The sequence below is a fragment of the Haliotis rubra genome, unplaced genomic scaffold, assembly GCF_003918875.1.
Source record: "Haliotis rubra isolate DU_JTF1 unplaced genomic scaffold, ASM391887v1 Scf1703, whole genome shotgun sequence".
NCBI lineage: Eukaryota > Metazoa > Mollusca > Gastropoda > Lepetellida > Haliotidae > Haliotis > Haliotis rubra.
In genome coordinates this window covers 24612-96700 of record NW_025765674.1, presented here as the reverse complement: position 1 = coordinate 96700, position 72089 = coordinate 24612, and the positions used below count along the sequence as shown (strand labels likewise).

The 72089-nt window shown below is 40.9% G+C and overlaps 2 protein-coding genes across 2 annotated transcripts; both read right to left on the bottom strand.

Annotated features, from left to right (window-relative positions):
- Positions 1-14648: 14648 nt before the first annotated feature.
- Positions 14649-18738, bottom strand: LOC124272578 (mannan endo-1,4-beta-mannosidase-like). The gene is made up of 3 exons (XM_046707781.1): positions 18478-18738; positions 15795-15962; positions 14649-14863 (listed from the first exon to the last, which is right to left on the bottom strand). The coding sequence occupies exons 1-3, from the start codon at positions 18725-18727 to the stop codon at positions 14688-14690; spliced, it is 594 nt and encodes a 197-aa protein (XP_046563737.1). The 5' UTR covers positions 18728-18738; the 3' UTR covers positions 14649-14687.
- An 18560-nt stretch (positions 18739-37298) lies between these two features.
- Positions 37299-64589, bottom strand: LOC124272577 (mannan endo-1,4-beta-mannosidase-like). The gene is made up of 6 exons (XM_046707780.1): positions 64485-64589; positions 58754-58904; positions 56244-56389; positions 55275-55458; positions 44397-44402; positions 37299-37549 (listed from the first exon to the last, which is right to left on the bottom strand). Exons 1-6 carry the CDS (start codon positions 64587-64589, stop codon positions 37299-37301), a joined length of 843 nt encoding a protein of 280 aa, XP_046563736.1.
- Positions 64590-72089: the final 7500 nt, after the last annotated feature.

The window sequence follows — 72089 nt, the reverse complement described above, 5'->3', positions numbered from 1 at the left end:
TCGTTCCTCATATAACGTCACTGCAGTGCTGTGGTTTTGTTGGTGGGCGAGAGGGAAGCAGGCGACTTTTTGGCCACTTTTAATCGCTCGGTATTAATTAACCACAAGTTTTTAAAGAATAAATTTGGTGTTCCGCATAAGACTAACCACAAATCTTTCATATGTAATGGTTAAAAGAGTAACAAAAAACAAAGTTTATTGGTTCTTTAAAAATAGTTCTGGATCTTTATGCGGTCTATGTATTCTGCAGAAATTAGAACAGTTAAAACCGTTTTAAATTGAAAATTTGTGACTTTTATTCAGACAGATATCTAACTGCCTCTCTATTCTATGCATATTCAGAGGTACAGATAAGCTGCCTCTCCTGCGTAAATTACGCAAACATTTATGTGAAAACCCTATTAAAAGTCTATTGCGCACAAGCACGCTTTTAATGTTTTGTACATATTCAATGAATTAGATCTTACATGCGTACACACAAAAATGTCCAATCTTGTGTACCGGTGAAGAAATAAAATAACTGAGGTATACTGAGAAGCTCTGTTTCAGCACAGGAACTTGGCAATTTGCAGTCAATAACTTTACAGATCAATATAAATAACAAATACGTAAACCAACATTTAAATCGTATTTTATTTTTACAATTAATGACAAAATACCCAATTGAATTTGAGTAGGGTGGGTGCAATTTGTTTGTTTACTAAAAGGAAAATTAGGACACTCAAATGAGATGAACACAAGCGAGTACATAACTCAATGACTCAAAAAGGTATCTGTAGCTCTGATATTAATCATTGTATGCATAGAAACATTAAACTCATCCACAAAAAGTGATCCATCAACTGAATCAGTTAAAACCTATTTATGTTAATACTGAATAACGTGACAGACAAAATATTGTTTTGTGAAACACCTCAGGGGAGATGCATATGTAGGCTAAAGGATAGCAAGAATCGCCAGTGGCAGATTTACAGATTGGGTTGAACTGTACCATGTTTATCAGCTTATTCAGAAAGCATAGAGAGATTTCCTGGATGTTGATTCGTGGCGTTGTTCCCTTTCTTTAACTTGTAAAAATTACGGCTTCAACTTAAAAAATAGAGATGTCACCATTCAAATATGTGCAGCATCACATATTTACCTATTCTATACTTTTCACATCAGCACTGTAGATGTCACAGCATGTCCAATTCTCCTACGGTCAAAGGAAAATGTATACGCTCTTGGCACTTGCTCACAGGAGTATTTAGTGTCTTGATCGGCACATCGGCAATATTTCAGCCATATCGTCACGACAGAAATTCATAGTGAAAATATCCTGTGGTCTATTAAGCTCTCTTACCTTATTCCAGGCGTCAATTCTACTGTATATGGTTGACGAACTGTTCCTTAGGTTTTCAGTGTCTTCTTTCTCGTTGAGGTTACACGTGTGTTGGTCCAAGCCAAAGTTGAAAGACTTGCACACTCTATACGAAGCACATTCGGCAGCACATGAGAAAAGGGTAGACATCTCAAGCACATTGAAGGTTGACCCGTGCAGACGCTTTCCATATTGAAATATTTCAAAGGTACACGCGCTTGCAAAAACAGTCGATATCAGGCTGTTGACTACAATTACTAAGTACCTGATATCATGTAAGAGATAGCACATTTTCACAAAGTCCGAATTTCTTTGTCAATGTAATGACTACTTGAGCCAAAACTCAAGGCAAGATCCGATGCAACTGTTCAGGGCAAACAAAGACGAATAATGAGCTGACGACGTCGAAACTTTCTTTCTTTCTTTATTTTTCACAATACTGTATTGTTTATGTAATATTTAACCACTGTAGATCTTCAGGATATCAAATGCACACATTTCACTTTGAACTAAACTGGCTTCGAAAGAGTAAATTCACTTGTTTTTTAATCATTTTTATAAAGTGACGTCACTCTATTGTCTCGCCAAGTTCTCCTGTTACCAAGTTTGTTCAGAATTGATTTTCTGAAGAATAGCCTAAGGAGTAGACTTTGAATAATTTACTTGTACAATTGTAAAATATCACATAAGTGAAAACTTCCAATATATATTGTTCCGATGCCTGGTTTCGAACCTGCAACACCTCGTTTACTAACTTGGTGATTTTATCCACAAGGCTACGAAGGATCGCTGTGAAGAAAGTGCAGACGTGTCGGAGGGAATCTATCTATGCAAAAAGTTTGCAGTAGCGAAATATAGAGGGAAGAACATATTGTTGCTGCTACTCTCTGTGCTGACTGGAGAAACTTTTCCAGTACATGGCTAGCTACAAGAAACTATTCGAGACGACGGCAGAATAGAAAAGCTAAGTTGGTTTGGGGTCCGTTTCTGTGCAGGCTTGGCAACGTGTGCTACTCATGCCCATTTCGGAAAAGAATGAGAATCGACAAATAGAGTTTGTGTTTCCCAAATGGGAAGCCCTACTACCCGACAGGATGTGCATAGAGCACTGGCTTGGGCTTCTTTTCAAAGGGATGTGAGGAAATTGATCCACTGCCAGAGTGGAAAAATTGTTTTGTATGTAGCTTTCGCAACTAGCTTTCGCAACTCTCCATGCTGCCATATAGCAACGATGGATATGTCTGCCCATTTTATATAGTTACCAGCATATGTCCAATATTTTATATACCTTCTTTGTTTCTCTTTGTTCTTCTACAATCTCTTCCAATTGTTCTTCTTTTGTGTTTGTGTGGTAGGCAGATCGTATACAGTACACCCCACTTTTTGAAGAAAGGTCGCATACAGAAGACAGTGTGGTGGTAGACAGATCGTATACAGTAGACCTAATTCTGACAAAGTTTAAGAAATCTGAAACTAATGAATAACAATATAAACAGGAATATAATCAACTAAAAACTAGATATAATACATATAAATCCTTACTTACAGATGGGTCCAAGGATGGTGGCGCGGTTGCATGTGCCACTGTCATTGATCCCGAACAATATCTTCTCGATTACCAAATAACAGCTCTATCTTCACAGCAAAAGCTAACGCCATCTTAACAGGTCTTAAATATATTAATAAACACGGTAGATATAAACAATATATCATCTTTTCAGATTCTCTTTCGTGTCTTCAGGCTATTAAAAATCTTTCTTGTAAACATCCACTTTTATTAGAAATTATTGAATTGTACAATGAACTTGCTACTGGCCAATGCGACATCGTCTTTTGTTGGTTACCCAGCCATGTTGGCATTTCTGGGAACACAATGGCTGATCTTGCTGCTAAGGCAGCACTCAACAAGTCTGTGACACCACTTCTTATCCCATACTCTGATTACAGAGCTAGCATTGGAACCTACATCCGTGATCTGATGCAGACGAAGTGGGACACCCAGGTAGGTATCAATAAATTACATGCAAAAAAACTTAAATTGGTTACACCTTCTTGGGTTGTCAGTCCACATTTGAAGAGGGGTCATTATATGACGATGTCGCATTGGCGATACTAGATATACTAAGGAATATTTACTGAAAGGCTGTTGAAGATCCTCCGTTTATGTATCCTTTGTGATGAAACGATCACAGTCAAGCATGTCTTGCTTGACTGCATTGAATATTCCATCACAAGGGATAACTATTTCAAAGTAAAAACTATGAAGGATCTTTTAAATATAGTCAGTTCTCATTTAATTATTGCATTTTAAAAGAATTAGATTTGTTAAGTGATTTGTAAACAGATCAATGGTATTTAAAACGTGGTAGTATAAAGTAGTAACTGTGATTGTTAGTGGCTGTATCCTCAAAGGTTGTTAAAGTATCGTAAAATTATTGTCCTCCTGAGAGGGTACGTAAGACCCAAAACTTTCAAAGTAAAATGTAATCGTACCAAATTTTTTTAAACGTAGCATTTTTGTTATTTTAATTTTCGGCTAAGTTTTCCTACAATCGCCAGTGGCTGAAGGGATGGTGTAAATCCAGCTTGGGTCCATGCAGGTAGCAAAGGCACTGTAAGTCCCCAGGACATAAATTCATGTATGTATTATGAATTTAGAACTAGTTTTAGTCACGATATGGCTGAAATATTGCCAATGTGATTAAATTTTAACTCACTCACTCACAAATGCATCCAGACACCTATATGCATGGCATTCGTTGAAGACGTCACCTTCTTTGAAAATATGACGCCATGAATGGAATTCGTCATTCGAATGCAAATGCAGGTCGTCAAAATTAGGCTCAGCACATATTTCAACGCGTCTAAATGCATCGGTTGCAGCACTCGCTTTACCTGTCTAGATAGACGTAATGCACCTGAAGTAATTAGGCTTAAACTTCCACCGAAATGGATAACCATGCCACAGCCGTGTAGAGGGTCATGAAAAGGTAATAATTAGATAAAAACAATGTCAGGTTCTTTTGCATTTATTCTTTTCAGAGAGGGTCATGGGGAGGGACGTCCAGAACTATGACCAGCATGACGGCAGAATAGTCCAGATATTGACTTATAAAACTGGGTCACATCTTCCGGGGTTACTGTTGGTCAATGGTAGGCTATGATGGTCATATTGTTTCCTTGAGTGAGTGAGTGAGTGAGTATGGTTTTACACCGCTTTTTAGCAATATTCCAGCAATATCACGGCGGGGGACACCAGAAATGGACTTCCCTAATTGTACCCATATGGGGAATCGAACCCGGGTCTTCAGTGTGACGAGCCAACGTTTTAACCACTAGGCTACCCCACCGCCACTTGTTTTCTTGAGGGAAACCCTTCACGGTGCATGTTACATCAGATAACGGTATGAAGATAAGGTGTTTGATGGACATTTTTTTGTGCGCAAAAATAACGTTATCCGCAAGCTGTTTTGATGAAAAACGGTGTCTGCTGCTGCATTGCCCTGTGATGAAATATCCTTTATATACTCAATTAAGTTTTTATTCTTTTTTTTCTGTGTGAAGGAACCCCTTTCTTTTGAATTTCTGTTCCGAAGAGAGAAAAAGGCAAAAGAAAAAAAGGTTTCTAATATCAACGAACTCATAACATTGAACATGGCCAATTCTGACACCTCAGTAAACCATGTTTGTTTATAATAACTCTCTCTCTCTCTCTCTCTCTCTCTCTCTCTCTCTCTCTCTCTCTCTCTCTCTCTCTCTCTCTCTCTCTCTCTCTCTCTCTCTCTCTCTCTCTCTCTCTCTCTCTCTCTCTCTCTCTCTCTCTCTCTCTCTCTCTCTCTCTCTCTCTCCCTTTCTTTGGTGACATATTTGGCAGTTTATAGCTAAACTTTATAAGTAACAGCAAGCATATGCTTTGGTTCCAAGCCATAAATGGTCTGAAAACTGATAAGCCAGTTTTACCATTCACCCAAAACCTAAAGCAATTACTGTTACAATGTTGCATTATATATATATGATTTTCTGCAACCATGGGTATCAGGTTTGCTAATTTGATAATAGATTTAACCATCTTGTTGAAATGTCAGCCTGTCAGCCTGTCATTATATATTTAAGTCAAGTTACATGAATAGACATTTGAGTTTCCGCTTTGCTAATTCTCAATATAGCCCTTCCACTTTTTCAATATGCATTTTATAAAAGATCGATAGAAAGGTAGCAAGGAGTGAGTGAGTGAGTATGGTTTTACGCCATTTTAAGCAACATGCCAGCAACATCATGCGGGGGACACCAGAAATGGGCTTCACACATTGTGACCATGTGGGGAATCGAACCCGGGTAGTGCAAACTGCAGCGACGACCACATGCCCTTTTCAAAATCAACGACCTAACACTTACTTCTTACAAGATCACTAAAACAAATGAATTAAAGACAAGAATTTAACTAACTAAAACTTAAATATAGTACATACAAATCCTTATTTACAGATGGATCCAAGGATGGTGGCCCAACGGCTTGTGGCACTGGCACTAGATCCAGGACTATATCTTCAAGAATACCGGATAACAGCTCTACTTTTACAGCAGAAGCAAACGCCATACTAACAGCTCTTAAATATATCAATAAACACCCTAAATATAAACAATATATCATCTTCTCAGAAACTGTCTTTTAAACATCCTCTGTTAATCGAAATAATTGAATTACATAATGTTCTTGATATTTGCCAATACGATTTTCTACGTTGGTTACCCAGCCACGTTGAATTTCTGGTAACACAATGGTCGATTTAGCTGCTAAGGCAGCACTCGACAAATCGGCGACAACATTTCTAACCCATACACTGACTATAAAGCCGTGATTAGAGCATATATCTGTGATCTAATGCAGAAAAAGTGGGGGTGGTGGCATTGGGTTTAACGTCGTGCTTGAGAATATTTCGCTCACATGACGACGTGCATGCGTGTGTATGTGTATGTGTAGCTGCTTGTACTAGCCCAGACTGAAGCTGGTTTTATAGTGCTAGCCCACTGAGATACCGTGCCGCAGTGAAGCATGAATACCCCACTCAGACACATTATACTGACTCCGAGACGACCAGTCCTTGTTGTACCCATTAATGCTGAGCGCCAGGCAGGGACCAACAAGTACCAAATTTTAACGTCTTTTGGTATGACGCGGTCGGGGATCCAACCCGCGACCTTCCGCACTCCGGGCGGACGCTCTAACCACTACACCACGGAGGCGGTCGGAAAAGATAGTGGAGAATGCCTTTTTGAAAAATACTTATAAGGTATTAATTGTGATTCTGTGTTAACACACACTTATATTCAACAGGTGACTCATCCTTTCCTTTCAGGGTCCTCTGATTGGTTACCTGGTAATCGAGAAGATATTGTTGTGGATCCAATGACAGGGACACAGCAAATTCGTCTCCTCCCTTGGTTTCTAAGAATTCTATGCATTATCAAATAAAATAAAATGTATTACCATATATCTTACATACGTGTTTGTATCTATTTTTGGTCAAGTGAAGTCGGTGATTGCTTTCTTTTGCCATATATACTGAGTCAAAAAAGAAACTTCACAAAATGTGATTTGAAAAATAATGAATACGTTTTCTCTGATGATACATCTATATATCCGAAATGGGATCCCCATCTGTCGACTCTAGAAAAACGTTAGCAAAACCCACTCAAACCCATCCATTCATCGTGCAAATGACGTTAGTGCCAAATCAGGTTTTGCACGTGCAGTCGATCACGTGATCTTCGCATCGAAGTTTTCTTCATATGCACGTGTTTGCATTGGCCTTAAGAATTGAAAAAACACTTTTAAACCACAGTTCTAACGGTACTTGCAATGCCACGATTGTCAAATGTGCAACGTGAACGTGCCGTTGGCATATTGCAAGCGGGAAGATCAGTTATTGACGTCGCAAGAGCAATGGGATGGCCGTCGTACTGTGTATGACTTGCGAGGTCGTCTACAACAAACTGGCACCACTTCTGATCGCCCAAGGTCGGGTCGTCCACGTGTGACATCACGAGCAGAAGACAGTCAAATCGTCCTACGTCACCTACGTGACAGATTTCTGCCGGTTACACGAACCAGGGCTGAGATGTTTAGAGGTCGACTGTCCTCACAGACCATTCGAAATCGGATGCGGGCTGCCAATCTCCATTCTCGACGTCCATATCGTGGGCCAATATTGACGCCGCTTATTGACGCTGTGGGCCCAACGTCACCTCCGATGGACCCAGAGACTGGAACCGAGTCGTCTTTAGCGATGAATCCAGGTTTACCCTCAGATTCGCGGACGGCAGCCAGAGTCTGCAAACGGTATGCCCAATGTTGTGTACAGGAAGTCGACACATTCGGGGGCAGAAGTTGCATGGTGTGGGGTGCTTTCTGTGGGAACAATTGTTCCCGACTTCTGGTCATCCGTGGAAACCTCACAGCTGCTGCTTACCGCGACCAGGTGCTCACCCCTGAACTCGTTCCTTTCATGGCGGCTCATGGCCAAGGTCTACAGTTTCAGCATGATAATGCTCAGCCGCATACCGCGATGTTGACACGAAATTTCCTTCAAAACGCTGGAATCAACGTCATGGACTGGCCATCGAGGTCCCCTGACCTTAATCCAATAGAGCACGTTTGGGATGCACTTGGGAGAAGGCTTTGTGGTCTTAGGAACCAACCTCAGAATTTGCAGGAACTTGGCGCTGCCTTGCAAGAGCAATGGCGCAGAATCCCCAACCACGTGTTCACAAGCATCAGGCAGTCGATGAGGAGACGGTGTTTGGCAGTGGTGAATGTGCGGGGCGGCCATACAGGATATTTAACTGAGAAATTGCGCATTTTTATTCTTGTGACTTGACATTCTGTATACCCATGTTTTGGAACGGCGGTGTAGCCTAATGGAACTGATTATGGCACTGTCAGTGTATCGAGTACATCACACAGATCTCAGCAATGAAATAATAACAATTTAACCATCTTACCATCTCTTGTTCTTTTATAGTGCCCTGATGAAAGAATGTGAAGTTTCTAGTTTGTAATGCATACAATTCTTTTCATTCACATTATACATGTTTCTCCATAACAGTCATCATCATCCCCTTAACTTTCCAACAAACACCAGCGGTAAATCCAGCTAGGGTCCATGCAGGTAGCATTTACTTCAGTTTGAGGCCGCTTTCAGGATTATTCCAGCAATAGATCAGCGGAGGACACCAGAAATGGGCTTCACACATTGTACCCATGTGGTAATTCCATTGCAACAGAAGTACGTGTCAAAGTGGGCTGACTTGACTGTTCCGGTTAGATACCTGTTGATACCCTCGTCAGCGATGTACGAGTTAACATTTCTGGACAATGTTGGAAGTACTGCATAGGCTTCTACTTTACATATGTTTAACCCATAGAAAGGTATACAACATTCATGTCAACCGTCAACAGCTTTCAGTAGACATATTTTACGTAAGCTTCAGTCAGGTAATCTAAGTCTTGAAGATGACTGAATGACTGAATGACTGAGTTTGGTTTTAGGCAGCTTTTAGCAATATTCCAGCAACATCACGTCGGGGGACACGAGAAATGGGCTTAACACATTGTACCCATGTGGGGATTCGAACCCGGGTCTTCGGCGTGACGAGCAAACGCTTTAGCCCTTAGGCTACCCCACCGCCCATCTTGAAGATGACGTGGCCCAATTCTATCAGTGAGTGAGTGGGTTTAGTTTTACGCCGCACTCAGCAATATTCCAGCTGTATGGCGGCGGTCTGTAAATAATCGAGTCTGGACCAGACAATCCAGTGATCAACGGCATGAGCATCGATCTGCGCAGTTGGGAACCGATGACATGTGTCAACCAAGTCAGCGAGCCGTTAGTCGCCTCTTTTAACCCAGATCTGGTACATAAATCCCAAAACCTCCAAAGTAAATTTAAACGAACCAGATTTTTAAAACGTAATATTTTTGTAGTGCTTAATTATGGCTAGAGTTCAATACAATCACTAGTGGCTGGAGAGATTATGTAAATCCAGCTAGGGGCCCCGTGGTCCACCGGACGCGAAACGAAATTATAATAACATATTATAAATAAATTTAAAAAATAAGAGCTATTATAATTTCGTTATATACCTCTGATTTTCCAGCACAGTATGTTTATCTCCATTCTACCATAACCGCGTTATGAAGATCCGGGTTACATATTATCTTCAGCAACACATGCCTGTCGTAAGAGGCGACTAACGGGATCGGTGACTCGCTGTCTTAATTTCCACATGTAGATCGATGCCCATGCTGTTGATCACTGGATTGACTGGTCCAGACCCGATTATTTACAGACCGCCGCCATATAGCTGGAATATTGCTCAGTGCGGCGTTAAACAACAAAAATCCTTGGTGTCTGGCGACAGTCATGGGAACAACGAGTACCATTCTCTTTTGGAAAGACGCGGTCGGGTATGAAACCAGCAAATTTCTGCTCACAGGTCAAACCCTCTGTCCACTTGACCATAGATGTGGTTGAACGGTTGTAGCCGATGGTGCAACAGTTTAATGTTTTATCAATTTCTATTTTCTCTCGTTAATTCAAAACCTTAATTAACTCATCAAAAATGAATACAAAAACAATAAACACCGTATTGGATACATACACCAGCTGTGACTGTCGAGAGAGGGAATTACGAAATTAACCATTCCTCCCGCTGATTGGTTGTTTTGCCCTCGGAGTTCGCGCATGCCTATTTCAAGTACAAGCGGGGTTTATCAGCTGCCGAGTCGCCTCCCCTGGCGCTCCATCCCAACGTGCCGCTGTAACCATGGTGATAGCCCCAGCTGAACTGCTGGGCAGCGGTCAGTTCGGCTCCCTCCTTTTGACTGAACTCACCGATAATGACGGGTTTGTCCAAGGTGTTGTTTGTCGCCGATACCTGTGGATTGGTCATATTCATTGGTCACACGTGCAGTTAATCACCCCTTAATTCCACGTGTTCTGGCATTTAGGAAATAAGAACAAATTTGGTTTGTTACTGCAGCTATAGACTGTTTGCAGTGAAAACGTACCGGTAAATTTCACTTTAAACAAAAAAGTAAATGGAATAAAGTGAAATTAAGATAGCAAATCCTCAAAATTCTACCTTGCCAACTGAACATATAAATCTCAGAATTTTATTCAACTTAGGATCATAGTTTCAAATCGCTGTTATTGGTTTGTATTACAAGGGGGTATGAGCATTAAATGAAACACCGAGAACAAGTAGGGTTGGTCGTGAACACGCTAGTAGTTTTAGAAAGTGGACAAATGGAATTTATATCATATTCTTATTAAAATCAGATATTTATACACAGACCCCTATTTGCACGAAGATCTCACCACGACACGGTAAAAGGTCAGGAAGAAAGTTGAGTCAGACCATCTTTCGAAAGGGCCAATTAGCGACTTCTGACTGAGTGAATCATTTAGACAGGTATAAATCGCTCCATATCTCCACAATCCGAGAAGGTCCGGGATAGAATGAACCTTCAGTAACCCATGCTTGTCGTAAGAAGCGACTAACGGGATCAGGTGGTCAGGCTCGCTGACTTGGTTGACACATGTCATCGCATCCCAATTGCGTAGATTGATGTTCATGCTGTTGATCCCTTGTCTGGTCCAGATCCGATTATTTACAAACCGCCGCCATATAGCTGTAATACTGCTGAGTGCGGCGTAAAACTAAATTCACTCACTCCATATCCCCACGGTCTGCCATTACATTATTGTGGGTACTCTAAAAATAAGGTCGTTTCTGAGCGCGTTGAAGTCAACTTCAAGAAGGGAGTACAGTGAAAGATATATCTGTATTCTGTGTTGGTTTTCTTTCAGAGTAAAGAGATGGTAAAGAATGAAGCCGAAATGTTTAGTGAGCTGAAGATGATTGGCTCAAGAACCAAAGATTGCTGAGTTTGTGTGTTTGTTGTTTATTCCAGCAATATGGCGGCGGTGTGAAAACAAATCGAGCCTGGACCAGACAATCCAGTGATCAACATCATGAGCGTGTTTACGATGGGATACAATAAGATGTGTCAACCAAGTCAGCTAGCCTGACCACTTAATCCCCTTAGTCGCCTCTTACGACAAGCATGGGCTGCTGAAGATCAATTCTAACCCGGATGTTCATGGGTATTTCGCGGAGGGTTCAACAAAGCAGACCTGCATGCGCAGAGATGTCGTCGTAGGTCACGTACATTGATATAAGTTACGTTTGTCATAGTGAGTGAGTGAGTGAGTTTAGTTTTACGCCGCACTCAGCAATATTCCAGCTATATGGCGGCGGTCTGTAAATAATTGAGTCTGGACCAGTCAATCCAGTGATCAACAGCATGAGCATCGATCTGCGCAATTGGGAACCGATGACCTGTGTCAACCAAGTCAGCGAGCCTGACCACCCGATCCCGTTAATCGCCTTTTTACGACAAGCATAGTCGCCTTTTTGTGACAAGAATGGGTTGCTGAAGACCTATTCTACCCCGGATCTTCACGGGTCACGTTTTTCATAAGTCATTGCATGCAATATACATGGTTTAATTCCACATCCCAACTCAACTTAAAGGGATCTGCTGGCAAATACACGCCGAACGTAGAATACGTGTGTATCTCATAAAGGTCAAGGCCGCTGTTGTTTTGACCGCTGGCAAAGCCGCAAACAGTGGTCAGAGAGTAAGTTGCGTCTCTCCGAACTGATTAGTGACCGACTTGTATGTCCACGACCCCACTGTGACGAGAGTCTGGAGAATAGGAAACACAGAAAGTTAATTCCGCGAGTTTCTTTAAATGGCACTTGCAGCCTTGGCGCTCTAAAAGATGTTCATTGTACCATAAAACCGATTCTAACAGTCAGTAAATTCTTCAGTAAATAAATACTGGATTGTGATTGGTTAATTAAAGTCATTCAGAGGTATATAATCAGGTTACATAGTTCAATTAAATCAAATTTACAGCCATTAGAATTTCGTTATGTGCCTCTGATTTTCCAACGCAGTATGTTTATCGCCGCAGTAATGCATTATGAGTTACCCGAGAGTCTTGCAATATAGAAAATGCATTAAATGATCGCCCATTTCCCCAAATTTGGATAATGCATTATGAGAACCACTGGTGTCTGCAATATAGCTAGTGCATTAACAGATTCGACGGTTTTCTCAAATTTGGATAATGCATTATGAGATCTTCCATAGTCTACTGTACAGGTAATACGTCACGTGATCGTAGCCTGACGTATAGATAATACGGAAATTGATGTATCGATGATCAATTGTTGCCAGTGGTCGGATCACAAACGCTTTTATCAATATTCCAGCAATATCACGGCAGGAGACACCAGAAATGGACTTAACACATTGTGCTCATGTGGGAAATCGAACCCGGGTTTTCGGCGTGACGAGCAAACGCCAATGGACAAGTGAACATTCACAAGGACGCTAAGGGCTCGATATTAACATTCATCTTTGTTTTATTGATACTTATTAAATTTGTGACATGGTAATATCTGATAAAATCTAGTTGATGTCCTCTGATGTTTTTCTTTGTTGTTCTGTTCCTTTTTTGTAAGTCAGATCCTTTCCAGATGCAGATTCCCCAAAGTCACCCCTAAACATGCAAATTAAGGGGCAACTAGGATGCAGATTATGATCTTCTTTGATTATGTTGATATGAACCTTTTTTTTTTCTTTTTCTGATCGCCAGACCTAACTTCAGACCACGGTGGCCACGGGGATCACGTAGAAGCTACTCTGTCCTAACCTCGTATGGTTAATATGGCTGAAGGAGTCATTGTAGGTACAGGTACTACAGATATGTACCCCAGGTACGTTTCTGTATACAGACATGTACCCTGAACAAGGACAAACTACAGAAACGTACCCGCTACCCTAAACGACCTACGAATCCATATTCCGCAACCTAAAACCGAAACCGTATGTAGTTGTTCCCGTTCAGCTGATTGTGAGTGATGTACGTTGTGCACCGTGACATATTCGTTACTGTGTATGCTCTTATATAACGATATCAAATGCATCTAATACAACAGTATGACCGTTGTATGTATGACAGTATCCCATCAAGAAAACTCCACAATTCAGAATGGAATCGTCCAAGGGTACGTTTCTGTATTCTGATTTTGGCTAGGGTACATTTCTGTAAACAGAAACGTACCTGGGGTACACATGTGTAGTACCCGTGCCGACAACGACCCCTTCAGCGTTAATATGTGTTATATTCGGCGCTAATTTATTGACTTTATACCACCTGGCATCTTATCGCTGATGTCACGTCCAAAGATGACCAGTACAGCGGTTTGCCTCGATAAGGCACGGGTCAAAGGGAGATTACTCTTCAAACCTTGTAAGTTTTAACTATAATTTTCATCATTGGAGCCGGGAACTTGATTTTTTAAATATTATTGTCCTTGAACATCACAATTAATGATTAATGAACAGTGTCGAATAACGAATGTTTGTACCATGTGAAAAGGGAGTTGGAAAATTTAAGATGGCTGTTACTGGCACAATCTGTGTTAGCATGGTCTCATTTTACGGCATTAATTAAGTCAGTGAGTGAGTCTAGTTTTGCGCCACACTCAGCAATATTCAAGCTGTAAATAATCGAGTCTGAACCCACCAATCCAGAGATTGGGATACAATGACATGTGTCCACCAAGCCAGCGAGCCTGACCTTCCGATCCCGTTAGTCGCCTCTTTCGACAAGCATGGGCTACTGAAGATAAATTCTAACCCGGATCTGCACGGGGAGACAAGCATGGGTTACTGAAGATCCATTCTAACCCGGATCTTCACGGGTCACGTCATCAACAACCATCTTAGACTCTTACTGATGGTATACGGCTCACATAGGATAAGTAGTACTGCTCTCTGATTGGTCAGTCTCCTTTTGAGCATAGTCGGTGTCAATATCTCACAAAAATACTTTGGTGTAACTGTTCATTGACGACTCTATATCATTCTCCAGTAATTTCGAGGCCCTAAAAGCTGGTGTTTCGCTTTACCTTCATAGCTATCGCTTAAAATAAAAATTCTCTCCTATTACCCATATCAATAACTGTTTCATAAACAAGTTTCGCTTCTCCTTTCACAGATAAATGCTTGCTTTGAGGGAAAATTGAGCAGTGGATAATCATACCAAAATGTGGTACTTGATATTTCCTTGCCTGGCTTTCAACATTTGGGCGATAAAACAATTTCTTGTTGGGATGCAGTATACTGTGTCTCAGTTTGGTATATGTTTTACAGGTCACCGTAGTGTAGCTGTAATATCACTGACTTCTACTGAATGGGGAGGGTGCTCTCACCGACGTCCACGCATCCTTCCGGTTCGTTGATGATCTCCCATATCCCCAGTGCTGAATTGTTCTTCAGGGCCTTCACAAGCGGCTTCGGACCGTAATCTATGTAGGACTGCAGCTTCGAGTCGTCAGACAGAAGGCCGCCCAGTCTGTCCCCTGATTCAGAGTACAAAGGTAATCCAAACATAGTAAACAGGGTGCCGTTGTACAAAGCGATCTTAGCTCTAAGGTGGCCGTAACTCCCATACCTTAACATAGACTTAAGGTAGTCTTAGTGCTAAGGTTGTTTTGTACAACGGCACCCTGGTATTCACATAGTAAATAGGTATTCACCAATGTTTGGCTAAAAGAAAAAACAACCATTAAAATGTTCCTTGATGGTAAAGCAGTTGATACGAATAGGCCTAATCCGTTGTGTTTCGAAGACTGTTTTCAGTACTTTGGAAAACGTTTCGTAATATTTTGGTCAAATTCATTTTCAAGTTTATACTTTCTTTTGCTTAGCAGTTTACGATCAGTGAACGAAAACTGGTTGATTGCATGTTCATTACAATTGCATATCCTTAGCCTGTCAGTAACAGTTTAAATACATGGTAGATAGCAGACCAGTGAAATGTGATTTGCTGATGTCAAAAATTGCATTTTCCGACTGACTATTATCTTGAGAACCTTAAACTAAATTTTCTTTCTCGTTTTTCTAGGGTGAGTATGATTTTATGACGCTTTTAGCAATATTCTAGCAATATCGCGGCAGGGGGACACCAGAAATGGGCTTCACACATTGTACCCAAGCGGGGAATCGAACCCGGGTCTTTTGTGTGACGAGCGGACGCTTTAACCACTAAGCTACCCCACCATGACCTATTTTCTAGATAATGGATACGTTCCATCAAATAGCATCGTGGAGGCAGGCCGATATCTACACAAAATAAATTATTCGAGTTAGAAAAATGTTTCGCTGAGAAAGGTCATTAAAATATACAAGGGCTGGGACCTCTGTAAACTTGACAAAGCACAAAATAAAATTAAAAATTCAAACTGCAGAAAAAGATATTTCGATATTTGGATCAGTGCTGTTACGAATTACCAGGTTTAACGGCGCAGTTCCATAACACCAAGTTGATGAGAATGTTTCTTTCCCGAGCCTCGTTCAGGAAATCGGTGAGGTCACAGATGAGGTCACGGTCAAGGCCAGTCACATAGCCAGAGCTGTTGAAATTCGGTGTAGACGAGCCATCGATGTGGAGCCACATTCCTGTACAAACATTTTTCTTTGTTGTTGAAGATATGGATTATTAAAGGCTATACATTGCATATATCTTCCGTTTGGAACATTCTACCTACTGAAAGATATGTAGAACTTTTGAAAGATTGCAACGATGGAATACTAAACTGAAATGGATTTTGATTGAGTGTTGTTTTACGCCGCACTCATAATAAAATAATATATTCTGGACCAGACAATCCAGTCATCAACAGCAAGAGCATCGACCTAAGTAACTGGGATACGGTGACAAGTGTCGACCACGTCAGAGAGCCTGACCACCTGATCCCGTTAGTCGCCTCTTACGACAAGCATGGGTTACTGAAAACCAATTCTAACCCAGATCTCAGGGTCACAGGTACAAACAAGCTCTCAAAAGCATACATTGTAACACAGCTGTTTCATTCAACATGTTCGAAATAGCAAATCATTGTCAGAGAAATAGTTCACGTTAGTGTTTCCATTCATACTTAATGTAAACTTTCCTTATGCTAAGACCCGTGAAGGTCCGGGTTTGAATATTGGCCTTCAGTAACCCATGCGTGTCGTAAGATCGGGTGGTCAGACTCGCTGACTTGGTTTACATATCCCAATTGCGAAGATCGATGCTCATGCTGTTGATCACTGGATTGTCTGGTCCAGACTCGATTAATTACAGGCCGCTGCCATAACTGGAATATTGCTGAATGCGGCGTAAAACTCACTCACTCACTCCTCACGCTACGTACTTCATCGGCAAGGGAAAAGGAAACTTCTCTTACACTCACGGGAGGTGAAATAAATTAGCACAAGCGGTCGTAAAATATGTTTTCGTTCCACAAAATACGCGATATGTCAGTGAGTTGTGTTTAACATCATTTGAGCAATGTTATGAGTGCACGGTAAACTGTTACACGTTGTGAGCGATGTTTCAGTTGTGATGCATTGTGCCTGTAGATGAGGTAAAGGGGCAATCGTGTATACGTGTGCTGGGGTGGCAGGAGAAACGGGCCCCACATATTGTACTCATGTGGAGAATCGAACCCGGTCATAGGCTCCACGTGCAAACTCTTTAACCACTACTCTCACGCACCGCCGCTAAAGTGAGTGAGTTGGGTTTTACGCCGCTTTTAGCAATATTCCATCATTAGATCACGGCGGGGAACACCAGAAATGGGCTTCACACAATGTACCCATGTAGGGGAATCGACCACGGTTTTTTCGGCGTGACGTACAAACGCTTTAACCACTTGGCTACTCAACCAATCCCCGTCGCTTAAGAAACATAACGATGGTAGAGTGAGTACGTGAGTGAGAGAATGTGGTAGTATATCTTTTTTAAGGTGGCAAAAACCAGAAATGGCCTTGTCACATCGTAACCATGTGGGGTTCGAAACCGAGACTCAGCGTCGGGAGACAACTCACTTACCACTGTACTCCACTGCCTCCATTCAGACACTCAATGTGAACTATACTATTCACACTTTGCTAAGGATTAAATCATTGATTCAATAGAAAACTATGATGTGGGGTCACATTTGGTTTAAATATCTAATCCTATTGTAAGCATGGATCCAAGTTGTCTGTATGTCATTTGATCTGGTGGATCCCATACCTGCTATTGACAAGCGTTGTGTGATTGTCAATGACCCGTGCCATGATTTGCAAAATGGTTGACTGGTGCCATGAAAACCATTTTTATGGTTACTTATGTATCAAGCAGATACGATTAGCTTAAAGTGGCGGTTTTCCTGAAGATGTGTTACCATATCATTATTTATCCATTTTTTAAATGGATACAATTTCAAATTGTAAATCTACGTTTAAGAAAAGTTGCGAATTTTTGTGATCCTTAGCAAAGTGTGAGTAGTATACGTTTTACAACGCACTCAGCAATATTCTAGCTATGGTATAAATTATCGAGTCTAGACCAGACAATTCAGTGATCAGCAGCATGAGCATCGATCTACACAACTGGGATACGATGACATGTGTCAACCAAGTCAGCACGCCTCACCACCCGATCCCGTTAGTCGCCTCTTATGACAAGCGTGATTTACTGAAGATCAATTCTAACCCGGATCTTCACGGGTTACACAAGGGAAGCATAATATAAGGGAAGTACTGAACATCCGCTGTGAGAAATACGATCATGGGTCACGTGTTCTGCTTCCTGTTAAAATTCCGTTTTAAATGCGGTTAATTGTTCTGACCTTTACGAACCAACTCGTACTTTGACAAGCTGGTTCACAGAGAACAATACGTTTCCGAAACACGTTGCCCTACAATGGAGCTTTTACGCGTTTGATGCAACCGTTTGTCTAATCTCAAAATGTTTTGCATAAACTTTTAAACATTCCATTTCTCACTCTACCGGCTTTCATATGCAATGGACACTATAAAACCTGAATGTACAACGTAATGTGTATTCAATGATCCGTAATTAAAGTTATAAATTTTAATTATAAGATATATTTTAAGTATCCAGAATAGCAGAGTTGGCTGAACATGGACTCACACTACTTACGTAAAGAGTTCCCTCCATTGTCGCGGATACTATCCAACGTTTTCATCAGGTGGGGTCGAGATTTCTTATAGTTTCCTTGTCCGAAGTCATGTGCGAAATTGACCCATGCCTGATTGATCCCCGACAGATACACCTTCTCCCCACCCAGACCCAGAGCCCCGTCCCTCACATACAGCTTCCTCTGCCCGTGAGACAGCACAAGGAGCCAGGAGACGGTCACAACACGGACCCACCCACCATCCGAGGCCATTGTTGGGCAGTGTGATCTTTGCCAGCTGAGTGTACGTATTTTAATCAGGTCTACGTTGTATGGTGAACTGGCCTTGTCAGATCAGATCAAGTGATAGAGCGAATGACACGCTTTCCGCAAAGCCGAGATACATACAGCCACTGCCAAAGCGCACAATAGAGAATAATTCAGACGTGAATGGCAGACCCTGCCAGCATTGTTGGGGCAAACATTCATTATTGTAACATATATCGTTTGTGTGATGTTAAAATTACGATTTCTCATCTGTTCTATTGACAATAAACTAGTTCTGCACAATTACCACAATTTTCGTTTGTGACCTAGACTGCCAATCATGTTTGATGGCGACTAACACTAAATGTTTATTCGATGAGTGAGTGAGTGAGTTTAGTTTTACATCGTTTTTAGCAATATTTCGGCAATATCACGACGGGGGACACCTAAAATGGGCTTCACACATTGTACCCATGTGGATGTTATTCGATGATGTTTTATATAATATGGGTATTATAGTAGTGTTTTACCTTAGTTGCAGTATTTTATTGCTTTATTTCATTAAAACAAGAAAACTTAAAGCACACGGAGAATTAAAAAGTATAAAGTCATTGGGCTCCTTTTAATTGTACTTTCTGATTAAAATTCAGGTATGCAGGTATACAAAGAGAAAAAGAATGTGTCAGTTATGTAATATGAATACTGATGAGGATGAATTACGTTTCCTTCTAATCTGTCCTATTTATACGAATCTACGAGCGAAATACCTAAACCCATACTATTATAGCATCCAAGTGTAAGAAAACTAATTTCACTGTCAACAGACACTGCCACATTATTATTACAGAATCTGGCAATGTACATCTATTTCGATATGAGATTAAGAAAAACGATTGTTATGAAAACTAATTTGTAAATGACTTCTATCTACTCATGTAAACTCTAAATGTACTACAGGCCTGTGGCCTTTCTAAGTATTGAATATAGATTGATTGATTATAAATCAGAAACCTTAAATCTGTAAAATATGTTGATTTCAGAGACTAGATGGTCCCAATCTTCCCAAACCGTACGCGTGGATAGTAATATCGTACACTCGATAAGGGGGGATTCACACTACATCCGATTTTTCTTGCGTTGCGTCCAAAAAAAGCATTAAGTTATTTTATCATATGTCATTCACATTACATCCGAATTGTGAATGCATTGCAATTCGTTGCGATGAAAATAGGTCCTGCACCTATTTTTGAACCATTACATTAGAAAACGCATTGGAATTCCTTTGATGACGGAATATATACTGAGTCAAAAAAGAAACTTCACATTCTTTCATCAGGGCACTATAAAAGAACAAGAGATGGTAAGATGGTTAAATTGTTATTATTTCATTGCTGAGAGCTGTGTGATGTACTCGATACACTGACAGTGCCATAATCAGCTCCATTAAGCTACACCGCCGTTCCAAAACATGGGTATACAGAATGTCAAGTCACAAGAATAAAAATTGCACAATTTCTCAGTTCAATATCGTGTATGGCCGCCCCGCGCATTCACCACTGCCAAACACCGTCTCCTCATCGACTGCCTGATGCTTGTGAACACGTGGTTGGGGATTCTGCGCCATTGCTCTTGCAAGGCAGCGCCAAGTTCCTGCAAATTCTGAGGTTGGTTCCTAAGACCACAAAGCCTTCTCCCAAGTGCATCCCAAACGTGCTCTATTGGATTAAGGTCAGGGGACCTGGATGGCCAGTCCATGATGTTGATTCCAGCGTTTTGAAGAAAATTTCGTGTCAACATCGCGGTATGCGGCCGAGCATTATCATGCTGGAACTGTAGACTTGGAGCTGCCATGAAAGGAACGAGTTCAGGGGTGAGCACCTGGTCGCGGTAAGCAGCAGCTGTGAGGTTTCCACGGATTGCCAGAAGTCGGGAACAATTGTTCCCACAGAAAGCACCCCACACCATGCAACTTCCGCCCCGAATCTGTCTACTGCCTGTACACAACATTGGGAATACCGTTCACAACGTCGTCTCCAGACTCTATGCCTGCCGTCCGCGAATCTGAGGGTAAACCTGGATTCATCGCTACAGACGACTCGATTCCAGTCTCTCTGGGTCCATCGGAGGTAACGTTGGGCCCACAGCAGACGTTGACGTTGATGAAACAGCGTCAATATTGGCCCACGATATGGACGTCGAGAATGGAGATTGGCAGCCCGCAACCGATTTCGAATGGTCTGTGAGGACAGTCGACCTCTAAACATCTCAGCCCTGGTTCGTGTAGAAATCTGTCACGTAGGTGACGTAGGACGATTTGACGGTCTTCACACGTGGACCACCCGACCTTGGGCGATCACAAGTGGTGCCAGTTTATTGTAGACAACCTCGCAAGTCATACACAGTACGACGGCTGCATCCCATAGCTCTTGCGACGTCAATAACTGATCTTCCCGCTTGCAACATGCCAAGTACGGCACGTTCACGTTGCACGTTTTCAATTCTTGAGGCCAATGCAAACACGTGCATATGAAGAAAACTTCGATGCGAAGATCACGTGTTCGACTGCACATTCAAAACCTGATTTGGCACTAACGTCATTTGCACGATGAATGGATGTGTTTGAGTGGGTTAACGATATCCTAGAGTCGAAAGATAGGGATACCATTTCGGATACATAGATGTATCATGAGAGAAAACTTATTCATTATTTTTCAAATTACATTATGTGAAGTTTCTTTTTTGACTCAGTATATATGTCTGTCCATTTATATATAGTTTCTAGCATATGTCCAATATTTTGTATACCTTCGTTTGATTCTTTTTGTTCTTCTACAATCTCTTCCAATTGTTCTTCTTTTGTTTTTGTGTGGTAGACAGATCGTATACAGTACACCCCGCTTTTGTAGAAAGGTCACATACAGAAGACTGTGTGGTGGTAGACATATCGTATACAGTACATCGTGTTGTGGTAGAGAGATCGTGTGCATTGTCTGGTAGTCGTGTACATTGTCTGGTAGTCATTAGATTGTCTGGTAGTCGTGTACATTGTCTGGTAGTCGTATGGTAATTGTACGTGTACATTGTTTCACAGTCGTGGCAAATATATAGTAACAGTTTGAATACTTTCTGTATCTTGGACTACTTTTCTGTGCGTTGGAATACTTTTTATCTTCGTGTATGTTGGACTACTTTTCTGTATGTTGGACTACTTTTCTGTGTGTTGGACTACTTTTCTGTGTGTTGGACTACTTTTCTGTGTTCTGTGTGCTGGACTACTTGTTGTCTTTGTCTATGTTGGACTACTTTTTGTGTTCCGTGTGTTAGACTACTTTTCTGTGTATTGGACTACTTTTCTGTGTGTTGCACTACTTTTCTGTGTGTTGGACTACTTTTCTGTGTGTTGGACTACTTTTCTGTGTATGGACTATTTTTCTGTGTTCTGTGTGCTGGACTACTTATTGTCTTTGTCTATGTTGGACGACTTTTTGGTGTAAAGTTTTGTTAATAATACGACTACATTTACACTAGTGAGTCTAAAGTTTAGATGGGTAGTATATATGGCGGCAGTTTGTAATTAAATTGAGCAGCAGGTTTTTGTATGGTGCAACAGGGTTATCACATAAGGTTGCACCGGGTGCAAGTAGGTTTTATTTCCCTAAATTGAGATCTGCAAAATATTGCATAATGATATTTGGCTGTCCTGTTTGGGGCTAGTTTATGCAGATTTCATTTTTGTATTTCGCACAGTATTAAACACTTTCAGCACTTGAACGAAACATTGTTCAAGGTATGACATTTATATATTCAAAGAAAGCTGTTCTTGTTATTTCTTGTTCATGATGACAGAGGCAATAATATATCAGACATCTCAGCAAACAGCAACAAGCATGGGAAGTTCTGTAGACTAATAACACATCAAGCCATTCCTCAGAAACACAGTGAAAAATACAAAGGTAACATAATTTCCGTTACCTTTAACAGTAAAAAGTTCGACATAAGTGCCCTGTTGACTTTCATCAAATTATAACATTTTTGTTTTGAATATATTGTTACCTCACCGCATAACTGGCCTCAGGTATTTGTGGTTGGAAAGAATTAACAAAACTGTTTAGAAAAAAAATAGTTCACCACTCTTGTTCTTTTAAGGTATATTTTTATCGTATGGAAACCAAATGAACAAAAAAATGGGAAACACCTTTTCGTATATTTTTCATGGCATAATTGTATGAAATAATTAGGTCAAATAGTAAGTTTTCAAAAGAATGATATTCAGATATCAGATAGATAGTAGATAAGTTATTTACACTTTGCTGATGCATTAAATAGATTCTTCGAGTCTTTACCCATTGCAGTTGGGAGAGAATAAGGCTAATAATGTGTATTAATAACAATTAACTTATGAAAATGTTGAAAGTAGTAACCATTGACAAATTATCAACAATAGTCATCAATATTAAGCATGAAAAATAATTTATTGCACAAATGTGTACATATTGTGATGGCCATCACGAAGATTTAGATAATACTGCTGCATTTTTTTGCAAAATTCATAAGTTATAAAAGCTTGTAAATGATTAGGCATCATGACATATCTGTTAGGTATTTCCCATCTGTATTTTTGATAGTTTATGGCAGTGCAGAAATTGTTATTATACTTATCGTGTAATTAGTTTTGCAGCTTTATACGAGTATTATTGGCAACCTCGTTTTCACGTTATTCAGTGTTTTGAAATCTGTTTTGGTAAGAAATCTAGCAAAAGATCGTAGCATGTTGTTTTGAGCATTATAACATGTATTGCATTCGTAAAACATCATAAGCTAGTGCCATCACATTACGCTATTTGTTTAGAACACAGTTGTACTTTGTAAGAGTCAATGTCAACAACGTCGCCTGTCAGAACGATCTTGTTTACCTCTTCAAGAGTTTTTGAATTGACCTTAACTTCATGACATTTCCTCCCTCTAAGCGTCCAGTTACGAAAACTAACTATCCCATATGGATTAATCTTACCTTGTCCTTCGACAAACTGATCATAATCCCTTGACACTCGTTTATTATCCATTCTTTGGTGAATTTGTGATCAGGGACGAGCTACCTGTTTTGGTGTCGCCCGCCATTTTAACTTTATGACAGCTAGTCTATTTTGCAACGGGGTTACCGCTACTTTGACTCAGCTTAGTGTTTTGCATTGTAAAGTTTATGTAATCTTGTGAATTACGTAGAGGAACCCAGAATTGTACTTGATGATGTATCAGGTCATGTTTCAAAGCCGATGTTAATTCTGACAACGGGAACTATGTGATTCTCACTGTTGTATTCATACGCGATGTTCAGCATCATTATTTATGAACGTGTTTTTCATAAATATGACTTCCAGTGCCACTGTCAAATTGTATAAGGGGCTGAGTCATGTTTTTAAACATCTTATGTGTCAGATAAACTCCAATTGCCTCCTGACATCTTTAATTTTCCTCTTTGAATTGTTCATCATAATTCCCAGCCGATGCTACTTGTTGATATTACGTCCCCTCAGCAGGCAGCAAGGACGTAGCAAAACGTAGAGAGACGCAATTGTTGATCTTATGACATTGGAAGGCATTTAATGAATTAATTGCACATAATTAATTGGTTGGTAAAAATAGTCATTTTCCTACCTGATTACCTCCTGAGATAATTCGCCTTCCTCTTTATTTCAGTGGTTTCATGGTGTGAAAGTAGATCCCTCAAAAGAATATGGACGTAACGGGACGTAATATCTCGTAATTTGATCGGTCTAGAACTGACACCTATAAATACGGTGAGACCCATGTTGGGTCATTCTGACTTTGACAGTCTACAGGTCAGTTTCAAACCAAGGGCAGATAATTCAGCCCAAAAGTTCCCCTTGTCCTTACATAATTGTAATAGCTGATGCTATAGATAGACTGCACTTTTCGAACACAGACACAAATTAACATCTTAGTAACTACCAGATAATTAAGCCATCACTATATCTATATAACAGTAAAGTCAAAGGTCATACTTACATTGCCCTAACACTGGTCCATGCACATAAACCTTAAGCTTGAGAGGGATCTACTTATTAGAAAGAGCATTGTGCTGAAGTACATTTATACCCATGAATAAAAAGCTATTTATTCATTGAAAAGAAGTGTTTGACTCTTCCTGAAAACAAGACTGACAAGGTTTATTAGAAGTTTGAGTCCCGGCCGCCACAATATTACTCAAACTGTTCGGAGTGAGTGAGTTAATATTTATCATCACTTCGGCAATGTTTCAGCCATATCGTGGCGAGAACAAGTTAATTTAGTAGATAACCATACTAGGGTCCATGGGGACTCACATTACTTTTGCTACCTGCATGGGATCTAGCTGGATTTACACCATCCCTTCAGCCATTAGTGCTTATGCTGAGATTTAGCCATACGTTATAATGACAAAAATACTACGATTGAAAACCTTGTAGACTTACGTACACGTAAAATCTTTGATCAAAGCCCTTGGTATACTGACATATCACATAGAATACAATAGAATAATACTTTAATGCCTTTTCAGGAATTTGTGTTACATCAGCAGAGTTACTGACACATCAGAGAGATACAAAACATATTTACATAAATTCATTGATTTAGGTATCTTCACATTTGTTTAAGAGAGATATGGTACTTGGAATAAAGATTGTACAGGCTCTCTTAGTTTTCACAATTGGAACTTTGTAGCGGCGGCCTGAAGGGAGGAGGTTGGATTTCGAATTTAAGTAATGATACGGTCAGATATAATTTTGACAGCTTGATTCACGATTTGCCGCTCATATATTGATTATAAACATTCATAATGCAACATAGGGTCAGTATGTTAATTGAAGAAAACATCGACCAAAACCATTAATGGGGGCTATCATGTTTCCTTGACTCTACAACCTATAAGAATTCTATTCCTCGATAACTACAAAGAGAGATATATTCCTGTGTATTTTCATGTATCCATGCATATTTTCAACGTTGTACGTCACTATTACACATGACAAACTGAAGGAAAAAACTTCATTCCTTGATCATTTGTAAATAGGCATGGTGAATAAAGATATACCTACATATGTATCTTCAGAGGTGACCCGTGAAGAACCTTCAGTAACCCATGCTTGTCATAAGAGGCGACTAACGGGATCAGGTGGACAGGCTCGCTGACTTGGTTGACACATGTCATCGGTTCGCAATTGCGTAGATCGATGTTCATGCTGTTGATCACTGGATTGTCTGGTCGCCTCTTACGACAAGCAAGGGTTACTGAGGATCAGTATTCTAACCCCAACCTTCACGGGTCCTATGCAACAAAGAAAGTTCAAAGGTCGAAATATAATGAAAGCGACAAACCTAAGTACCAACACTCACCTGCATGTAACACTAAACAAATACTGTATGACACCCGGTGTTGACGAAATAGTTGAGTATATTCCCTTATAGTGTGGATAGTTTCATCAGATTTTTGGCCTCAGAGAACATTATTGGACCACCATTCGGAAAAAAGTTGACAATATTTCAAATACGTCAGCCCTCGAGGAAAGACGTGTAGCCTTGGGTGATAAGAAATGATCTTTATGCCAAATGGCAAGATATCCTACTTGTACATTGTTAACCAGCTCTGGTCGAGTTTCTGTCTTTATAGATAATAATCGTCGTTCCCACAGAAGCTTGTCATCGGTGCATTAACATCTGCCATTCACACTTTAAAAAAGATGTGTCCTGAATCTGAAAGATGAGTCATAAAACACATGGGTGAGTTGCTTCAATGCTGGTAATGGTAACAGAATGACGTATAACAGTTCTGTTACTACAATCTGTGACACTGACATAAAATGAAATTGAACCTAAGCATTGTAGGGAAGGATTTTTGTCACAGGATTTTGAAGAAACAGTTCGCAGGGTAGATTTGGTGTATTCCCAACATGGACAGCGACAGTTGAGGTCTAGAGAACATGGAACAGATGACAAATGCAAATGACGACGACTCACCATCTCTCAAAGTATTGGCAGTCTGTGAGGCTGTTGTGCGGCTTAGAATGCTCGTCCGATGGTCAACTTAAAGTATTACAGAAATGCAATATATACATACCAAAATAACACCTTGAAAGCAAAGACTTGTACTTCACAGAACTGCAGAACATCTTGATTGTCACGTGTTTTCGTGCCTCTAATTCTCAAATAGCGACCGGTCACGGGTGAAGTACATGGTAAAGCAACCGTCTTGCCTCCTTCGGTTACTGCTCCATTGTACATGAAACACAGCTGAGCCTTGCCGTCAGGGTGCTCACGTGGGTCTTTACGGTAAACATCAAGGGCAAAGTCGTGAAGACGTTCAGCTGCGAATGTAATTGTAACTGTTACTGAACCGTATATAATTCCAAAGTAAAACGAAAAGAAAGTAAAAAGGGCACTGTCTGTAGTCGTATACCTCTTGTTGAATCAGCTAGCATGGGTTTAATGCCAAGGAAATATATTCATGTGCATCTGGGAATGGCGCTACCCAGCTGCACAAGAGTAGTCAAGGGGATTGGGTACGATGATAGATGTGCTATGTGCTTCTTAACGCAGCAGTTTTGCAGCCACAGGCTGGATCCAGGATCCAGGAGTTAGTGTCGGTTTATCGAGGATGCAGATTAGATATTGGACAAAATATAATGTTGATGTAAATACATGTATGCACTTTAAAACAACACTTACTCTTTCATCTTTTACGTTGAGAAAGATAAACGAGGCAGATTTGAGAACTAACCCCTTTTCGAAACACATTGAGTTAAAATTTAAAGTCATATCGGCAGTATTTCAGCCATATTGTGACTTTTGAAACACAGAGTAAATGTAAAGAGAAAATATTCTTGATATAAATATGTTTTATTTATGCTGTAGATGTGATGCTGTAATATAATGTTGTTATGAATTCGTAATCTAACACATTTAAAGATAGTGTTAACAGTCTGTGTTCCCTTGCCGCGGTCAATCCTGTGCAACCTGATGTTGTTTTAAGGCGTGAGGCAAGTAGTGTATGTGACAACCAGAATTCTACGATTACCAAGGCTTCAGGAGGTCAAATATCTTACCCATGAAATTTCTTGTGGTCACACGGACTTCCACAATGATGCAAGAGGTCAGCAGATCCACCTGCCACCAAGGTGAATAATCACCGTTATCCACATGGAAGCAGTTTCCAGGGGCCCAAACCCCTGAGACCTTACCAGTTACAGCAGCACTCGGCGGATGTTTCCCACTCTGAGTCCAGACAGAACTTGCAGTTGCTGTCTTGTTCCGTGCAGTATTTTGCAGAGCATACTCTGTTCAGGAAAGATCCTCGTAAGCCTTTTTATTTATATTCAAAGGTATACAGTTAGAAATATTTAAACAGATTGAAAAAAAACACAGAGCCAGTTGCGCTCCTACACGTTTCATTAATTTCTTCAGGGAGTAAAATCTCTTTGATATACCTGATTCAATCAACAATCCTGGATACATATTTTCAGGTGTAAACTTACCGCAGTCAACTTCTCCGTTTCTTCTGACAACGCATCTCTCACCGTATCCACATTGGGCTCCTTGACATGCAGTTAGGCTTGTCTGTGGTGATAATGTACATACACATATGAAACTTCATATATCCTTGATATGATGGGTCATGCATACTACGGGTGGGTATTGCAGCGAATTTCAAATTGCGATATATTGCGATTCGGAAGCATATATTGCGATACGTATTGCAATATATTGCAAGAATATTTTTTTCGACAAAACTTACTTATAATCGAGTTAATATGCTTGATTTATAAAGCAAAAACACAACAAATTAACTACACTTGATTAAACTTTAATAAAAACTTTTAATCCTGTGAAAATGACGGAAACAAGGAAAACATCAACACAGTAGTTACTGGTTTGAACTAGTTCTCCACTATCAAAAACAGCCCCGAGATTTTAGACAGCAACTTGACCTGGTCAGGACATATCAGGGATCACTGGTCATTAATGAGTAAATATATATTTAACATTCAGATCAAAAACTTTGCAAAACACTTGAACAAAAATTAAGAACACAACTTCAAACCGAACTTAACTTGATTTTTGGTGTGAAAAACGGAAATATCCGAAGATTTCCAACTGTAACAAAGTTTTCCGAATGCATATCGTAAAACCGGTTTTCGATCCGGGTATCGCAATACGTATCGATTTCATGTCTGAACCGGTAAATACCGGTAAACCGGTTATATTGCGCAGCCCTATTGCATACAATCAAATGAGGCATCTTACTTCTATATGATGGGCAGTAGATCATTCTGGTCAAAAGCCATTTAGTAATTAAATAATGATGATTCTATTACCGGGGTCCTCTAAGGCTTTTTTGGGCTTAATTCTGCTCCCGCCCACAGGTTATGAAATGCTATGCAGAATGATGGGCGAACGTCCCTGTGTTGCCGGGTTTCTTTATTTTATTTTTTTATGTTTCTTTTTATATTTTATAAAACAATTATTCTGAGGAGTCGGTTCCGTTCGTTGAGATAATCCTTTTTCTTCTCATAAATAAGTTGGTTTCGGACCACATCTGCTCCATTGGCTTTGCATAAACCATAATGGCACTTCACCCAAATACTGCAAACCGAACATGTGTAGTTTACGAAACCTTTTCGGATAGACATCATGTGTATTCCGCAGTACTCCTCGGTCCTGCATTTCTTACTGCAAGTCTAGGCTTTTCCCAGAAGCACGTATTTGCAACAATACGGAGCGTGTCTCATCTTCACTATATGCACTCAGATACACGTTAGTCTAATTGATGGAAGATCAGTTCCCGGTCTTTCTGCTCCGGGGAAGGCATGTAATACTGAGAAAGGTTAGGTTCCTTGCCGACAGGTTCGAGCCGTTTGCCGGTGACAAGATGCATGGCTTCGTCCACGTCCTTAAACGTTCGAACGGCGTGACCTTCTCGCTGGAGTTGGTCGTGGTTAAAATCGATTCTCTCCATGCGTTTTTTCACGTAGTAGGCTTGTGCGGCTTGTAATTTCTCGATGGCTAAATCATGACGCTCCGTTCGGCTTCGATTTCGGCCGCGTTTGACGTTCGTAATTTGGAAACAAGGTAATTGCTCCCCGAAAAGGTTAGGGCGTTGACTAAAGCCCGACCGAGCATCATGCCAATCGTAGCCATTTATGTATTTGATGTCATGACTCTTACTTTAATATGTTTCCGGAATGATCCCTTACTTGATGAGCATATCTTTGGTGGCAATCCCCATTCCCAAATCTAGGACGAGCAAGCCCATGTCTTGCAGGTTGAAATTGAGTTTGGGTGCCGGTTGTTTGGTGATCATTTTACTTAAACGCGCATTGCCGATGGCCAGTCCACTCATCACGGCGGCAGATACATGTCGTTGATAAATGTTTTTCCGTCGGCGGTAGACATGATTATAACATAACGTGTGGGTTTACCTCTAATTGTTTTGTTAATTGTTGGACCATCGCCGGTGGTGTCGCCATTTTGTTTTGTTGACATAACCATACAGCTGCAGTGATACCCACGAAAATGGCTGCCACGGCGTACGGAATCCACGTTGGGGCATGGATCAATCTATGATGCCTAGCTAACGACCCTTTTTGACCTGCGGCTACTCGGATTCTTGAGTTTCTTCGTGACAGTATCAATCACTTGTTAGGGGTCTCCTACACAGGTATTGAAAGCGTTTCGATGTTCGGCTCCATCATCTTGTATATCATTAGTCGGGCATATATGTCTAAATTTACAGTGCTTCACCGTAATGATCGCCACGGTGACGGGAGCTAAGAACACACGACATCGATGATACAACTCACAACTGAGGGTGTTCAAGGCGTAAACGTTAAATGGATCTTTGTCGAGATCTTCACACTAGTAAGGTCGACGTTCCAGTGGAATAGGAAGCAGAGACGAAGCTATAACGGTGTAATAATTGCGTTATAGACGACCCTATGGTTTTCATCATTTCAGCACCGAATCGGGAGTAGTGTCTTGTGTACAGTTTATCGATGTCTCCATCGGACATTTTATACATTTTATCGGTGTTGATGTTTTCACCCAAGTATTGTTTCCCCTTCCCACCCACGACGAGGGCAACGAGTCTTTCTCGCTTATCACCGATGCGGGAGAGCACATCTTTACCCTCCTTCTCCTCCTCGGATATTAATTGTTTGAGCATGTCACCCAACATCAATTGGGTTTTAAATCTAATATAATAAACTCCGGCATAACCCAAACAGAACGAGATGAATGTCAGGTAAACCAATACAAGAATTTCAAACGTCGCCATGTTTTTTATATACATGTATAAAGGCTGTACATTTAATTTTTTTAGTTTTGCTAATCATTGCTAAGCAGTTTGCTAAGTTTGCTAAGCATTGCTTAGCAGTTTGCTAAGTATTGCTAAGCATTGCTAAGCTAGTACACCGCATAAGCCACGGGTTGGTCTGTTTTTAGGAAGAGTTTGGCTTGTTTCGTTTCGGCTAACAATGTTCTCACGCATTCTCGCTCGGGTTTGGTGGGAATCACGTCGTTTTCTCTTAAACATTCCTCGAACGAATCCCTATCCTTGCAGTGAAACAGGGCGAGCCATCGCGTCTGTTCCCTGAGGTCTTTTAGGACCGAATTGAATTTTTTTGTGTGAGGACCCAAATGCTGTGTTTCATATGACGTCCGAAAATGCTAAATACGATAACATATCTCTCTTTTTGGTGATCTCTTTATTTGCGGTGCAATCGTCTAGGATAAACAACGTCGATTCTCCCTCGAACTTCTCGTGAAAGGCTCACAACCAGTCCTGTAAACGTACTCCCGGGTCGATTTTATACACCTCCACATCGTTCATCATCCAGGTTTTCTCCGTGTACGTTTTATTAACGTCTATAATAGGGCAAAGAATCATCATATGATTAAACACCTCCCAATTAAACCTTCCAGCATATCCAATACAAAAACAGTCTTCCTACACCACGTCTGACCACACACAATGGCGCAATGCGGCTCCAGGGGCATTATTAAATTTTTAATTTGAAAAATTCTTAATAAAGGGCTTGCACGAATCTTCCTTTGTCTATATTAATTTTCGCATCCACAATGATGTACAAATATAGGTTGAATTAACCAGTGGTTAGCACCTTCTTGGTGATTTGGATCACAATCCCCTCACTGCCATTGTCAATGTGGCGTCCGCTACCATGTAGTCTGTCGTCATCTGTGGATCACATGTCCAACCCCAACGCGTTTTTTGTAGGTATTGCCCTACAGTCACGTAGGCGAGACCGAGATCCTTAACGATCACATTGATTACCGGTGAGCTCTTGATCGTCAGTAATATTTGGATCTCGTCCCACTGTTGGTAGGCTCGCATGCCTTGGCTGAACAGCTGGTTGGGCATGCCCTCAATGGTCAATTCTACTTTCGTGATCTCGGGGTTCCAATATTTTTCATTGACTCTTTGAAACCGGAATGATCAAAATGCCCTACATCGATCGAGCAGGCACGTTCAGATTCCACAGCATATCGCTTTTATTCGCGACGATCTTCCGATGACGCAGTATGCGATCGTACAAGATGGACAGCTTTCCCAAATACTGGTTGCGAATTTGTCAAGCGAATTCATGACCTTGTTGAACTCCAACGTCCGTTCGTAAGCTCGTCGATTGTACGGATTGTTTACTGCATTCCATGCCTTATCCTGCGGAATCAGGGCGCTGATTTCTTTAAGGATGCACCTGATCTGGTAGTACACGTGAAACCAGAACACGGACCGACTCAGCGGATCGCGATGAGTGTCGTTTAAGGTTACGCCGCACCCCATCGTTCCACACAGACGGCGAAATCGACTTGATTCTGCCCGATTTGCATCGGGTTGTTAAAACAAGCGTGTACTGCCTTGACATTCGTGACCAAAAGCCTATACTGTTTAAATACATCAATAAATCGACCGGTGTGTACTTGGGTGAAGCGATCGATAACATGTCGTGGGAACTTGAATTTCGCCCTCTGTGATTCTTGTATTACCCGCGATGGTCGAATATCAGTCAAATTATAGGGAACCACAGACTATTCATCGATGGAAAGCGGCACAATTTGTCCAATGTTTATTACAGCGTTTGTATGCTGAATGATGAAATTTTCAAACCCATTGGAGCCAGCCTCAAACTCAACGAGTCGAATGGAACGCTGACATTAACAGCTGGGGAAAAACCCATCACACTCGGTAGAGCCTTGGCGAGAACTATCGGATTGACGTCAAATGAAATACGACCTCGGGACACCATCACAGCCTCGAAATTACCGAGCATCGTGGTCTATCACGAACTGTGCATTCATCTCGATCGGGTAAGCACGATGGATAATATTCAAGCCAAGCGCCCTTTGACTCTGCTGAGAGCTGTGCCGGTGAAACATGAAAAGTGCAACGACAGTCAAGCGGAATCGTTCCCGTTCTTACAAAATGCAGGGCATGATCACGGAATTCAAACTATCCGTTTTAGATATAAAACATCAACCGGTGAATATAGGCTATCTAGGCGAGACACTGCAAATGAAATCATAAATGCTTCTGGTCCTAGAATACAGCGCCTTTGAAAATGGCCTACATCACGATCTCCATCCTCAAGACACGCGACACAGCGACACCGATTCGATGAACCCGGTGTCAAAGGCAAGTTATACGCCTTAGAATTAAGAAACAACACTTACAGGCGAACAGAAGTGAGTGGTGGTGGAAACCTAGAACATATAGTCGTGACTGGAGGTCTCTTAAAAAACACGCACTAACAAATGGGTGACGGTACAGGCATTCGATGGCAATGTAGGCGATTTAGACAATGTCGAGACCCGAGGTCTCTCAAGAAACACGTTGTACCAGTTCATAAAAGGCATATGCAGAGTGTCCAAGGGAACAAAGTGATCACACAAACTGCTTGTCTCCTTGTGAAATGTGACAAGAGAGGCAATAGGTAGCTCCCCTCGTGTACCTCTCTCAAGCAGATGATTTCCGAATAAGGTGCAAGTATTCCTGTTTTAGATCATTCTATATTTTGCTGTCAGCCTCCAACACTGTTGAAGCCTCCAGAGCTCTGTTGTAATATAGCGCAAGTCCAAATGAAGCACGCTCCGGACCCCTACTGAATCCACACATGCAATGTAACAGTTGAAACACTGTTGCAGAAGGTATGCCTTATAACAACCAAGCAAAGGCATCCAGATGGCCATGAGTTGTTCTTAAGAATATACTGGCATAATCTTCACCCTCACTAGATGATCCATCAATCTGTCCACCACAAACCCTACCACAGACATTCAGATCCTTCACCATGTTTTCACTGGGTTTACCCAGCAAGTAAACCAGCCACCAACAAACTCTAACCAGCACCCATTCGCATCTCTCTCCCTTCATAGGAAAGACCTCCTACATCAGCTGTCTCCTGAAGCGACAAGCTGGCATTGGAACCTACTTTACAAGCTCCACACACCAGAAAACCCTACTGAAAGCCAGTGCCAAGAAAACAACTCAATAACCAGAAGCCAAAGGGATTTTCTGCAAAATTAACTGTAAATGTGGTTAGGCCTATGTTGGTGAAAAACCCGATCACTCCTGCTATTAATGCATACCTTCATAGTGTCTCACTTAATCCCTGTTTGAGAAATATATAAGTCTGTTGGTGCTGCAGTACTTCACTCTTGCTTGACAGCGGTAAAAGAACCTATACAAAAACGTTCCATCATAATAGAAAAAAGAAGTTGTCATCCATAAGGCATCATACCTCGTTGGGGCGGTGGGGTAGCTTAGTGGTTAAAGCATTGGCTCGTCACGCCAAAGGCCCTGGTTTGATTCCCCACATGAGTACAAATTGTGAAGCCCATTTCTGGTGTCCCCCGCCGTGATATTGCTGGAATATTGTTAAAACGGCGTAAAACCATACTCAGTCAGTCAGTCACACCTCTCTCATATGAAAGACTTTAGATGGCCATATTATGTCGTTTAAAGCAGTAGATCCTTCAAAATACTCACTGAATCCCCTGTCAACCCCACGTCCTCACGGTCGTAAAATACTACCACGAACATACAGTTTAACACAACAACAGACCTTGACCATAACTTCATGAGATCAAACAATACCACGTTTGACGTCTGTCATTCACCGATACAATCCACTGGCGTGTGTAAACTTCAATCAAGATTATAATTCTCTCCCTTTTTCAGGACTTTCTAAAAAGGTCCGCGCACTCCTATGTGAAATAGAGTGGTCTATTTTGCTGTCTTACCTTATTCCAGGAGTCAATTCTACTGTATATGGTTGCTGAATTGTTCCGTAGGTTCCCATTGTCTTCTTTCTCATTGAGGTTACATGTGTTTTGGTCCAAGTGAAAGTTGAAAGACTTGCACAGTCTGTATGAGGCGCACTCAGCAGCACATGAGGAAAGGGTAGACATCTCAAGCACATTGAAGGTTGACCCGTCCAGACGCTTCCCGTATTGAAGTATTTCAAAGGTACACGCGCTTGCAAAAACAGTCAATATCAGGCTGTTGACTACAATTACAAGGTACCTGATATCATGTAAGAAATAATACATTTTCACAAAGTCTGAATTTCTGTGTCAATGTAATGACCACTTCAACGGGACAAAACGTGCAGACTGCAGCAGAGGGCCCTTGACAATGTAGAAAACTACCCTGTCAATCACATTCCTGCATAGTTCATGTCATATGTATGGAGGTTCCATTAGTTTTCTGAACAACTGCAAGATCAATTTCAAATATCCATTTCGCCTAATACTACCTACACAGCCTGGAGAGGAAGATAAATTGTCTTTCCTATTAGTGGCTCCAGTTTCCATTGCTTTCTTTTGTTTCCATCCGCGATCTTTCAGCGCGTAAGCGTAAACCGCTATAACGTTCCGCTGATCGTTTCCGCCATAGCCGCTGATCCATCCGTTTCGAAATCGTTTATCGTCATATCAGTTTTTACCGGGTTTGAATGAAACGGTTTGCCATTTGTCGGTCATCCGGCAGAGTCGTCGGCAATAATTTATTGTTTTCCCGACCGCCCAATTCATTCGCTCAGTCGAAATGTCGAAAACGCAGCGCAACATGAAGCCGGATGATGAATTTGCGTCGCATTTAACCCGTTACGGATATCCGTTAGAATTATCATTATTCGAACCCTCCAGCCCATCAGCCTTCGCACCCGAAGCCATGCCGCTTTTACCGTTTTGAAGGACCGGTAACGGTATCAGTCATCTTTGAAGCCATCATATATCGTTATTGTTAGCGTTATCCTCATGTCGAATTCACGAATTTATCGTTCCGTTCGTTATCCGTCGAATTGCGTTCAGTTCTATCCAACCCCAGTTCAACGATATACCGTATTCTGACGTTATATCCGTTTCGGAAGGTTTAAAGCGAGCCGCCACCATAATCATAATATCCTTCCACCGTTACTTCCATATTGTCATCAAAGTTCTTCAGTCGGTGATTGTTCCAAATTTTGTATACCGCCCGCCAGTTCGAATATTTATCGTCAGTTCATACCATGATGCATTATCATATCCAGTCCGCAAACGATATCCGTCATCGCTTCCCAGATATTCATAAGTTCCGTTTGAAACCTTCATCATTCGAATATTGAATGAAGTCGTTACCGGCAATATGAAACCCCAGCCCGGTCGCTTTGAAGATGCTGATTCTGAATACGCGTCGCTATCAGGTTTCTGATAGTCAATCGCCCGGAAACCGTCCAACCGAGCGAATAATATTGTTCAGCGATCCGATGATACGCCGCGTTCACCGAATCGTCCGTTTGTTCCGTCCTCATTATCCATGCCGACAAAGACCGATGTTCATCGCCACCGTCGTTTGTTCGTAACCGTTATCCTTCCGTTAACGCCGTTCGCGTCCAGAAGTTACCAGCGAACCGTTCGTCCGTTCGATGATTACCAGTATACGCCAGGGACTGAATATTCAACTCGACCAACCGTCGCGAGCGAAACGTCATGACCACGCCCGCCAAAGTCTCCACATTTCGCACGTTCGAGATCAATTCGCCTGTCCCCGCCCGTCGTCTGCCCAGCGTCAAACCCTCCCGGTAATTCCTTCGCGAGTCCGCGTCCGTCCGATCCAGACGCCCGTTCCGGTTTATACAAACGCCGTCGTTAAATGCGAATGCGACAGTCGCTCAACCCACCAATCGATAAGAGCGTAACGCCCGTATCCGCGTCACCACCACCGCAACGTCTCCGCAAACACATTCGCCGTTCGCAGAACCGAAATTAGGAGAATTGACTCAATCTCGAACACATGGGTGTGTTTGCACGTCCTGGCGATATAAGAGTCTCTGTTGAGTCAGCTAAATCCCTCCCTTCCTGGTCAAGAAAACAAAGAGGTGGATTTCGCCCGTTTGCAGCATTCCTGGGACGTCGGCGGGTATAGCAAACCCCAGCCCTCTCTCATGCCTGATGGAGACCTTAATTCTTAGACAATATCGCATCATGGAAATATATCATTACAACTGACCTTACGCTTGCCTTTCCATCAAATACCTCTCGCCAAGAACTCTATGTAGTACTGTGGTGTCGTAACCTTGTTCAAAGGAGGGATGTGCTTATACCCGCTGTGCTGGGCGGGCATGCCTCTGTCGTGGAAACGCAGCCCTCGAGAAGCTTCATGTGCCTGGTTCTCGGCGACCTTCAGCAAGAGGGCATTTTGGTTAAACTGGCTGATGATCTTTATTGTGGGTGCCAACTCTATCCCCTGAATTCTTGTCAAATTGGTGATGGAGTGTTCTGTGACACACTTAACAAAACAACCTCCAATTTGTGAGCTAAAGAAGACCCTTCATCGCGACCATCTTCTGTCAGTATCTTCAGATGGAGATGGAAGGAAAGCGGACCCTCAAGGCTTGCTTCGTCGATGTATTCAGCACTTGTTTCCTGCCCCCACCTGAAGCGGGCTAAGCAGGGTTGAGATCCTCCAATGCGGGCATACAAAGGTCCTGGCACTTCTGTCCTTTCTAACTGTGCATCAAAGCATCTCGCTCTTGGATAATGTCCAGGCAGGCAAACAGTCGCAAGAGGTGGTTGCATGGATGGATATCCTCTTAGACACCTTTACGGCTGCTAAGGCTGCTCTCAATCCAATGAGAGCAATAACTACCTCACCCAGCTGTTCCAGTGAAGTGGCAATGATATCGGGTGCTTACACTATATGTGACAAGACAGGATAAGCCAAGAGTCGCTGGTTTCTTCTGTGCGCCAAGCTCCGCGGCCGACAGATAAAATAAGCTACCTTATTGTGATCAGAGCTCTCGCCATAGGCGTAACAACTAAAACACTTCTCACCGTACCCTCATCCAGTACAAACACAATAAGCTTTCGTATACTCACCGACAGCAAACCCTAAGTCCCAAGCATAAGTGAGAAATTGTGCTGTGTTGAGTTTTCGGCAAGCTCACATGTATCAACTTTTCACTCAGCAGTCAGCCATTATCAAGCCTCCGTCTGCCATCTATCTGGTAGTGCCAACATCTCTTCAGACTTAGCCAGTAGAAATGCCGCCGAATGCAAGGATGAACTTTGCCAATTGTGCACTTTGATTAGAAAGTCTGAGGAAGCCCCCATGCTGAAAATATCTGCTCAGGATATCGTCAATTGGGACTCTTGCCATGCCATTCAGTCAGACAATCACGATCTCCGACGTGTATACTCTCACCTAGCACAAGGAACTCGACCATCCAGGAAGTAGACTGATGTCAGGACACTAAGTGCTACTTAAACGTGGTAACTATAGCTCGGGATGGGTTATTAATTGTGCACCAGCATGAGCCCTTAGCTCCCACTCGTGAGCGCATCGTAGTGCCTCGTGATGTACTTGGTGGCCTTGTGACAGCCCTACACCTCCATCTTGACCATCCGGCATGCCACTCAGCTTAAACTTGTCATGCAAAGATACTTCTTTTGCCCTAGACTTGGACAAAGCTGTCGAGCTCACCACCACCTCCTGTCATGTGTTGCTCTTCTCGTGCAAGGATTCCTCACAAGATGAAGTAACAGTCTACTGGACACCCTCCAGAATCTATCGGTCTTCTTTTTGCAGCTGATGTAATGAAAAGGGAGAAGCAACCTGTTCTTGCTGTGCGTGAATATGTAACTTCCTACTCCGCTGCTTGACTCATTCAGGACGAGCCTAATAAATCCCTGCGATATGCTCTCATCCAGCTGTGCATTCAGTTGAAACCTCTTGCTGGCCCCCCTAGTGTAGTGAGAGTGGATCCAGCTCCTGGGTTCGTGAATCTAACGAACGACCCCCTACTCAAAAAAACACAATTTGTTTTGGAGGTAGGAAGAACCAAGAATCGTAACAAAAACCCTGTGGCGGAGAGAGCGGTCCATGAGGTAGAAAAAGAACTGTTGTCTCAAGGCCCTGTTGGTGGTGCTACTACTCCCCTGAACTCTCAAGGTTTATCAGCTATGGAGATGATACTCACGCCAAGGGATCAGTTCACTCAGTCTCAGTTTCCCATATCTGATATGGAATTCATATTCAAACAGCATGAAAACAGACAGTTGAACCATTCCCATAGTGAAAAATCCAAGAACCCGCTGATGAACACGATGCCTACACCTATCATCACTGTCAGTGATCTGGTTTACCTGCATTCTGACGGTACTAAGTCGTATGGTCGTAAGATATATCTTGTTGTTTCTGTTGACGGCGCTTGGTGCAACATCAAGAAGTTTGTTGACTCCCAACTTCGTAGCACCTCCTACCGTGTCAAGCTAACGGACTGTTATGAGCCACCGAGTCAAATACCTCAGTACCAGCCCCACTACTGTGACTCTAACCATGACAACGACACTATACCTCTCAGCGACTTTGAGTTGAGTTTGGATATTTTACCATGCTTGCCTGTCACAGCTGTTGACAGTCGTATTAGTTGGCTAATTTGGGGACTGGTTATTCCTGCAAGGATTATCAGTTCCTTGCTGTCAAGTGACAGCCATGAGACCATTCGAAAAGGTATGAAAAGTTGTTTGTTACCGGAGGTACTAAGGTCTAGCGAAGTGCTGTGACCAACTGACGGGCCCTATACTATGTGTACGCGAACGGTGAGCGTTTCCCGTGCCCCACCGGTAGCACCCGTCATAAACATATGGACAACTGCCGTGATATTGCTGGAATATTGCTAAAAGCGGCGTTAAACCAAAGTCACTCACTCACTCTTGGTATAATGAGCAGGCTCGACTGCTGGAGCAGTTCGGATATTTATCGACATGAAAAGAAAGTTGATTATTGGAAAGTTGAAATTATCCCACTTGTCTCTTTAATTCCTGTTCAGGTGGGTAAATCAGTGGAAGGGAATTGGCTTTTCTATGGCTGTTGAACGATATTAGATCTTCGAGATACCTGAAACTTAAGTTACACTTCTTGACCAAATTATTTTGTTATGATTTTGCCAATTTTGAAATTCTCATTCATATGCATCAAGAAACAGGTCCACAAAGAGGGGAGCACAACTGGTGTCCATGGAGATGTCTACCTCTTGCCGAAATGTTTTCCACCACAAAGTTACAAAGACGTTATCAATGAGGAAGTCCAGCATTTCATATACAGCTCTAGCAATAAACTTCGAATAACATTTGCTTCATTTTTGTCAAATTGTCCGGAAACTCTGATGGGAGATATATAGGTATATCTTCGTTTACCGCGTTTAATGACAAATGCCCCCGTGATAGAGGAATGAAGTTTGTCTTTAGTTTGTCATGTCAAAAAATGGTATACAACGATGAAACATGAACTGTTTTCACACGACGGAACTCGGCTCCTTTCTGAGACTAAAAATTCAAGCCAATCTTTTAATTTTTTAAGAACCCACATAGTACTAATTCTGCTTGTCTTAAATATTTCCTGCAAATGTCGAAAAAATCCTTCTTTCATGTTTTTAAGAATTATGGTTAATCTTTGAGACAGGAACTTTGTGGTATATTTGCTGGACCCAGCAGTATATCTCTCTTTGAACGGATTTTAAATGTAGCTTTGAAATCCAGTACAAAAGAGAAATAGACATGTCTTCAGGTTTTAGAGTCATGTCAAACGTTGACAGCACCGATAAATGGTTTGTCTGTGGGAGACACTATAAATATTTCATGCCAGGCAACCAGACTTTGGATGACAGTTGGAATGGACAGAAAGGATTTATTCCAATTCTTTGTCCCACTTTTCAGTGCGTGCAATCCACAACATAAAACCGTGTAGCAAAACAATAATTCTTGGCAGCTGCATGAGATAGTATTTACATCGTGATCTGCCATTTCCAAGTTCTGGAACAAGATCCTATAATTGAACAACCTGGATGAAATTGTATTCGAAGGATGCTGCTAGTTTATCCTGAAATCTTAAATATTTTGACACATTTTGGAAAAATGATTTTTGTAACTTTAATTACTACATCAACTTCTTTGTTTGTATTTTTCAGATTCACGTGTTGTCTTGGTCTGATTCAGCAGAGTTTGGTTCTGTTTTTGCCAAACGTTTTGACGCAAAATATCAAGAATTATACACAGTGGAACGTAAGTTACATAATGGACAAAAAACGTTGTGTTCCATTGGTACCCAATCAACCTTACAAATAATTTCCAGTTCACCAATCTTTTGAAAGCATGCTTAACAAGGTTTCTAACAAACAAAATACATGATAATTGCAAATTATTAATACCATCAAGATGCATGCATAAGTACATACATGCATAGGTGCATACATACATGCATACATACATGCATAGATACATTGATGCATTGACACATACATACTGAGATGCAGATATGCATAGATACATACATACATGCATAGATACTTATAAATGCATCCAGGCACCCGTGAAGAGCCACCTCATCGTGGTGGGTGCTTGGTAACGCTAAGCGCTCTTCAACTCCCCGTTGTGGACCCAAGGGTATATTTGGTCCACCAACCCGTTTGCCGTGGGTTGCGCCCCTGTGTCGGTGGAGGACCGTAGTCTGGTGGTTGAGGGTACTGGGAGCCTGGAACCGTGTTCCTATTGCCCAACACACCACTTTGGCCCTTACTTCACCTAGAGGGGTGGTAGAACTGGCCCGGTTCTATCAATCGGCTGGTCACGCCAAGCCCTGTGCATGGTGATTATTCTCTGCATATTTTTGTTACTGGGTCTTGGACATTTTGATTTTCAGTAAACAAATGCTTCATATATTACATTGCCTAGAGTCCTATGCCAGAAGGCGGTGGCTCATGGGCCAATCTGGCAATTTTGACCTCCAGGTTCTGTTTGTCTTCAGGGATCTGTCTAGGGCAGAACCAGCCTGACTTTTACCTTGTTTGGCAAAAATAGCTACCTGTGTCCATTTTGCTGGAGTATAGCATCCCTGTAACCCTGGTGTCTGTAGTTGGCTTCCACTACAACACCGTCCCTGTTGACACTCCATGGTGGGTGGGCAGCAGGGCTGTTGAATATATTTTCCTTCATTATGGCTATCCCACAATTAACTGGTTCTCGGTCAAAAACTAAGAGAAGACATGTTGATTCTGATGTAACTAATTCTTCAGATGAGGAATCTGTACACAATTCTGATTATTGGCCAAGATTTCTAGTCGTAGCAGGTGTCTACGGTCAGCCCCTCAAAATCAAGTCAATTGAAGGCATATGCGGTACCGATACCGTACAGAATGTTACCAGTCTCCTTTCTGGTTTGTTGCTCATGGAATGTGGGCGGAGGCAACAGTCTCTGAATCTGCTGAAAGCACATCATTTTGCAAATACTGAGATCGTTGTCTCAGTGCACAAAACTTTAAATTCGTGCAGAGGTATTGTACGCGACCGTGCAAAGTGCCTCTCGGACATGTCTGAGGATGAGATTGCAGAAGAGCTACAGAGTCAAGGTGTAACGCATGTTAGAAGGTTCACTAGGAAAGATGGTGAGAGAATTATCAATACCAATACTTACCTCTTCACGTTTGCTCTATCGAAAATCCCCTCATCAATCAAAGCTGGGTATTTCAACTTCGGAGTGGATGTATATATACCAAATCCTCTCCCGTGTTTCCGATGTCAACAGTTTGGACATGGTGCAAAATCTTGCCGTAACTCCCAAATTTGCTCCCGCTGCGGTAAAAAACATGACAGTACAGACTGCACAGATATGATCAAGTGTGCAAACTGCAGCGGCGACCACATGTCCTTCTCAAAATCATGCCCTTGCTCTGTGCAACAAAATAATATTCCCACAATCAAATATTCTAAAGATATTTCTTTTACAGAGGCAAAGAAATTAGTAGAAAAGGAGACTTTCTCGTCTACTTCTATAGTGTCTTACACTGCTGCAGTTTCCTCCTCAAATCCAAAGGTTGCTCAAGGATGTCAAACATCAGTTAACTGGGTATCTGACCGTTCTTTATGAAGTAGTTGCTGAAGTCATGCCTTCCAAATCTACATCAGCTTCACAAACCACCATGTCTGCTAAAGCAATACCAGAATCATGAACTGTGCCTGAAACCGAAAGTCAATCTGATGTGTTATTGAGATAAAATGAAACGCTTTGATTACAAAGAAGGAAAAACAAAAACTAAAGAAAAAAGAATCAAAGGGCCCCAAACATATTGAGGTACCTTTACCCTTAACTGTTCCTCTGGAGGTTCATAATATCTTTGAACCTCTGGATATGGAGGTCAGTCAATCGCTGCCATTACAGCATAAAGGACCTTCTCACACACGATCTCCTATTGTGCCCCCATGACCTGCCCTGACAGTTTGATACAATCGAACTGTGTCGAGGTCTTCGGAACAATTTTTCTGATCTTCAGATATAATTTCAAGATTTAAAACCAACTGCTCTTTGTTTACAAGAAACTTTCCTTATAATCACCGATAAATTTGATTTAGGACGATACAACTCATACCACCGCTTTTCTTCCCGAGGTGATAAAGCCACTGGAGGTTGTTCTGTTTTGGTGAGGCAGGGCATCCTTCATAGTCCTGTTCCTCTCAATTGTCCTCTCCAGGCTGTTGCAGTTCGAATAACATTAAATGTTGTTTTCACATTATGTTCTTTGTACATTCCACCATCGACTTGCCTTCAACAGTCCGATCTTCAGGCACTATATGACCAGCTTCCCTAAACCCTGTGTCATAATGGGGCTTTAAGTGAGTCATAACCCACTTTGGGGTAGTAATGCCATCAATGCAAAGGTAAAATTACTGGAGGATTTATTCTTAAACAACGATTTATGCATATTTAATGATGGTTCTCATACATATCTACATCCAGGAACTGGAACTTACTCTTGTCTGGATTTATCCATTGTTGACTCTAATTTATGGAGTGAATTTGAATGGTCAGTTCACGATGACCTCTGTGGAAGTGACCATTTTCCCACCATATTGAAATCTGTGACATCTTCTGATGTTCTTCCGTCATCACGATGGAACTTTGATAAAGCTAACTGGGATTTGTATGAAATCCTTGTTCTACTAAACTAACACCTGGTGCTTTTCTTGAGGGTCCCGACCCTGTTACACACTTCTCTAACGAACTTCTTAAAATAGCTGATGAATGTGTTACGAAGTCCTCTTCCAATCCACACATACGTAAACCATGGTTTATCGCTGACTGCAAACAAGCTAGGAAGGCCTGGAAGAAAGCTGAACAGTACTTCTATCGTCATCCTATGGTGCATAATTTAAATATGTTCAAAATTTTAAATGCTAAAGGAAGGCGTACTTTTAAACAAAACAAACGCCAGTCTTGGCAAAATTATGTTTCAAAAATAAACTCACGTACGCCAATGTCAAAGGTATGGAACATGATCCAGAAAATCAAAGGTAAGGGTTCTAAATTTAGCATTCACCATCTGAAAGTTGGGAATCAATTATTGACTAATAAATCAGATATTGCTAACAAACTTGGTGAGACTATGGCCAAACATTCTTCCTCATCCAATTATGTACCTGAATTCCAAAAATATCAACAACAGCAAGAAAATAAATCTATTAATTTTACTTCAGAAAATGGGGAAGATTACAACGAAACCTTTTCGATACATGAACTTCACACTGCTCTTGACCAGGCTCACGATACTGCTTCAGGAGCTGATGGTTTACATTATCAACTACTAAAGCACCTACCGGACTCATGTTTAGAGACACTTTTACATATTTTTGATAACATTTGGACATGTGGAAATTTTCCTTCCTCGTGGCACGATGCCATAATTGTGAACATCCCTAAACCTGGACGTGATCATACTGATCCCTAGAATTATATACCAATTTCACTAACTAGCTGTGTTTGCAAGACCATGGAACGCATGATAAATAATCGACTTGTTTGGTACTTGGAAACCAATAACCTCGTAACAGATATACAATGTGGTTTCCGTAAAAACAGAAGTACAATCGACCATTTAGTGCATTTAGAATCTTTTGTGAAGAATGCCATAATTAATAAACAACATGCAGTGTCTATCTTTTTCGATCTAGAAAAAGCATACGACACGACATGGAAACATGGGATTTTAAAAGATTACATAACTTTGGATTACGAGGCCGTTTGCCTCAATGTATATCCAAGTGGGTTCTACCATGTCTGATGATCACAGTTAGGATCAGAGTGTTCCACAAGGCAGTAGTTTGTCTGTCACACTGTTTAGTATTAACATTAACAGTTTGTCAAAGGTTTTAAATGATTCAATTGATGGATCACTTTTTGTGGATGATTTTAATATTAAAATATGCATACTATTGTACGGCAATTGCAGTTGTGTTTAAATAAAATAAATAAATGGTGTCTTGAAAACGTCTTTAAATTTTCCAAGTCCAAAACTAATTGTTAACACTTTTGTAGAAAATATAAGCCGCATAAAGACCCAGAACTATCTGTAAATGGCACTCCGATCAAAGTTGTCAAGGAGGCCAAGTTCTTGGGTCTAATTTTCGACTCCCATTTAACTTTTTTGCCGCATATTAAATCCCTTAAAGCTAAATGCCCGAAGGCACTCGATTTGTTGAAAGTTGTTTCCAACTCAAAGTGGGGAGGGGATCAAGCTACCCTCCTCCACCTATATCGATCATTGGTACACTCGAAACTTGATTATGGCTCCATCGTATATGGTGGAGCCTGCAAAAGCAACCTAAAACTACTTGATAGTCTCTATGTTGAAGCAGATGAGCCTACTCTTACACAACGCCGTATAAAATTATCTTTACAATACATTACTAAACTATATTCTAGCGAGTCTAACCCTGCATTTAACTGTGTCTTTAATCCCCTCTATGAGGATTTATACAACAAAAAACCTTCTCTTCTTCCGCCTCTTGGGCAGAGACTTAAGCCCTTTATTTCTGCTGACGGCATTGAGCTGGAAAATATACCTTCTTCCCATCTTCTTTCTTCTCCGCCTTGGCAACTAGTGAGGCCTGAAGTTGACCTAACTCTGACAAAGTTTAAGAAATCTGAAACTAATGAATTACAATATAAACAAGAATATAATCAACTAAAGCTAGATATAATACATATAAATCCTTATTTACAGATGGGTCCAAAGATGGTGGCGCGGTTGCATGTGCCACTGTCATTGGATCCCGAACAATATCTTCTCGATTACCAAATAATAGCTCTATTTTCACAGCAGAAGCTAACGCCATCTTAACAGCTCTTAAATATATTAATAAACACCTTAAATATAAACAATTTATCATCTTTTCCGATTCTCTTTCGTGTCTTCAGGCTATTAAAAATCTTTCTTGTAAACATCCACTTTTATTAGAAAGTATTGAATTGTACAATGAACTTGCTACTGGCCAATGCGACATCGTCTTTTGTTGGTTACCCAGCCATGTTGGCATTTCTGGGAACACAATGGCTGATCTTGCTGCTAAGGCAGCACTCAACAAGTCTGTGACACCACTTCTAATCCCATTCTCTGATTGCAGAGCTAGCATTGGAACCTACATCCGTGATCTGATGCAGACGAAGTGGGACACCCAGGTAGGTATCAGTAAATTACATGCAATAAAACCTTATATTGGTTACACCTACGATGTCGCATTGGCCATACTAGATATACTCACGAATATTTACTAAAAGGCGAAGATGCTCCGTTTTGTATCCCTTGTGATGAAAGGATCACAGTCAAGCATGTCTTGCTTGACTGCATTGAATATTCCATCATAAGGGATAACTAGTTCAAAGTAAAAACTATGAAGCATCTTTTAAATATGGTCAGTTCTCATTTAATTATTGCATTTTTAAAAGAAATAGATTTGTTAAGTGATTTGTAAAGAGATCAATGGTATTTTAAACGTGGTAGTATAAATTAGTAACTGTAATTGTTAGTGGCTGTATCCTCAAGGGGGTTAAAGTATCGTAAAATTATTGTCTTCCTGAGAGGGTACGTAAGACCCAAAACTTTCAAAGTAACATTTAAACGTTCCAAATTTTTTAAACGTAGCATTTTTGTTATATAAATTTTCGGCTAAGTTTTCCAACAATCGCAAGTGGCTGAAGGGATGGTGTAAATCCAACTTGGGTCCATGCAGGTAGCAAAGGCACTGTAAGTCCCCATGGTCCCTAGTATGGTGATCTACCTTCAGTTGTTGGCGATCTATAGCCCATTTTTACATTGTATTGTCCAAACATGCTTTTCTACTTTTATAGATATATGCTAGCTAGTTTTAACTTAATCTGTGATACTCTAGTAATTTTATTGTCCTTCGTTGACAGGGTTTATATAATATATGTATGTATAATGAATTTAGAACTAGTTTTAGTCACGATATGGCTGAAATATTGCCAATGCGACTTCAAATTTTGACTCACTCACTCACAAATGCATCCAAACACCTATATGTATGGCATTTGTGGAAGACGTGACCTTTTGTGAAAATATGACGCCATGAATGGAATTCGTCATTCGAATGCAAATGCAGGTCGTCAAAATTAGGCTCAGCACATATTTCAACGCGTCTAAATGCATCGGTTGCAGCACTCGCTTTACCTCTCTAGATAGACGTAATGCACCTGAAGTAATTAGGCTTAAACTTCCACCGAAATGGCTAGCCATTCCACAGCCGTGTAGAGGGTCATGAAAAGGGAAAAATTAGATAAAAAGTATGTCAGGTTCTTTTGCATTTATTCTTTTTAGAGAGGGTCATGAAAAACATGACAAGGGCATGGAGAGGGCCGTCCAGAATTATGACCAGCATGACGGGAGAATAGTCCAGATATTGACTTATAAAACTGGGTCATATCTTCCAGAGTTATTGGGGTTTTTTTCATAATTGATAATTTTTATTTCCTGCTTCCCCTGTTACAGAAAAGGCCGAAGAGCCAGGGAACCTTCTTTGCAAGAAGGTTTATTGATCACAGGAAAAACAGGATTTTTTTCTAACAAAGCACAAAACAACAACACCAGACACCACAACACATTTACTCACCAATCACACTAACAAGCTTCAAATATTTACAGTAAGTTTAAGTTCAAGTCCATTCAGCCTATATGAATCATTAGGGAACAAGAAGAAAGAATTCAGAAAATCATTTAAAATTTGCAAAATCATGATATAACATCAACTTTTTATAAAACTTATCTTGTTCACTTTTACTGAAGGATATATTCTTTTCAATAAAATACCTGTCTTGTAAATAATGTCTAAAATGTTTAAAACTAAGAGTAGTTTTTAATACATTACATTTATATATGAAGAATTTAGCTAACAACAATATTAAATCAAACACATCAGTATATGCATTTGTTCTCATTCCAAACACAATATTTTGCAGGTCCAATTTCATGTTGTGAACATGTTGACATTTATCATTCAATAATTCTAGAAAACATTTCCAAAAAGCTTGCACATGTTCACAATACCAAAACAAGTGGGAGATTGTTTCAACCTCACATTGACAAAAGGTACATAAGTTGCTTCCAGCTAATTTGATTTTAAATAGAAATGAATTAGTTGAGAGATTGCCATGTATAATCCTGAACTGAAACTATTGAAGTTTAGTATCCCTTGAAGTCTTTAAAGGTTTAAAAAATATTTTTTCCCATTCAAGTTCAGCAAGCATACAATCCTCCCACTCATTCATGAATTTTAAGTTTACATCAGATGCAGTCAAAACATAGTAATTACACTTGGCTCCCCTCTTAACAGACATCAATTTTCGAGGGTAAGAAAGAGATAATTCAATTTTGAAATCAGTAATGGTTTTATAATAGCAATTCTACCAAGTGGTGTAATTAACCTGTTGATGATTAACTGAATCTCAAATAATATATTTTCAAAATTCCTTCGATCCATAACATTTAAATCTGTTGAAAATATTACACCAAGGGGCTTAACGGTATGAAGATAAGGTGTTTGCCCCTTTTAACGAACCAGTTTAGCTTAGTTTCCTATTAATATTCCTGTTGTCCAGTTGTTACGTTTTTGGACACTTGCGTATGCTTCCAAAGAAACCGGTCACAGGATAGAAGACGAGGCTTGGTCAAGTTGGCACTCCAAGCAAAATTTCGTAAGTCCCAAAACATTCAAAGTAAATTTCAACTTTCCGTTTTTTAATCGTAGAATATGTGTAATTTTAATGTATGGCTAGATATATCTCAATTGCTAACAGCTGAGGGGATGATATAAATCCAGGTAGGGCCCATGCAGGAAGCAAATGTACTGTAAGTCCCCATGGTCCCTAGTATGGTGATCTACCTTCAGTTGTTAGCGATCTATAGCCCATTTTATATTGTGTTGTTCCCTATAGTTAAAATGTTTTAGATTCAGTTACTAGTTTTACATCTATATCTGTGATAATCTAGTTATTTTACTGTCTTTCGTTGGCAGAATTTTATAATTTCACTTAACTTGTTGATATATTTATAACTTGCTCTAGTCACGATATGGCTGAAATATTGCCGATGTGACTTAAAATCCTAACTCACTCACTCACTCCAAGCAAAATTTAATTTGATTCAGGCCATTGTATATTCAATGTTTATTTGTTTGTAAACTCAAATTTATTATATTATGATCGCCATTCCTGTAACTGATAGGTTAGCACAAATGAAAGTACCTACACTGATTAGATTTAATGAAGGATAAACATCCTCTCCACAACCCGGAGAATGCTTCATTCAGTAGTACTGTTATTTGAAGCCTCTCCGTGTAAGTGAACAATAAGATGAAGATACACCATATGGATGCATAAACACCTTCCTGTAGTTCCCTCTGACGCAACACATCGTCAAGTAGGCAGGTGGGAAAAAAACTAATTAAACAAACACTCTTTCGGGGCCAAAGATAAGAAACTGATGCCCGAACTGCGAAAAAATAACGTTATCCGCTAGCCATTTTGATGAAAAACGGTGTCTGCTGATGCAGTGCCCTGTTATATACTTAATTATGTTTTGTTTGTTTCTTGTGTGAAGGAGCACCTTTCTTTTGAATTTCTGTACCAAAGAGAGAAAAAGGTAAAGTAAAATAAAAGGTTCCTGATGTAAACAAACTCATAACACTGAACATGGCCAATTCTGACACCTCAGTAACCATGCTTGTTTATAACAACCCTCTCTCTCTCTCTCTCTCTCTCTCTCTCTCTCTCTCTCTCTCTCTCTCTCTTTCTCTCTCTCTCTCTCTCTCTCTCTCTCTCTCTCTCTCTCTCTCTCTCTCTCTCTCTCTCCCTCCCTCCTCCCTCTCTCTCTCTCTCTCTCTCTCTCTCTCTCTCTCTCTCTCTCTCTCTCTCTCTCTCTCTCTCTCTCTCTCTCTCTCTCTCTCTCTCTCTCTCTCTCTCTCTCTCTCTCTCTCTCTCTCTCTCTCTCTCTCTCTCTCTCTCTCTCTCCCTCCCTCCCTATTTCTGTAGAAATCCGAATATACACAAAATGAATCAGCTTTTTCACTCTAACAAACTAGGAACATTTAGGAAATTAGCAATATTTTGCAAAGTAATAATGTCTCACTTCAAGCAACGCCCCCACAAAATAATCCATAACGGATTAGTGTAACATTGTTTATTTAACTGGTTAAATGTTTATACAGACAGTTTATTATTGCAACCAAGCAATATGTTAATATGACCACTTTATGTTTCAAGCCTGTATTTATATGGTACATTATGATGTAAACTTGTACCTCTAATGCCGCAGAACGCGGCCAGAGTGTAAATAAAGTTCAGTTCATTCAGGTTGTCAGTCCAGATTTGAAGAGGTCATTATGCGACGATGTCACATTGGCCACTCGAGATATACCCACGAATATTTGTTCAGATGTGAGGATCCTCCATTTTGTGATGAAAGAATCACAGTGAAGCAGTGAAGTCCTTCTTGACTGGATTGATTTCCCATCACCAAGAATAATTATTTCAATGTTTGATCTACAAAGGATCTTTTTAATCATATTGCTCCCCATTTTTAAAATGCTTGCATTTTTAAAATAAATTAAATTAATTAATAGATTTTGACATTGTGTAGATAGTTGATTATTTTAATACTGGTAGAGTTGTTACAAGGTTAAATTGCATCCCAAAAACCATGGGAGAATTACATCAGATTCGTATTTAGATTTGAAATTTTGCTCATGAGTCATAGCGGTTAGGCACGGTATGGAGACGGAAAGATTCCATAGAATGACGTTTAGCCGCAGGCTATGGAAAGAGAGACAGAACACATTTGTTGTGAAAGACATAACAGATTAATCTTATATTGAAACAAACAGCAAAGAGGAGAGTGACCCAACGATTCTTACGGTACTTTTCCAATCGTAATATTCATGAGTGCAAGGTTGGATACAGGCTAACCGAATCAAAACGATTAGCTGAAACATGTGATCAAGATCAGGCCAGGCTCGAACTATATAAAAAGACAGGTTGGGTACTGAGCGGGTGGTGCGGGCTTTTTAGTGACGGAAGCCAGTCCAAGCACCTCAGTTGCCCCATATGGTACGAACCTGCCCTGTCTGATGTTGAAGTTGTAGTTAGAGAGATGGTCTGAGACAGAGTAAAGCTATGTGAGTATAAACTTGGTGTTGCGTTTATCTATGAATGTATGTGTGCCAGTACATGAATGTTATGTGTTTAATTGGGAGTTACGGTCCTCCGAACCCTCACTCCTTGACTTAGCATCCTGCAACGGACCAAGCGAGTGGAGCGCCAGAGCTACCATCTCCCCGAACAATGGGGAACGACCATAATCAATAGGTTACTGTGGTAGGGTTTACTAACATCCAAACGCCAGTTACGATAGAGTCAAAGTTGCAATTTAGATAGTGAGAGGCTGTATCCTTGAAGGGGGTTTAACTGTTGTACAGTTATTGTCCTACTGAGAGGGTACGCAATTCCCAAAACTTTCAAAGTCAAACTTTTAATCGTAGAATATTTGTTGGTTGAAATAATAGATAAATCTCACTACAAACACCACCGGCTGATAGGATGGTGTTACCCCGGATAGGGTCCAAGTAGGTAGCAAAAGCACTGTACGTATGGTGATCAACCTTCAGTTGCTGGTAATCAATAGCCTGTTTTTACATTTTAATGTCCTAGATAGTATATACTTTAAGGCACATGCTAGTCTTAAATCTTTAACTGTGACATTCATTTTGTTTTACAGTCCTTCGCAGACGGGGCAGTGGGGTAGCCTTGTGGTTAAAGCGTTGGCTCGTCACGCCGAAGACCCAGGGTCGAATCCCCACATGGGTACAATGTGTGAAGCCCATTTCTGGTGTCCCCCACCGTGATGTTGCTGGAATATTGCTAAAAGCGGCGTAAAACAAAACTCAGTCAGTCAGTCCTTCGCAGACAGATTATAGAATGTAACATTACCTCGTATTTAAGCATGACCTTTTAGTCACGATATGGCTGAAATATTGCTAAGTGACTATGCATTTTAACTCACTTTTATTACCGTCATTTTAGTGATTATATTGCACAATCTTCTTCTCTTTGCAGTGAGGTATCTCGTTCCAAGAGGCTACAACCCACTTTAGGCTACCATTAACACAAATATATGGGGAAAGATAGTGGAGAATGCCTTTTTGAAAAATACTTATAAGGTATTAATTGTGATTCTGTGTTAACACACACTTATATTGAGCAAGTGACTCATCCTTTCCTTTCAGAGTCCTCTGATTGGTGACCTGGTAGTCGAGAAGATATTGTTGTGGATCCAATGACAGGGACACAGCAAATTCGTCTCCACCCTTGGTTTCTAAGAATTGTATGCATTATCATTTAAAAGAAAGTTGCGTATTTGTTTATTTTTACCCCTTTACTTTTAATTAATTAATTGCGGCAAATGCAAGACCAGTATAACAATGATGTTTCAGTCAAATTATCGGAAAATGGTTTCCGTTTGTAAAAGAATTATCATATATATTACATACGTGTTTGTTTCTATTTTTGGTCAAGTGAAGTCGGTGATTGCTTTCTTTTGCCATATAGTTTGTAATGCATACAGTTCTTTTCATTCGTATTATACATGATTCTCCATAAATATCATCATCATCCCCTTAACTTTCCTACAAACGCCAGCGGTAAATCCAGCTAGGGCCCATACAGGTAGCATTTACTTTAGTTTTACGCCCCTTTTAGCATTATTCCAGCAATAGATCAGCGGAGGACACCAGAAATGGGCTTCACACATTGTACCCATGTGGTAATTCCATTGCAACAGAAGTACGTGTCAAAGTGGGCTGACTTGACTGTTCCGGTTAGATACCTGTTGATACCCTCGTCAGCGATGTACAAGTTAAAATTTCTGGACAATGTTGGAAGTACTGCATAGGCTTCTACTTTACATATGTTTAACCCACAGAAAGGTATACAACATATGATGTCAACCGTCAACAGCTTTCAGTGGACATATTTTACCTAAGCTTCAGTCAGGTAATCTAAGTCTTGAAGATGACATGGTCCAGTTCTATCAGTGAGTGAGTGGGTTTAGTTTTACGCCGCACTCAGCAATATTCCAGCTGTATGGCGGCGGTCTGTAAATAATCGAGTCTGGACCAGACAATCCAGTGATCAACGGCACGAGCATAGATCTGCGCAACTGGGAACCGATGACATGTGTCAACCAAGTCAGCGAGCCGTTAGTCACCTCTTCTAACCCGGATCTGGTACGTAAATCCCCATCCTTCAAAGTAAATTTAAACGAACCAGATTTTTAAAACGTAATATTTTTGTAGTTTTTTATTATGGCTAGAGTTCACTACAATCACTAGTGGCTGAAGAGATTATGTAAATCCAGCTAGGGGCCCCGTGGTCCCTGGTATGATGATCTACCTTCAGGTGGCGATCTATAGCCTATTTGTATTTGGGAGATAAACATACTGTGTTGGAAATTCAAAGGTATATAACGAAATTATAATAGCTTTAGATTTGATTTAAAACCGAACGCGTAACGAAATTATAATAACATATTATAAATAAATTAAAAAAATTAGAGCTATTATAACTTCGTTATATACCTCTGATTTTCCAGCACAGCATGTTTATCTCCATTCTACCATAACCGCGTTATGAAGATTTTTACAAGATACATACTGTGTTGGAAAGTCAGAGGCATATATCGTGGTTATATACCTCTGAATGACTTTAAATTAACCAATCACAATCTAGTATTTACGTAAGTCATGGCAGAATTTGCAATGTCCCAAGTAGTATATATTTTTAAGTTACAGGACACAAGTTTTAAATCTCTGACTGATATATTAGTTGTTTTACTCTCTTTTGGTGACAGATTTTAAAAAATAAAATTATAAAGTATCTACTGTTTTAGTCACGATATGCCCAAGTGACTTTAAATATTAACTCACTCACTCACTCACTCACTTCATGCTGTTGATCCCTGGATTGTCTGGTCCAGATCCGATTATTTACAGACCACCGCCATATAACTGGAATATTGCTGAGTGCGGCGTAAAACTAAACTCACTCACTCCATATCTCCACGGTCTGCCATTACATTATTGTGGTTACTCTAAAAATAATGTCCTTTCTGAGCGCGTTGAAGTCTTCTTCAAAAAGGGAGTACAGTGAAAGATATATCTGTGTTCTGTGTTGGTTTTCTTTCAGAGTAAAGAGATATGTTTAAGTGAGCTGAAAATGATTGGCTCAAGAACCAAAGATTGCTGAGTTTGTGTGTTTCTTGTTTATTCCAGCAGTATGGCGGCGGTCTGAAAACAAATCGAGTCTGGACCAGACAATCCAGTGATCAACATCATGAGCGTGTTTACAATGGGATACAATAAGATATGTCAATCAAGCCAGCGTGCCTGACCACCTAATCCCCTTAGTCGCCTCTTACGACAAGCAGGGGTTGCTGATGATCAATTCTAACCCGGATGTTCATGGGTATTTCGCGGAGGGTTCAACGAAGCAGACCTGCATGCGCAGAGATGTCGTCGTAGGTCACGTACATTGATATAAGTTACGTTTGTCATAAGTCATTGCATGCAATATACATGGTTTAATTCCACATGCGTGACGCGTGGTCCCAACTCACCTTAAAGGGATCTGCTGGCAAATAAACGCCGAACGTAGAATAGGTGTGTATCTCGTAAAGGTCAAGGCCGCTGTTGTTTTGACCGCTGGCTAGCCGCAAACAGTGGTCAGAGTAGAAATTGCGTCTCTGGAACTGATTAGTGACCGACTTGTATGTCCACGACCCCACTGTGACGAGAGTCTGGAGAAAAGGAAACACAGAAAGTTAATTCCGCGAGTGTTTTTAAATGGCACTTGCAGCCTTGGCGCTCTATAAAGATCTTCATTGTACCATAAAACCGATTCTAACAGTCAGTAAATTCTTCAGTAATAAATACTGGATTGTGATTGGTTAATTAAAGTCATTCAGAGGTATATAATCATGTTACATAGCTCAATTTAATCAAATTTAGAGCCATTAGAATATCGTTATGTGCCTCTGATTTTCCAACACTGCATGTTTATCTCCTAACTAATGCATTATGAGTTACCCGAGAGTTTTGCAATATAAAATATGCATTAAAAGATCGCCCATTTCCCCAAATTTGGATAATGCATTATGAGAACCACTGGTGTCTGCAATATATCTAGTGCATTAACAGATTCGACAGTTTTCTCAAATTTGGATAATGCATTATGAGATCTTCCATAGTCTACTGTACGGGCAATACGTCACGTGATCGTAGCCTGACGTATAGATAATACGGAAATTGATGTATCGATGATCAATTGTTGCCAGTGGTCCGATCACAAACAGTAATCAGTCGATTAATCTACCAATCCTGCGTCAGAATCGTTGTGGTAATCGAATACCAGTCCTCGATTGTGACTTTTGTTTTGTCAGCAAAATGCTAAGAAATGTCTACTCATGTAGAAAGTCTTGTCTTTCCACATGACTCACTCCCTATCGGATTCACCTCACCTCACCTCACCTCACCTCACCTCACCTCACCTCACCTCACCTCGCCTCACCTCACCTCACCTAACCTCATTGTCTTCGGCATGAATGGCCGCCACCTGGCGTCCAATGAAAGCCAGGAGTCTCTTCAATGGAACGCTAGCGTGCGTCCAATCAGCGAAGTCCAGGATGTTGAGAGACGTGGTGTCATAGCACGTCTCACTGGAAGCGTGGCCTGCATGAACAGGGGAAGTATAATGTTAGTTAGGGTGTCTTAGTTAGGTGTCATATCAGGTTTACAATTGCATTTTGGGTGTCACAAGACTGGGTCAGTCAAGCCCAGTATTTCGGCTAAGGGAAATCGTCTGTCTGCAATTTGGCCCCGGTCCGAAATTATATAAAGCCACTTTTATGTTTCCGCCGATTCAAAATCTGAACCTACCGACTGCTCATTCAATTGCATCCTTCCTGTGTCAGTGCTAGATTGAAGGTTGTAAGTAATGGACAAGTGAGTGAGTGAGTGAGTTTAGTTTTACGCCCCTTTTAGCAATATTCCAGCAATATCACAGCGGGGGACACCAGAAATGGACTTAACACATTGTGCCCATGTGGGAAATCGAACCCGGGTTTTCGGCGTGACGAGCAAACGCCAATGGACAAGTTAACATTCAAAAGGACGCTAAGGGCTCGATATTAACATTCATCTTTGTTTTATTGATACTTATTAAATTTGTGACATGGTAATATCTGATACAATCTAGTTGATGTCCTCTGCTGATTTTCTTTGTTGTTCTGTTCCTTTTTTGTAAGTCAGATCCTTTCCAGATGCAGATTCCCCAAAGTCACCCCTAAACATGCAAATTAAGGGGCAACTAGGATGCAGATTATGATCTTCTTTGATTATGTTGATATTTTCTTCTTTTTTTTTTCTTTTTCTGATCGCCAGACCTAACTTCAGACCATGGTGGCAATGGGGATGATATAGAAGCTACTCTGTCCTAACCTCGTATGGTTAATATGGCTGAAGGAGTCATTGTAGGTACAGGTACTACAGATATGTACTCCAGGTACGTTTCTGTATACAGACATGTACCCTGAACGAGGACAAACTACAGAAACGTACCCGGTACCCTAAACGACCTACGAGTCCATATTCCGCAACCTAAAACCGAAACCGTATGTAGTTGTCCCCTTTCAGCTGATTGTGAGTAATGTACGTTGTGCACCGTGACATATTCGTTACTGTGTATGCGCTTATATAACGATATCAAATGCATCTAATACAACAGTATGACCGTTCCCATCAAGAAAACTCCACAATGCAGAATGGAATCGTCCAAAGGTACGTTTCTGTATTCTGATTTTGGCTAGGGTACATTTCTGTAAACAGAAACGTACCTGGGGTACACATGTGTAGTACCCGTGCCGACAACGACCCCTTCAGTGTTAATATGTGTTATATTCGGCGCTAATTTATTGACTTTATACCACCTGGCATCTTATCGCTAATGTCACGTCCAAAGTTGACCAGTACAGCGGTTTGCCTCGATAAGGCACGGGTCAAAGGGAGATTACTCTTCAAACCTTGTAAGTTTTCACTATAATTTTCATCATTGGAGCCGGGAACTAGATTTTTGAAATATTATTGTCCTTGAACATCACAGTTAATGATTAAAGAACAATGTCGAATAACGAATGTTTGTACCATGTGAAAAGGGAGTTGGAAAATTTAAGATGGCTGTTACTGGCACAATCGGTGTTCGCATGGTCTCATTTTGCGGCATTAATTAAGAAATTGAGGTGAGTGAGTCTGGTTTTGCGCTGCACTCAGCAATATTCAAAGCTGTATGGCGGCGGTCTGTAAATAATCGAGTCAGGACCCACCAATCCAGATCATCAACAACATGAGCATTGATCTACGCAATTGGGATACAATGACATGTGTCCACCAAGCCAGCGAGCCTGACCTTCCGATCCCGTTAGGCGCCTCTTTCGACAAGCATGGGCTACTGAAGATAAATTCTAACCCGGATCTGCACGGGGAGACAGGCATGGGTTACTGAAGATCCATTCTAACCCGGATCTTCACGGGTCACGTCATCAACAACCATCTTAGACTCTTACTGACGGTATACGGCTCGTATAGGATAAGTAGTACTGCTCTCTGATTGGTCAGTCTCCTTTTGAGCATAGTCGGTGTCAATATCTCACAAAAATACTTTGGTTTAACTGTTCATTGACGACTCTATATCATTCTCCAGTAATTTCGAGGCCCTAAAAGCTGGTATTTCGCTTAACCTTCATAGCTATCGCTTAAAATAAAAATTCTCTCCTATTACCCATATAAATAACTGTTTTATAAACAAGTTTCGCTTCTCCTTTCACAGATAAATGCTTGCTTTGAGGGAAAATTGAGCAGTGGATAATCATACCAAAATGTGGTACTTGATGTTTCCTTGCCTGGCGTTCAACATTTGGGCGATAAAACAATTTCTTGTTCGGTTGCAGTATACTGTGTCTCAGTTTGGAATATGTTTACAGGTCACCGTAGTGTAGCTGTAATATCACTGACTTCTACTGAATGGGAAGGTGCTCTCACCGACGTCCACGCATCCTTCCGGTTCGTTGATGATCTCCCATATCCCCAGTGCGAATATGTTCTTCAGGGCCTTCACAAGCGGCTTCAGCCCGTAATCTATGTAAGGACTGCAGCTTCGAGTCGTCATACAGAAGGCCGCCCAGTCTGTCCCCTGATTCCAGAGTACAAAGGTAAGCCAAACATAGTAAACTGGATGCCGTTGTACAAAAGCGATCTTAGCTCTAAGGTGGCCGTAACTCCCATACTTTAACATAGACTTAAGGTAGTCTTAGTGCTAAGGTTGTTTTGTACAACGGCAACACCTGGTATTCACATAGTAAATAGGTATTCACCAATGTTTGGCTAAAGAAAAACAACCATTAAAATGTTCCCTTGATGGTAAAGCAGTTGATACGAATAGGCCTAATCCGTTTGTATTTATCTTTGTAGTGTTTCGAAGACTGTTTTCAGTACTTTGGAAAACGTTTCGTAATATTTTGGTCAAAATTCATTTTCAAGTTTTTACTTTCGTTTTGCTTAGCAGTTTACGATCAGTGAACGAAAACTGGTTGATTGCATGTTCATTACATTCGCATATCCTTAGCCTGTCAGTAACAGTTTAAATACATGGTAGATAGCAGACCAGTGAAATGTGTTTTTTGTTAAAGTTGATGTCAAAACTGCATTTTCCGACTGACTATTATCTTGAGAACCTTAAACTAAATTTTTCTTTCTCGTTTTCTAGGTTGCGTATGATTTTATGACGATTTTAGCAATATTCTAGCAATATATCGCGGCGGGGGACACCAAAATGGGCCTCACACATTGTACCCAAGCGGTGAATCGAACCCGGGTCTTCCGGCGTGACGAGCAGGATGCTTTAACCACTAGGCTACCCACCATGACCTATTTTTTAGAGACGCGGGAGGGATAATGGATGCGTTCCATCAAACAGCATCGTGGAGGCAGGGCCGATATCTACACAAAATAAATTATTCGGTGACAAAATGTTTCTGCTGAGAAAGATCATTAAAATATACAAGGGCTGTGACCTCTGTAAAACCAAGCAAACATAAAAATAATAATACAAACTGCACAGAAAAGATATGTTCGATATTTGGATCAGTGCTGTTACGAATTACCAGGTTTAACGGCGCAGTTCCATAACACCAAGTTGACGAGAATAAACGTTTCTTCCAGAGCCTCGTTCAGGAAATCGGTGAGGGTCACAGATGAGGTCACAGTCAATGCCAGTCACATAGCCAGAGCTGTTGAAATTCGGTGTGAACGAGCCATCGATGTGGAGCCACATTCCTGTACAAACATTTTGTCTTTGTGGTTGAAGGCTATGGATTATTAAAGGCTATACGTTGCATATATTTTCCGTTTGGAACATTCTACGTGCTGAAAGGATATTCTTTGAAAATGCACAATATATGTAGAACTTTGAAAGATTGCAACAATGGAATACTAGTTGGAGACCAACTGAAATGGATTTTGATTGTGTGTTGTTTTTTGCCTCACACAGCAATATTCCAGCTCTATGGCGACATCTGTAAATAATCTAGTCTGGACCAGACAATCCAGTCATCAACAGCAAGAGCATCGACTTAATCAATTGGGATACGGTGACATGTGACCACCTGATCCCGTTAGTCACCTCTTACGACGAGCATGGGTTACTGAAAAACAATTCTCAGGGTCACTGGTACAAAAAAAGCTCTCGCATATTTTTGTAACACAACTGTTTAATTCAACATGTTCTAAATAGCAAATCATTCTCAGAGAAATAGTCCTCATTAGTGTTTCCATTCACACTTAATGTAAACTTTCCTTATGCTAAGACCCGTGAAGGAAGGTCGGGTTTGAATATTGGCCTTCAGTAACCCTGATCTTCAGTAAGATCAATTGGTCAGGCTCGCTGACTTAGTTTACATATCCCAATTGCGCAGATCGATGCTCATGCTGTTGATCACTGGATTGTCTGGTCCGAACTAGATTATTTACAGGCCGCTGCCATAGCTGGAATATTGCTGAATGCGGCGTAAAACTCACTCACTCACTCCTCGAGCTACGTACTTCATCGGCAAGGAAAACGGAAACGTTTCTTATACTCACGGGAGAAATAAATTAGCACAAGCGGTCGTAAAATATGTTTTCGTTCCACAAAATACGCGATATGTCTGTGAGTTGTGTTTAACATCATTTGAGAAATGTTATGAGTGCACTAACACTCACGGGAGGGAGAAATAAATTAGCACACGCGGTCGTAAAATATGTTTTCGTTCCCCACAATACGCGATATGTCCGTGAGTTGTGTTTAACATCATTTGAGCAATGTTATGAGTGCACTTACACTCACGGGAGGGAGAAATAAACTAGCACAAGCGGTCGTAAAATATGTTTTCGTTCCCCACAATACGCGATATGTCCGTGAGTTGTGTTTAACATCGTTTGAGAAATGTTATGAGTTGCACTTACACTCACGGGAGGGAGAAATAAATTAGCACAAGCGGTCGTAAAATATGTTTTCCTTCCCCACAATACGCGATATGTCCGTGAGTTGTGTTTAACATCGTTTGAGAAATGTTATGAGTGCACTTACACTCACGGGAGGGAGAAATAAACTAGCACAAGCGGTCGTAAAATATGTTTTCGTTCCCCACAATACGCGATATGTCCGTGAGTTGTGTTTAACATCATTTGAGAAATGTTATGAGTGCACTAACACTCACGGGAGAGGAGAAATAAATTAGCACACGCGGTCGTAAAAATATGTTTTCGTTCCCACAATACGCGATATGTCCGTGAGTTGTGTTTAACATCATTTGAGCAATGTTATGAGTGCACTTACACTCACGGGAGGGAGAAATAAATTAGCACAAGCGGTCGTAAAATATGTTTTCGTTCCCCACAATACGCGATATGTCCGTGAGTTGTGTTTAACATCATTTGAAATGTTATGAGTGCACTTACACTCACGGGAGGGAGAAATAAGTTAGCTGGCGGTCGTGAAAATATGTTTTCCTTCCCACAATACGCGATATGTCCGTGAGTTGTGTTTAACATCATTTGAGCAATGTTATGAGTGCACTTACACTCACGGGAGGGAGAAATAAATTAGCACAAGCGGTCGTAAAATATGTTTTCGTTCCCCAAAATACGCGATATGTCTGTGAGTTGTGTTTAACATCATTTGAGCAATGTTATGAGTGCACTTATACTCACGGGAGGAGAAATGGAGATGCTGAAGCGGTCGTAATATATCTTTTTTGCGTTCCCCACAATACGCGATATGTCCGTGAGTTGTGTTTAACATCATTTGAGCAATGTTATGAGTGCACGGTAAACTGTTACGTTGTGAGCGATGTTTCAGTTGTGATGCATTGTGCCTGTAGATTAAGTAAAGGGGCAATCGATGTATGCGTGTGCTGGGGTGGCAGGAGAAACGGGCCCCACATATTGTACTCATGTGGAGAATCGAACCCGGTCATGGGCTCCATGTGCGAAGTGCAAACTCTTTAACCACTACTCTAACCCACCACAGCTAAAGGAGTGAGTGAGTTGGGTTTTACACGCCGCTTTTTAGCTATATTCCATCATTAGATCACGGCGGGGGACACCAGAAATGGGCTTCACACAATGTACCCATGTTGGAAATCACCCCAGTTTTTTCGGCGTGACGTGCAAACGCTTTAACCACTAGGCTACCCCACCAATCCCCACCGCTTAAGAAACATAACGATGGTAGAGTGAGTACGTGAGTGAGAGAATGTGGTAGTATACCTTTTTAAGGTGGCAAAAAACAGAAATGGCCTTGACACATGGTAACCATGTGGGGTTCGAAACCGAGACTGAGCGTGGCGAGACAACACACTAACCACTGTGCTTTACTCCACTGCCTCCATTCAGACACTCAATGTAATGAACTATACTATTCACACTTTGCTAAGGATTAAATCATTGATTCGATAGAAAACTATGATGTGGGGTCAAATTTGGTTGAAATATCTAATCCTATTGTAAGCATGGTTCCAAGTTTTCTGTGTGTCATTTGATCTGGTGGATCCCATACCTGCTATTGACAGGCGTTGTGTGTGCTTGTCAATGACCCGTGCCATGATTTGCAAAATGGTTGACTGGTGCCATGAAAACCATTTTATGGTTACTTATGTATCAAGCAGATACGATTAATAGCTTAAAGTGACGGTTTTCCTGAAGATGTGTTACCATATCATTATTTATCCAGTTTAAAATGGATACAATTTCAAATTAATAAATCTACGTTTAAGAAAAGTTGCGAATTTTTGTGATCCTTAGCAAAGTGTGAGTAGTATACTTTGGAACAGTAAACGCTAGAAAGTGACTGGAGTCTTGTTTTACAACGCACTCAGCAATATTCTAACTATGGTATAAAATTATCGAGTCTAGACCAGACAATTCAGTCATCAACAGCATGAGCATCGATCTACACAACTGGGATACGATGACATGTGTCAAGCAAATCAGCGCGACTCACCACCCGATCCCGTTAGTCGCCTCTTACGACAAGCATGGTTTACTGAAGATCAATTCAAACCCGGATCTTCACAGGTTACACAAAGGAAGCATAATATAAGGGAAGTACTGAACATCCGCTGCGAGAAATACGATCATGGGTCACGTGTTCTGCTTCCTGTTAAAATTCCGTTTTGAATGAGGTTAATTGACTGGACTTTTGTCAACCATCTCGTACTTTGACAAGCTGGTCCACAGAGAACAATGCGTTTCCGAAACACGTTGCACTACAGTTGAGCTTTTACGTGTTTGATACAGCCGTGATGTCTACAAGAAGATTATTTAGGCGTCTTTTATTTCTTATTTTATGAATGTGAGGGCCTGAAATCACAAATTTAAATTAAAATATAAATTAATAGAGTAGTCGTGTTTCACAGCCTATTGTCTAGCTCTGCCTTTAGCAACAGCTCATATGACAACGGTCTGTAAATAATTGACTCCGTACCAGTGATTGACATCATGAGCATAGACGCAGTCGGGATACGATGGTACGACACGATCAAGGTGTACGACCCGCATAGCTCCTGGGGACCTGTATCCTACAATGAATCCCCGGGGATTGTTGGTTTTGGGGTTTTTTTATGATTTTGTTTTCATCACAAATGTTTTGCATAAACTTTGTAAATTCCATTTTTCACTCTACCGATTCTTATATTAAATGATCACCATAAAACGTGAATGCACAATTTAATATATTCAATAAACAGTAATTATAGCAATAAGATATATTTTACACACCCAGAATAAAGCACTGGCACAGCTGACTGATCATAGAAAGTGAATATATGATCTATCAATACTTCAACCAGTCTCTCTCTCTCTCTCTCTCTCTCTCTCTCTCTCTCTCTCTCTCTCTCTCTCTCTCTCTCTCTCTCTCTCTCTCTCTCTCTCTCTCTCTCTCTCTCTCTCTCTCTCTCTCTCTCTCTCTCTCTCTCTCTCTCTCTCTCTCTCTCTCTCTCTCTCTCTCTCTCTCTCTCTCTCTCTCTATCTCTATATATATATATCTCTCTCTCTCTCTCTCTCTCTCTCTCTCTCTCTCTCTCTCTCTATATATATATATATATATATATATATATATATATATATATATCTATATATATATATATATATATATATATATATATATATATATATATATCTCTCTCTCTCTCTCTCTCTCTGAGTTGATCCCCGACAGATAGCACCTTCTCCCCACCCAGACCCAGAGCCCGTCCCTCACATACAGCTTCCTCTGCCCGTGAGACAGCACAAGGAGCCAGGAGACGGTCACAACACGGAGCCACCCACCATCCGAGGCCATTGCTGGGCAGTGTGATCGTTGCCAGCCAAGTGTACGTATTTTAATCAGGTCTACGTTGTATGGTGAACTGGCCTTGTCATATCAGATCCAGTGATAGAGCGAATGACACGCTTTCCGCAAAGCCGAGATACATACAGCCACTGCCAAAGCGCACAATAGAGAATAATTCAGACATGAATGGCAGACCCTGCCAGCATTGTTGGGGCAAACATTCATTATTGTAACATATATCGTTTGCGTGATGTTAAAATTACGATTTCTCATCTGTTCTATTGACAATAAACTAGTTCTGCACAATTTTCCAACAATTACCACAATTACGTTTGTGACCTAGTCTGCCAATCATGTTTGATGGCGACTAACACTAAATGGTTATTCGATGAGTGAGTGCTTTTAGCAATATTTCAGCAATATCACGACGGGGGACACCTAAAATGGGCTTCACACATTGTACCCATGTGGATGTTATTCGATGATGTTTTATACAATATGGGTATTATAGTAGTGTTTTACCTTAGTTGCAGTGTTTCTGCCTCTGTTTTTTTTATTGCTTTATTTCATTAAAACAAGAAAACTTAAAGCACACGGAGAATTGATTTAATCCCATTTAGTCGCTGAAAAAATATAAAGTCATTGGGCTCCTTTTAATTGTACTTTCTGATTATAATTCAGGAATGCAGGTATACAAAGAGAAAAAGAATGTGTCAGTTATGTAAGATGAATACTGATGAGGATGAATTACATTTCCTTCTAATCTGTCCTATTTATACGAATCTACGAGCGAAATACCTAAACCCATACTATTATAAGCATCCAAGTGTAAGAAAACTAATTTCACTGTCAACAGACACTGCCACATTATTATTACAGAATCTGGCAATGTACATCTATTTCGATATGAGATTAAGAAAAACGATAGTTATGGAAAAAGAATTTGTAAATGACTTCTATCTACTCATGTAAACTCTACTGCAGTAAATGTACTACAGGCATGTGGCCTTTCTAAGTATTGAATAAAGATTGATTGATTATAAATCAGAAACCTTAAATCTGTCAAATATGTTGATTTCAGAACTAGATGGTCCCAGTCTTCCCAAACCGTACGCGTGGATAGTAATATCGTACACACTTGATAAGGGGGATTCACACTACATCCGATTTTTCTTGCGTTGCGTCCAAAAAGCATTAAGTTATCTTATCATATGTCATTCACATTACATCCGAATTGTGAATGCGTTGCGATGCGTTACTGCGATGAAAATAGGTCCTGCACCTATTTTGGACGCATTTGCATTGGAAAACACACAGAATTCCTTTGATGACGTAATATATACTGAGTCAAAAGAAACTTCACATTCTTTCTTCACGGCACTATAAAAGAACAAGAGATGGTAAGATGGTTAAATTGTTATTATTTCATTGCTGAGATCTGTGTGATGTACTCGATACACTGACAGTGCCATAATCAGTTCCATTAGGCTACACGCCGTTCCAAAACATGGGTATACAGAATGTCAAGTCACAAGAATAAAAATGCGCAATTTCTCAGTTCAATATCGTGTATGGCCGCCCACGCATTCACCACTGCCAAACACCGTCTCCTCATCGACTGCCTGATGCTTGTGAAAGCGTGGTTGGGGATTCTGCGCCATGGCTCTTGCAAGGCATCGCCAAGTTCCTGTAAATTCTGAGGTTGGTTCCTAAGACCACAAGGCCTTCTCCCATGTGCATCCCAAACGTGCTCTATTGGATTAAGGTCAGGGGACCTCGATGGCCAGTCCATGACGTTGATTCCAGCTTTGAAGGAAATTTCGTGTCAATATCGCTGTATCGCGGCCGAGCATTATCATGCTGTAACTGTAGACCTGGGCCATGAGCAGCCATGAAAGGAACGAGAGTTCAGGGGTGAGCACCTGGTCGCGGTAAGCAGCAGCTGTGAGGTTTCCAAGGATGACCAGAAGTCGGGAACAATTGTTCCCCACAAAGCCTGAAAGAAACTTCCGCCCCAGAATCTGTCGACTTCCTGTACACACAACATTGGGCATACCGTTCACGACGTCGTCTCCAGACTCTATGCCTGCCGTCCACGCGCGAATCTGAGGGTTAACCTGGATTCATCGCTAAAGACGACTCGATTCCAGTCTCTCTGGGTCCATCGGAGGTGACGTTGGGCCCACAGCAGACGTTGACGTTGATGAAACGGCGTCAATATTGGCCCACGATATGGACGTCGAGAATGGAGATTGGCAGCCCGCAACCGATTTCGAATGGTCTGTGAGGACAGTCGACCTCTAAACATCTCAGTCCTGGATCGTGTAGCCGGCAGAAATCTGTCATGTAGGTGACGTAGGACGATTTGACGGTCTTCTGCTCGTGATGTCGCACGTGGACGACCCGACCTTGGGCGATCAGAAGTGGTGCCAGTTTGTTGTAGACGACCTCATCCACAGTACGACGGCTGCAGTCAATAACTGATCTTCCCGCTTGCAACATGCAAAGTACGGCACGCTCACGTTGCACATTTGACAATCGTGGCATTGCAAGTACCGTTAGAACTGTGGTTTAAAAGTATTTTTTTCAATTCTTGAGGCCAATGCAAACACGTGCATATGAAGAAAACTTCGATGCGAAGATCACGTGATCGACTGCACGTTCAAAACCTGATTTGGCACTAACGTCATTTGAATGGCGAATGGATGGAGTTTGGAGTGGGTTTTGATAACGCTTTTCTAGAGTCGAAATATAGGGATCCCATTTCGGATACATAGATGTATCATCAGAGAAAAATTATTCATTATTTTTCAAATTACATTTTGTGAAGTTTCTTTTTTGACTCAGTATATATGTCTGTCAGTTTATATATAGTTTCCAGCATATGTCCAATATTTTGTATACCTTCTTTTGTTTCTTTTTGTTCTTCTTCAATCTCTTCCAATTGTTCTTCTTTTGTTTTTGTGTGGTAGGCAGATCGTATACAGTACACACCGCTTTTGTAAAAAGGTCGCATACAGAAGACTGTGTGGTGGTAGACAGATCGTATACAGTACATCGTGTTGTGGTAGAGAGATCGTGTGCATTGTCTGGTAGTCGTATACATTGTCTGGTAGTCGTGTACATTGTCTGGTAGTCGTATACATTGTCTGGTAGTCGTGTACATTGTCTGGTAGTCGTGTACATTGTCTGGTAGTCGTGTACATTGTGTGGTAATTGTACGTGTACATTGTTTGGCAGTCGTGGCAAATATATAGTAACAATTTGAATACTTTCTGTGTGTTGGACTACTTTTCTGTGCGTTGGACTACTTTTTATCTTTGTGTATGTTGGACTACTTTTCTGTATGTTGGACTACTTTTCTGTGTATTGGACTACTTTTCTGTGTTCTGTTAAGCAGGGAATATAATTTATTGCACAAACGTGTACATATTATTCAAACTGTTCGGAGTGAGTGAGTTAATATTTAGCGTCACATCGGCAATATTTCCAGCCATATCGTGACGAGAACAAAGTTAATTTAGTAGATCACCATACTAGGGTCCATGGGGACTTACATTACTTTTGCTACCTGCATGGACCCTAGCTGGATTTACACCATCCCTTCAGTCATTAGCGATTATGCTGAGATTTAGCCATACATTATAATGACAAAAATACTACCATTGAAAACCTGGTAGACTTAAATAATGTTTTGGGACTTACGTACACGTAAAATCTTTGATCAAAGAGCTTGGTATACTGACATATCACATAATGCAACATAAGGTCAGTATGTTAATTGAGGAAAGACTCTAAAACCTATAAGAATGTCTAATCCTCGATAACTACAAAGAGAGATATATTCCTGTGTATTTTCATGTATCCATGCATATTTTCAACATTGTTCGCCACTCTTCCACATGACAAACTGAAGGAAAAAACTTCATTCCTTGATCATTTCTAAATAGGTGTGGTGAATAAAGATATACCTACATATCTATCTTCAGAGGTGACCGTGAAGATCCTTCAGTAACCTCATGCCTGTCGTAAGAGGCGACTAACGGTATCGGGTGGTCAGGCTCGCTGACCTGGTTGACACATGTCATCGGTTCGCAATTGCGTAGATCGATGCTCATGTTGTTGATCACTGGACTATCTGGTCCAAACTCGATTACTTACAGACAGCCGCCATATAGCTGGAATATTGCTGAGTACGGCGTAAAACTACACTCACTCACTCTTCAGAGGTTCAGGGTAATTTGTCAAAAATGTGGGCAACTTTCCCACGCTGTTTACTGAGAGAAATGTGTGAAATGCTGACTGACATCTGCGTTAAGGTTGGGGCAAATCATGTAGAGAGAAAGTAGGCACCCCAGTGTGAACCAATTGTGCTCCTCACCTTCTGGGTCTGCTTCTTGATGGATATACATCAGAATTTCTACTCGGGTAGGCAAAATCAAAACAAGGTATTCTGGCCAAGAAGATTAACTAGACATTCAGGCATATGGATCATCTAATATCGTTCAATAACGATCAAATAGCCTATATTCCCTTCCATTGATGTGCCCACTTGAACTTGAAATAAAATAGTGACACAGCCTCAACTGTTTCATATTTAGATCTATGTAAAAAGGCCCAGAGTGACAAAATCTCTCCAGTTACCCATTATGACTTGTACCAAACGATCCCGATTGTTTTAGGTGAAGAGTTGACAAGCTTTACAAACATTGATTGGGCAGGATTCGCTCTCTTTTTCAGTCCTCCTCGGTCCGCAAACATTCAAAAAAAATTCAAACTCTCGCTATTTTTTTTTAAAAATGTATGCCTAGATAGCTAGATGTGTCTAAATTGCTAACGGTTGAAGGGATGATGTAAATCCAGCTAGGGCCCATGCAAGAAGCAAATGTACCTTAAGTCCCCATGGTCCCTAGTATGGTGATCTACCTTCAGTTGTTGGCAATCTATAGCCTGTTTTTATATAGTATTGTCATGTATAGTTGAAATATTTTAGATTTAATTACTAGTTTTATGTGGATATCTGTCATACACTAGTAGTTTTACTGTTCTTCGTCAACAGGCTTTAGTTTCTAATTTTATTGATGTTTAATATAATAAAATTGTTCTCGTCACGATATGGCTGAAATATTGCCGATGTGACGATAAATATTAATTCACTCACACACACTCTTTTTTCGAACTCAGAGCAGCAAACCAGTGGAATTCTAATTGTATATCTTTTTACTAGAGTATGGAGACTATTGGTCACTAGCGTTATTGGTACAGGGTCATTCATGAAATCCTGACATCCAATGTTGGGTGTTTCTGCTCAGAAAGCATAGATGTACCGTTTCGTTAAACGATGTTTTCTTCTAGAATCTGTTATATACTCATGCCAATAATGGTCTGTCTTAGATTGTATAGATATATTCGGCATTCGACTGTATTCCATCTCAAAACAGCCGGAACGGAAAGTTTTAGAAAAGTCGCCATAGGTGTTATTTTAGTTTTCTCGCTTTTTGTCTGGTCGGATCACGTGATCAGGAAACGACAGACGACTCTTGAATTAGTAGCTGCCTTAACCGAATTGCTCTTGACTTTTATGTCATTTTCATCCGTTTCCCAGTTTGTTTTTACAAATCATCAACTGATAGGTGGTCACGGGCAGGTACGTCTGTGACAATGATCCCACCATCATGACTAAGTTTGGTTTGACGCCGCTTTTAGCAATATTCCAGCAATATCACTTCGGGGGACACCAGAAATGGGCTTCACACATTGTACCCATGTGGGGATTCAAACCCGGGTATTCGGCGTGACAAGCCAACCACTAGGCTACCCCACTGCCCCCCACCATCATGAATGCATTGTGTTTCAATGGTCGTATTAAATGGGATTACCTAATTGGCAGAACAAAACGAAACGTTAAATGTGTGTGTCCCATGCCGTGATATCGCTAGAACATTGCTCATGGCATCTTTCTTTTATGTGTTTCACGTAGCCACCAAATTCTGAACATGGGTCGGCCGGTCGGGGGGAGAAAAAACTAAGAAAAAATTAACAAAGAGACAAAATTATCTGGATAATGTTCTTGCTTCTCATTTATTGTAATTCTTATTACAATTTCTCGTGTTCTTTGCACTTGTGGCAGCGAGCGATTAAAACATTTTAGGTAGATAAGCATTTTATATGCCGAGGCGCTACGTTTTAGGTTCAAGTCGGCGATGTTGGAATGAAAAAAACATTTTGGGGGAGGTCGGCAATAAAATTAGAAGAAGGGTGGGTCAGGCGATGAGAAACACAAAAAAATAATAAAAGCTGCCCTGAAAGCGGCATAAAACTCATTCACTCCTTAATCCTAACAGCTGGGAGTGTCTAAGACTAGCAGTGTCCTGACCGTGTTAGACTGACCTTTAAAACAATACTCGATTTCTCGGCCAAATAAAACCCGTGAAGATCCGGGTTAGAATTGACCTTCAGCAACCCATGATCCCATAACGGGATCGGATTGTCAGGATTGCAGGCTTGGTTGACACATGGCATCGTATCCCAATTTCGTAGTTCGATGATCATACTGCTGATCACTGGATTGTCTGGTCCAGACTCGATTATTTACAGACCGCAGCCATATAGCTGGTATATTGCACAACAACAACCAACCAACCCTTGCTAAATAACAATCACCATGCCCACAACGGATGGGTGTCAGTGCGCTCGCTCAACAGCGGGACATGGCCACATTACACTCAGACCCGATCTGTCCGGAAAGGAAGACAAAACGAAGACAAGAAGATCAGGTCACGACACCCTAAGTACAGTGGGTCTTGGATCAATATTGTTCAGATGTGTTTAATGTCAAGTGGCATATATTTCATGTGATACAAGCAAATTCATTGATTTTTAATATTTTATAAACTTAATAACTGTCTATTAGTCACATCGTTATCGATAGTGTCTGAAGCTGCAGAGTGCAAAAACACAGGTAACAGTAAGAGACTAAACAAATTGGCAGAGGCCAAGGGCTTACGTTTTCAAACAAAACCGAGAAAGAGGTTTAGATCCAACTTATGAACCGACCGATGATATACTTTAGAGATAATCTTAATATTTGGTATTTACTGTTGAAATCAACTGCGATGTGACTGGGATCTGATACCTTGCCTTCAACGCGCAATAACGTGCTCTGCACGCACTACCAGTCTTGTGAGGAACACACTACCCGTGTCCTGCACGCACTACCCTCACTACCCGTCTTGTGACATGGTTCATGCTGACAAACAATCACGTTTTTCACAGCGATCCTTCGTAGCTTTGTGGATAAAACCGCCATGTTGTTGCAGGTTCGAAACCAGGTATCGTCATAATATATTGGAAGATTTCAATAATGTGTTATTTTACGATCGTATTGAGTAATAACAAGATAGAGTTATATCAATCTTCAAAACTTGTACAAAATAGTTCAAAGTCGAGGGCTGTTCCTCACAAAATCCCCGGGATTTATTGGAGAATGTCCGCGAAACTGCCTATAGA

Bases quoted from the DNA above. Each gene is read 5' to 3' on its own strand.
- LOC124272578 (XM_046707781.1), bottom strand. From the start codon at position 18,727: ATGGCCTCGGATGGTGGGTGGGTCCGTGTTGTGACCGTCTCCTGGCTC. The intron at 15,963-18,477 runs GTAAGTAGTGTG...ATGTTTGTACAG, and splicing joins CAATGGAGGGAACTCTTTAC to GAATGTGGCTCCACATCGAT. The intron at 14,864-15,794 runs GTAATTCGTAAC...ACTCTGAATCAG, and splicing joins GAACTGCGCCGTTAAACCTG to GGGACAGACTGGGCGGCCTT.
- LOC124272577 (XM_046707780.1), bottom strand. From the start codon at position 64,589: ATGGCCTCGGATGGTGGGTGGCTCCGTGTTGTGACCGTCTCCTGGCTC. The intron at 56,390-58,753 runs GTGAGAGCACCT...CTGTTCATGCAG, and splicing joins GGAAGGATGCGTGGACGTCG to GCCACGCTTCCAGTGAGACG. The intron at 55,459-56,243 runs GTTAGGTGAGGT...CCTTTTCTCCAG, and splicing joins TTCATGCCGAAGACAATGAG to ACTCTCGTCACAGTGGGGTC.